The sequence below is a fragment of the Fistularia commersonii genome, chromosome 12, assembly GCF_037954325.1.
Source record: "Fistularia commersonii isolate RoL2024-O1a breed Wild chromosome 12, RoL_Fcom_v1.0, whole genome shotgun sequence".
Lineage (NCBI taxonomy): Eukaryota > Metazoa > Chordata > Actinopteri > Syngnathiformes > Fistulariidae > Fistularia > Fistularia commersonii.
In genome coordinates, this window is record NC_141295.1 from 2,123,135 (window position 1) to 2,184,082 (window position 60,948).

At 40.5% G+C, this 60,948-nt stretch overlaps 3 protein-coding genes and 1 long non-coding RNA gene across 6 annotated transcripts; all 4 read left to right on the top strand.

Moving 5' to 3' along the window:
* The first annotated feature begins 12,155 nt into the window (after window positions 1-12,155).
* On the top strand, window positions 12,156-15,942 carry LOC147228105 (uncharacterized). Its single transcript, XR_015106878.1, has 3 exons — window positions 12,156-12,239; window positions 13,445-13,487; window positions 15,921-15,942. It is a non-coding gene; the product is annotated as an uncharacterized LOC147228105 (long non-coding RNA).
* Window positions 15,943-16,230: 288 nt separating this feature from the next.
* Window positions 16,231-20,303, top strand: LOC147228106 (synaptopodin-2-like). Its single transcript, XM_086156322.1, has 2 exons — window positions 16,231-16,480; window positions 17,231-20,303. Exons 1-2 carry the CDS (start codon window positions 16,246-16,248, stop codon window positions 19,501-19,503), a joined length of 2,508 nt encoding a protein of 835 aa, XP_086012448.1. The 5' UTR covers window positions 16,231-16,245; the 3' UTR covers window positions 19,504-20,303.
* Window positions 20,304-24,161: 3,858 nt separating this feature from the next.
* Window positions 24,162-31,778, top strand: LOC147228107 (myozenin-2-like). 2 transcript variants are annotated; one of them, XM_086156323.1, is made up of 6 exons: window positions 24,162-24,348; window positions 25,294-25,404; window positions 27,798-27,964; window positions 28,299-28,389; window positions 29,182-29,344; window positions 29,425-31,778. In XM_086156323.1, the coding sequence occupies exons 1-6, from the start codon at window positions 24,177-24,179 to the stop codon at window positions 29,648-29,650; spliced, it is 930 nt and encodes a 309-aa protein (XP_086012449.1). In that variant the 5' UTR covers window positions 24,162-24,176; the 3' UTR covers window positions 29,651-31,778. The 2 variants fall into 2 exon arrangements, with proteins under 2 accessions (XP_086012449.1, XP_086012450.1); XM_086156324.1 differs by lacking the exon at window positions 25,294-25,404.
* A 6,654-nt stretch (window positions 31,779-38,432) lies between these two features.
* LOC147228108 (ubiquitin carboxyl-terminal hydrolase 53-like) lies at window positions 38,433-59,654 on the top strand. 2 transcript variants are annotated; one of them, XM_086156327.1, is made up of 17 exons: window positions 38,433-38,678; window positions 40,291-40,446; window positions 41,950-42,110; window positions 42,251-42,343; window positions 42,416-42,550; window positions 43,629-43,742; window positions 44,853-44,935; window positions 46,889-46,994; window positions 48,957-49,103; window positions 51,575-51,724; window positions 51,798-51,966; window positions 53,828-53,953; window positions 54,431-55,154; window positions 55,247-55,308; window positions 58,003-58,075; window positions 58,156-58,901; window positions 58,988-59,654. In XM_086156327.1, the coding sequence occupies exons 2-17, from the start codon at window positions 40,362-40,364 to the stop codon at window positions 59,062-59,064; spliced, it is 3,051 nt and encodes a 1,016-aa protein (XP_086012453.1). In that variant the 5' UTR covers window positions 38,433-38,678; window positions 40,291-40,361; the 3' UTR covers window positions 59,065-59,654. The 2 variants fall into 2 exon arrangements, with proteins under 2 accessions (XP_086012453.1, XP_086012452.1); XM_086156326.1 differs by having other exon boundaries at window positions 38,434-38,678; window positions 42,251-42,550.
* Window positions 59,655-60,948: the final 1,294 nt, after the last annotated feature.

The following is a 60,948-nucleotide window of genomic DNA, read 5'->3' on the forward strand; positions in this document are numbered from 1 at the left end:
CACCCCTGAGACTGACGCGCCGAACCCCTGGGGTTCGATCGAACCCAGGTTAAGAACCACTGTCTTAGACACATTGGGCTGCAGGCGGTTCAGTCCACAACACTCCTGTTACTCCTCCGTTGATGCAGCCCACGATGGCGGAGTCATCTGAGAACTTCTGCAGGTGGCAGGACTGCGAGGAGAACCTGAAGGTAGAGGTGTAGAGCGCAGCCGCAGGGAACCTTCAATCTTTGTAGTTACTGCTAACAGTTAAGACAATACGTATTTCATTATATTTCTTATTCTTCCTCCTTTCTACTATTATCTATTACAGATGCAGCGCAGATGCAGCGCTTGGCTTCAACCGTGACTACAGTGGGTGACGAGGAAACTTAACACTCAAAATCTATATTTCTTTCTTTTTTTTTTTTTTTTTTTTAATGTTAATAGGAAGTAATTTTATGCGTTCGTAAAAAAAAAAAATTATAGACAAATGATATTTATAGTCGTGGCAGACAGTTGGGGGGCGCAAATTGTTTTCTTCTTGCCAGGGGGGTTATAACAGAAAATAATTAAGAAGCACTAAAACAACTGTCACCGGAAAACGAATAAACTTATCAGACGATGACCGATTGGTCCGTATTTTAGGATTTGCTCCCCAAAACCCCTGCAGCCCCACAGGACTTCCCATGGGACAAGGTTGATTGAGAAAAAGAAAAGCTTCATTTGCTGTGTATTGGATTCAATGGTCTCTGCAATGTGGGGTCTCTTTTTCTATTAATTTTTATTAATTGATATTAACATTTGCAAAAGCGGAGCAATATACAACCCCGTTTTCAAAATACAAAAATTGGGGAAAAATTAAGCAATTTGTAAAATGTTAATAAAAACAGAATGTACAGACCGGTATTTTATCCCGAGTGGAAAATTAACAACATATCAGACAATGAATCTGAGATGTTTTACCACTTCATGGAAAATATTAGCTTATTTTTAATTGGATTTTAGCAACAAAAAAAGTTGGAACTGGACGACGTCTCCCAACAGGAAGTCGACGGTCATGCAATATAGGGAAAATTTGAATTAGCACACAAAAGGCATGATTCTGGTTCGTTGCAGCCCTGGACTGTCCTTTTCAGACGTCAATAGAAGAGCTGTGCCTGATGAAGATTTCATACAATGAGGTTCAGCCGAGGTGGTGGGGATTTTAGTAAATGGAACATTGTTTAAACATTGTTTAAAAATCGCTTTTTCAGCCGCCGTCGCCAATGCATGCAACGCTTGCAGCGTATTAATGTACATAATCTACTGTATAACTGCTGCTGGTCCATCAACATATCATTTGTCAATGTGTCTTGGTGGCTTAAACTTAGATAAGCATTTATCTGGACACAGGCATCGGGATGAAATTCGACCGCATTCTTTCAGAACGGATTTGGAAAATTTCAAATTAAGTCGGTAATTCAGATTTTATATCGGATCACTCTGCCATGTCACTTCATGCTTTAGGGTTGGCGTGGCGCAAGAGGAAGAGCAATCGTCTTCTTTCTGGAATTTAACGTCGGAAGAAAAACTGTGGTTAGTTTAATTACAATTTCTCAATTTCCCAGAAAGTACAATAACATTTAAGAATAAAAAACAGAGCAATATTACTATTGTGTTTTCTTCATTAGTATCATGGTTGGAGCCTCTTTATTTGGGTTTCCACTGCGACAGGTACTGGCAGTCATCCACCATTATGTTTGCAGTTATTTATATTACAACCATAAAAACCTATCTTTAACCTAAAAAAAAACAAAAAAAAAAACTGCAATATTTCATTTCGCTGTGCAATATTCAGAACTGTGCAATATTTCATTTCATAACAGCTACACTACAATTTTTCCTTTTATCATACTATTGTGCACTCCTTAACTCACTTGTTACTAAGACACTTGTAGTTTTATCACTTGTTTACTAAGACACTTTATAGTTTCACTGAGACACTTTATAGTTTATTTTTATTTCTAATTCTGCCTTTTTCTTTTTATTATTCATTACTGTTATTTTTTCAGTAACTCTGGCACAACAATTTCCTTCGGGATTAATAAAGTTGTTCTTATCTTATCTTATCTTATCTTATCTTATCTTATCTTATCTTATTATTGATTATATTAGTGAGTTACATTGCCGAGAAGCAAATGTCTAATATCAGGTTCTTAAATGTGTGTAATTTATCTGCCCATTACTGATATGAGATGGAATATACTTGCAGATGACGGGCTGTCTCTCAATAAACCTCACATAAGACAAATAACGATTAAAAACATCATTTTGACAACTTGGCTAGTCCTAAGTTTCATAGCAGTGACAAAGAAAAATTAGAGGTACAGCCAGAAGTCAGAGAGTCATTATTCAGCCTAACTTCACTCTAATTAATAAAAGAAAATGGAAAAAAAAAAAAAACATATCTTACGTGCAAATCTCATCTTTTGTCAGGGTTTACACCTGATCCCCATTGTAATCAGCGCCAGCTGAAGCAGATGCCGCTAATCAAGATCCCTATAAAGGGCAGCGGCACTCTCTGCCTGGCACCGGGGGATTGTGGTCCTCACAGACTACTGTGGAGCCTTGCCACGACCGGACCGCATTCCTTGCCAGCACTGGACCCCAGGTGTGACCTCTGTCCCCTCCCGCAACCCGTCCAGTCTGCCACCCTGCCTGGGGCCCACCCCGTCTGCAGTCCCGTCTGCACCCCGTACTGTCCCGTCTGCAACCCTGTCCCGTCTGCAACCGTCCTGGTGAGCCCCTGCGTCCGTCCCGTCTGCAACTCGTCCCGTCTGCAACTCGTCCCGTCTGCAACTCGTCCCGTCTGCAACCGTCCTGGTGAGCCCCTGCGTCCGTCCCGTCTGCATCCCATCCCGTCTGCAACTCGTCCCGTCTGCAACTCGTCCCGTCTGCATCCCGTCCCATCTGCATCCCATCCCGGTGAACCCCTGCGTCCGTCCCGTCTGCAACTCGTCCCGTCTGCAACTCGTCCCGTCTGCAACTCGTCCCGGTGAACCCCTGCGTCCGTCCCGTCTGCAACTCGTCCCGTCTGCAACTCGTCCCGTCTGCAACCGTCCTGGTGAGCCCCTGCGTCCGTCCCGTCTGCATCCCATCCCATCCCGTCTGCAACTCGTCCCGTCTGCATCCCATCCCGGTGAACCCCTGCGTCCGTCCCGTCTGCAACTCGTCCCGTCTGCAACTCGTCCCGTCTGCAACTCGTCCCGTCTGCAACCCGTCCTGGTGAACCCCTGCGTCCGTCCCGTCTGCAACTCGTCCCGTCTGCAACCGTCCTGGTGAGCACCTGCGTCCGTCCCGTCTGCAACCGTCCTGGTGAGCCCCTGCGCCCGTCCCGTCTGCAACCCGTCCCGTCTGCAACCCGTCCCGTCTGCAACCGTCCTGGTGAGCCCCTGCTTCCGTCCCGTCTGCATCCCGTCCCGTCTACAACTCGTCCCGTCTGCAACCCGTCCCGTCTGCAACCGTCCTGGTGAGCCCCTGCGTCCGTCCCGTCTGCAACCCGTCCCGTCTGCAACCGTCCTGGTGAGCCCCTGCGTCTGTCCCGTCTGCATCCCGTCCCGTCTACAACCCGTCCCGTCTGCAACCGTCCTGGTGAGCCCCTGCGTCCGTCCCGTCTGCAACCCGTCCCGTCTGCAACCGTCCTGGTGAGCCCCTGCGTCTGTCCCGTCTGCAACCCGCACTGGTGAGGCCCAGCCTCTGCAGTCCCGTCTGCAACCCGTCCCGTCTGCAACCCGCACTGGTGAGCCCCTGCTTCCGTCCCGTCTGCAACCGTCCTGGTGAGCCCCTGCGTCAGTCCCGTCTGCATCCCGTCCAGTCTACAACTCGTCCCGTCTGCAACCGTCCTGGTGAGCCCCTGCCCCCGTCCCGTCTGCAACCCGTCCCGTCTGCAACCCGTCCCGTCTGCATCCCGTCCCGTCTGCATCCCGTCCCGGTGAGCCCCTGCTTCCGTCCCGTCTGCAACCCGTCCCGTCTGCAACCGTCCTGGTGAGCCTCTGTCCCGTCTGCAACCCGCACTGGTGAGGCCCAGCCTCTGCAGTTCCGTCTGCAACCCGTCCCGTCTGCAACCCGCACTGGTGAGCCCCTGCTTCCGTCCCGTCTGCAACCCGTCCCGTCTGCAACCCGCACTGGTGAGCCCCTGCTTCCGTCCCGTCTGCAACCCGTCCCGTCTGCAACCCGCACTGGTGAGCCCCTGCTTCCGTCCCGTCTGCAACCGTCCTGGTGAGCCCCTGCGTCAGTCCCGTCTGCATCCCGTCCCGTCTACAACTCGTCCCGTCTGCAACCGTCCTGGTGAGCCCCTGCGTCAGTCCCGTCTGCATCCCGTCCCGTCTACAACTCGTCCCGTCTGCAACCGTCCTGGTGAGCCCCTGCATCCGTCCCGTCTGCATCCCATCCCGTCTGCAACTCGTCCCGTCTGCATCCCGTCCCATCTGCATCCCATCCCGGTGAACCCCTGCGTCCGTCCCGTCTGCAACTCGTCCCGTCTGCAACTCGTCCCATCTGCAACTCGTCCCGTCTGCAACTCGTCCTGGTGAGCCCCTGCGTCCGTCCCGTCTGCAACCCGTCCTGGTGAGCCCCTGCGTCCGTCCCGTCTGCAACCCGTCCTGGTGAGCCCCTGCGTCCGTCCCGTCTGCAACCCGTCCCGTCTGCAACCGTCCTGGTGAGCCCCTGCGTCCGTCCCGTCTGCAACCCGTCCCGTCTGCAACCGTCCTGGTGAGCCCCTGCGTCCGTCCCGTCTGCAACCCGTCCCGTCTGCAACCGTCCTGGTGAGCCCCTGCGTCAGTCCCGTCTGCAACTCGTCCCGTCTGCAACCGTCCTGGTGAGCCCCTGCGTCAGTCCCGTCCCATCTGCATCCCATCCCGGTGAACCCCTGCGTCCGTCCCGTCTGCAACTCGTCCCGTCTGCAACTCGTCCCGTCTGCAACTCGTCCCGTCTGCAACTCGTCCCGTCTGCAACTCGTCCCGGTGAACCCCTGCGTCCGTCCCGTCTGCAACCCGTCCCGTCTGCAACCCGCACTGGTGAGCCTCTGTCCCGTCTGCAACTCGTCCCGTCTGCAACTCGTCCCGGTGAACCCCTGCGTCCGTCCCGTCTGCAACCCGTCCCGTCTGCAACCCGCACTGGTGAGCCTCTGTCCCGTCTGCAACCCGTCCCGTCTGCAACCCGCACTGGTGAGCCCCTGCTTCCGTCCCGTCTGCAACCCACACTGGTGAGCCCCTGCGTCAGTCCCGTCTGCATCCCGTCCCGGTGAACCCCTGCGTCCGTCCCGTCTGCAACTCGTCCCGTCTGCAACTCGTCCCGTCGAGGCCCAGCCTCTGCAGTTCCGTCTGCAACCCGTCCCGTCTGCAACCCGCACTGGTGAGCCCCTGCTTCCGTCCCGTCTGCATCCCGTCCAGTCTACAACTCGTCCCGTCTGCAACCGTCCTGGTGAGCCCCTGCCCCCGTCCCGTCTGCAACCCGTCCCGTCTGCATCCCGTCCCGGTGAGCCCCGGCTTCCGTCCCGTCTGCAACCCGTCCCGTCTGCATCCCGTCCCGGTGAGCCCCGGCTTCCGTCCCGTCTGCAACCCGTCCCGTCTGCAACCCGCACTGGTGAGCCCCTGCGTCAGTCCCGTCTGCATCCCGTCCCGTCTGCATCCCGTCCCGTCTGCAACCCGTCCCGTCTGCAACCGTCCTGGTGAGCCCCTGCGTCAGTCCCGTCTGCAACCCGTCCCGTCTGCAACCGTCCTGGTGAGCCCCTGCGTCAGTCCCGTCTGCAACTCGTCCCGTCTGCAACTCGTCCCGTCTGCAACCCGTCCCGTCTGCAACCGTCCTGGTGAGCCCCTGCGTCTGTCCCGTCTGCAACCCGCACTGTTGAGGCCCAGCCTCTGCAGTTCCGTCTGCACACCCGTCCAGTCTTCCCGTCCAGTCTGCATCCCTTCCAGTCTGCAACCCGTACTGGTGAGACCCAGCCTCTGCAGCCCTGTCTGCAACCCGTCCTGTCTGCAACCCATCCCGTTTGCAACTCACCCTGCCATGTCAATCCAAATAAAAGCGCTTTCAACCACCCATCCCTACTCTGAAGTTTGGTTCCCTGCTCGAGTCCGCCCTTGCGATTTGTGACATTTTTTTTTTTTTGGCCGTTGCTGCTGGTGTCATACTTGGCCTCCAAAGAACTCCGCCATCCTGAGTATTTTTTTAACAGGATTTTTCTGGTCGAAATAATCATCTCACTTAAGTCAGTGGAGAGAGTTCACGGTGGCTCAAGTTGCTTTTAAAGAATGAGAAAATTGCAGATTTTCCAAATGTCGGATGGTTCGGGCTCAAAAACAGGACTTCGTCTATCCGTATCCTCAGCCTGAATTGGACACTTGGGAAATGGGCTCTACTTGAACACCAATAGTACGTTACACATTTGTTCAAGAACAAATCCAGAAAAGCACAATAAGATTAAATACGAATAAAACGTTTCTTTTTTTTTGTTTTGCGTTGCAGGCAATAATGGAATCTGTGGAAGATCAAACTGAAAACAAGAAGTTTGGTGGATCCCTTCTGGACCCCAAGGATCAGGAAACTTTCTACATGCTCAAGGATAATATGGTGAGTTTATGAGGAAGAATGGAATGCTAACATGATAACAAGAAATTGGAAAAATAATTTGAGGTATAATTAAAAAAATACACTTTTACGTACCATCCTGACTAAATCTGAATTTCAGTGTGTTTGTAGTTTTCAGAGTACAGTACTCATATCACAACCACTAGGGATATTGTGGTTCTGAAAGTTTTTTTCCCAAGAGGTTTGGGAAGTCTCGGGTTTTAAGAAATATTCAAAGACTGGTGTTGCAAAGTTTGGAAAGACAAGGAAAAGATGACAAAACTGTCCTGGTCAACTCCAAAGTTCAAACCCACTGTGGATTTCGAAACGGGAACTTGTACTTTGGACCGATTCTTCCGGTTGCTTCTCTCCACTTCAGTGCTCATCATCAAACAGACGTGGTCAGCTACAAAGCACAACAGGGGTATTTTTAAATATCAGTCATCTTCTTTTTGGGACAAAAATTACAACACAAAGTGTGATTCTGAAGACTGTTTGAAGACACAATTATCTGGATAGCATAGTTTCAAAAGTGAATTAATATGTGACATTTAACATGATTTCACCTGTGTCCTACTCTTATTCTTTTCCACTTGGATCGTACATTGATGGAAAGTGCTACAACGTAAGGCAAAGATAGAGGTAGCAAAAGGCAAAACAAAGGGCATACGATGACTTGTATGCTCTGTTGTAAGGAGGATGAGAATGATCTATACAGGTTGGCGAAACAGAGATAATGATGGAAAACAGGTCCGGGTGATTAAGGACAGAGAGGGAAATGTATTGACAGATGCTAGAAGAGTGATGGGAAGATGGAAAGAGTACTTTGAAGAGCTGGTGAATGTGGAAAATGAAAGAGGCAAGAGTAGAAGAGGTGACTATTGTAGACCACAAAGTAGCAGAGATTAGGAGAAGTGAAGTGCGGAAGGCATTGAAGAGTGGAAAGGCAGTGGGTCCTGATGGTGGTACCTGTGGAGGTGTGGAAGTGTCTAGGAGAGGCAACGCTGGAGTTTCTGACTAGATTATTTAGAGAGGGAGAAGATGCCTGAAGAATGGAGACAAAGTGTGATGGTGCCCATTTTTAAGTATAAGGAAGATGTGCAGAATTACGGCAACTGTAGAGGGATAAAGTTGATGAGCCATACAATGAAGTTACGGGAAAGAGTAGTGGAAATTAGACTCAGAGCAGAAGTCAGCATTTGTGAACAGCAGTATGGCTTCATGCCTAGGAGAGTACTTCTGATGCAGTATTTGCTTTTAGAATGCTAATAAATAAGTACAGAGAATGCCAGAGGAAGCTGCATTGCATTTTTGTAGACCTAAAAAAAAGCTTATGACAGGGTTCCAAGAGGGGAACTCTGGTATTGTATGAGGAAGTCTGGAGGGGCAGAGAACTATGTTAGACTGGTGCAGTACATGTATGCTAGCTGTGAGACAGTGGTGTGGTGTGCTGTAGGGGTAACAGAGAAGTTAAAGCTGGAGGTGGGACTCCATCAGGGATCAACTCTGAGCCCCTTCTTGTTTGGAGTGGTGATGGATAGGCTGACAGATGAGGTTAGACAGGAATCCCCATGGACCGTGATGTTTTCAGATGACATTGCGATCTGTAATGAGAGCAGACAACAGGTTGCGGAAAATCTAGAGAGGTGGAGGTATTACATTACATTACATCAGTCATTTGGCAGACACTTTTATCCAAAGCAACATACAAAAAGCTCTGGAAAGGAGAGGAATGAAAGTTAGTTGCAGCAAGACAGAGTATGTATGTGTGAATGGAGGAACTCAGGTGGAACGGTGAGGCTACAGGGAGTGGATATCAAGAAGTTGGAGGATTTCAGGTACTTGGGGTCAACAGACCAGAGCAACGTAGAGTATGGAAAAAAGGTTAAGAGATGAGTTCAAGCAGAAAAGTGTCTGGGGTACTATGCGATAGAAGACTATCAGCAAGAATGAAAGGAAAGGTGTACAAGACAGTGGTGAGACCAGCGATGCTGTATGGACTAGAAACAGTTCAAATGACAAAAAGACAGGAGGCAGAACTAGAGGTTGCAGAGATGAAGATGTTGAGGTTCTCTTTGGGAGTGACCAGGATGGAGAGGATCAGGAATGAGTATCAGAGGAACGGCACATGTTAGATGTTTTGGAAAGAAGGTCAGAGAAGCCAGACTGAGATGGTTGGGCCATGTACAGAGGAGGGATGGTGAATATATTGGTAGACGGATGCTGGAATTGGAGCTGCCAGTCAGGAGGTCTAGAGGAAGACCAAAGAGAAGATTTATGGACGTTGTGAGAGAGGATATGAAGTTAGTTGGTTTGAGAGAGGAGGATTCAGAGAATAGGGTTAGATGGAGCGGGTTGATTCGCTGTGGTGACCCCTGAAGGGAAAAGCCGAAAGGAGAAGAAGAAGAAGAAATAGTAGTAGTTGTTGTAGTAGTCATAAACCCTTACTTATTGTACTTCCAAGGTCACAATGGATCATTTATTAATCAGATGAAAGTTATAATGAATGTGAGCTTGATTTTTAACCAGAAATATGCAACATGCATTTAACTGTCTTCTCACATTTGGAGTTACAGTTACATATTATGGGATCAGTTTGAACGCCACTGGCTTTGGACCGGACCTGTACCTCATTTCCTGGAAAGCGTCTGACACTGACCCTGATAATTTATCCTTTATTAATTGATATATGTTATATGTTAATCGATATGGCCGTTCTACATGGTCATTTTTTAAATTTTTTTTTTATTTGGATGGGCTGGTGGGGGATACTGGCATTTACAGTTTTTCATCACTAGCGACAACTGAACTGTATCCCACAGTTGTACGGTTAGTCTGAATCAGAGCTACATACAAAAATACATACAAGTGTTGAATTTAAAAAACATAATTGCGTGAAATTATGGACTTTCTACCTAAAAAAAAAAAATGCGGGATGTGTTATACAGTGTTTCCACCCCAGTTACAGTATCATTCAGTCATTTTCTGCAAAGACAAGCGGATTAAACACGTTTTCAATGCTTTTCTACCCGTCTTCCTCAAGACACTTGAATTAATTCATCATTTGGCCAAGAATTTGCATGACCTTGAACTCTGGCACCATTTAGAATTAAGAGAAATGTGGTTATATTCATTAATTCCCCTCGTTTTCTTCATTCCTGAACGTCATTCGTGTCGCTATCTGATTGGATCATGATGGACTAGAAGTAACCATGTGTTTTTGGTAAGGGTTGTTGGGCATGCGGATGGTGAGAATCTAGAAAATCTGATTAAAAGAGAAGACAGAGGACGGGAAGGGAAGAGTTGCCCAGAAAGAAATAGCTTTTTAATAAAAACAGCTAAAAGAAGTGGTTGAACTTGAAGCGACTATAAGCATTGATGGGCCGAAGAAGCGCCAGAAGACGGTTCCATACGTGCTTATTTGCCCGGTTGGGCTGATTTAACCTTGTTTACACCAAACGTCTGCAGATTTGTACTTGATCATTGACCTGAGGAATGAGTTTGCCACAATCCAGTAAGAGCAGGTCAAAAAAACATCTCAGATATTCCTCCTGAGCAAAAGTGTCCCATGCTCTCTAGGTGAGGACAAGAAGAGCAGCATCTTTGAACTGCGTTGTTTTGATAATTCTCGCCGAAAGGAAAGCCCTTCTCAAAAGTGGGATGTATATTGACACAGATGGAGGGTAGCATTGTCAAACCCGTGACATAACGACATCCACATCAATCTTTAGTTTACTCCCACAGTCCGAAAAGCATGCAGTCGGTCGATCGGAAACCCTAAAATTGCCCAGAAAATGAGAAGGTGAATTGTTGCATGCCTATATTATGTGTCCCTAGAATTGACTGCCTCTTGCCCAGTGGCAGCTGAGGATAGGCTCCAGCACAGTCGTTACCCTAACAGCAGAATAGGTGGTATGGCTAATGACTGACTAAAAATGTAAACATGACTTTGGGGTAAATGAGGTGGTAGCCATACTGTACTAGTATAATTCAGTTATTCATTACCTAAACTGCTTATCCAACTGTCATTTGGCGAGAGGCGGCAATCCCTCTGGACCAGTCACCCGAGGAGACTGAAGAGAGCAGGCAGAAGTATTGCGAGATGTAGCACAAGGTGGAGGTAAAGGTGTCAAAGACCAGCCAAAGGCCGTTTGATGACTTGTATGCAATGTTGGAAAGGAAGGAGTGAGCAAAACAGGGAGATAGAGGTGGGAAGGACGTGCATAGAGAGGGAAATGTATTGACAGATGCGATAAGAGTGACGGTAAGATGGAACGAATACTTTGAAGAGTTGATGAATGAGGAAAATGAAAGGGTAGAAGAGGTGACTACTATTGTGGACCCCAAAGTAGCAGAGATTGGGAAAGGTGAAGTGAAGAGAAGAGGGTATTGAAGAGGATGAGGAGTGGAAAGGCAGTTAGTCCTGGTGATATACCTGTGGAGGAGTGGAGGTGTCTAGGAGAGGCAGCAGTAGAGAGTGATAAGCTGCCTGTGGTCTAAGTGTAATGGTGCCCATTGTTAAGACTAAGGGAGATGTGCAGAACTGTGGTAGTTAGAGAAGAATTAAGTTGACGAGCCATACAATGAGGTGATGGGAAAGAGCAGTAAAAGTTAGACTGAGAGAAGTCAGCATTTGTGAGCAACAGTATGGTTTCATGCCTAGACAGAGTAGTACAGATGCAGTATTTTTCTCAATAATGCTGGAAGGGAAGCACAGAAAAGTTCAGAGGGAGCTGCTTATGCCTTTGTAGATCTAGAAAAAGCATGACAGCATGCGGAGAATGGTAATGTGGTTCTGTATGAGGAAGTTTGGAGCGTCAGAAGTATGTTAGACTGGTGCAGGACATGTATGACAACTGTGAGACAGCAATGAGGTGTGCTGTCGGTGTAACAGAGAAGTTCAAGAAAGCGGAGGTGGAACTACATTAGGGATCAGATCTGAGTCCCTTCTTGTTTGCGGTGGTGACAGACGGGCCGACTAATGAGGTTGAGCCAGAATCTCCATATACCGTGATTTTTGCAGATGACACTGTCGTCTGGAGTGAGAGTAGGGAGCAGGTGGAGGTATGCTCTGGACAATAGTAGAATGTGGACTCGCGTGGAATTGTGAGGCTACATGGAGTGGAGAAAGGGAAGTCGGACGATGAACACTAGCACTAGAACACTAACGTAAAATAAGTAACTCCATCACTAACGTTGGGTATATTTTACCCAATACAATATCCTGGATAAAATACAGGACTCATCAATTTTTAGATGGGCTGATTGGAGGAGGGAAACAAACATACCATTAATAACATCAGTGAGCAGCCTGAAGCTACCCAAGGACACATAAAACTCAATGGCAACGCAATGAAATTCACATGACAAGAATTGTGTGGGTGAAAATCACCCGACGTTAGTGTTCCAGGGTTAAGCATGTAGGGTCATCAGTCCAGAGTAGGGAAGAGTTTTGAGTTCTGGAATGCTGTTATATTGAAGTGCCACTCGGAGGCACCACAGGGACATGTAGGAGTGTGCAGAAAGAGAGAAGAAGAAGCTGTTGCAATGTTGTGTACGGGCTGCTGAGCATGTACAGAGTAAAAGTTCACAAGTTGCAGGGTTTGTCCTTACGGACAAAAGTTGGAGAATGGATGGAGAAAGTGTCACAGGTAATGGACGATAAAAGAGTATCGGCCAGAACGAAAGGAAAGGGGTATGGTTTAGAGACAGTGGCGCAGAGGAAGAGACACGAAGCAGAGTTGGAGTCGGCAGAGATGAAGATGTCGAGGTTCTCTTTGGGAGTGCCCAAGATGGATAGGGTATGAGTCCATCAGAGGAACAGCACATGTTAGATGTTTCGCCCAGAGATGCCAGATTGAGTATTTTTGGTCATGTTTAGAGGACAGATAGGTAATATATTAGCAGAAGGATGTTGAGGTTGGAACTACCAGGCAGGAGGACTGAAGGAAGACTGAAGAAAACATTCATGGAGGGAGTTCAAGAAGACATGAGGCTAGTTGGTGTGAGAGAAGAGGATGCAGAGAATAATATTATATAGAGAAAAATGATTCGCCATGGTGATCTCTGAAGGGAAAAGCTGAAAAAAAAAGAAGATATTGGTCAGATAACTTTGGGTTGATCCATGAACTGTTTTTCTTTTTTGAAAAAAGAGGCATTACACAAAGAAAGCAGGTAAACATCATCACATATTTTAAGTTAACATCGAGCTCTTGTTTGAGATTTGCTATTTCAAAAATGAATTTGTGTTGCAACCAGTCATTGTCAGTGTCTCTAATCATGCAAAGCAGGGTTCCAACCTTTAAATTTAGCTCCATATATGGGCACCTTGTCAAAAAGTTCACCTTTCCTGCCTCGTTTATTAACTGTAAAGGTTTAATCAGGTAATTTTCACAAAACCGGCATTGATCCCACATTCACATCATAACCAACCCGTGACATTTATAACTTTTGTGTCTAAAAAGACACATATAGCATATCTGTTTTGTTTTTGTGTTCTAAATTTCACAGTTAATTCTTTAAAGCTGTCACCTTAACAGTGAACTGAGTAAATTACAGCATTTTCATCAAAATAAATCGAATTGTGTCACTTTTTTTTTTTCAACCCCAAGGTCATTTCGTGGGTTTTCCTTTTGTTGCCGCAAAAGAAAAGCGAGGAACATCTCGGGGGTGGCGGCCTGTGGCCAGGAGGGGGTCGGCACTCCAACACCTCTTCTTCTTCTCTCTCGCTGCAAACGCTGCCATACGTCAACCAAAAAAAGCTGCACTTTGCAGGAAAAAATTGGAAAGAGCTGAATCGAATCATCGGAAATACCGGATGTTCACTTTTCATGTGATTTTTTTTTTTTCTTTTCAGACGCTTTCTTTTGTCTCTCACGGTCGCTTTGGAGATAAATAATGTAAGTACCGAACTTTTTATTGGGTCAATTCAGCTGGTAAATACAATTTTCATGTACTATTTGAATATGTTAGCATGTGTTTAAGATAAGATAAGAACAACTTTATTAATCCCGAAGGAAATTGTTGTGCCAGAGTTACAGAAAATATAACAGTAATAAATAATAAAAAGAAAAAGGCAGAATTGGAAATAAAAATAAACTGTAAACTACAAAGTGTCTCAGTGAAACTATAAAGTGTCTATATATACTTTTCACTATTTACTGTTGGGAATTTAATGCACTGGATACTGCTGTATAGTGGAATCGATGTGGACACCCTTAATCAATACAATATCTTTAAAATAATCATAAAATTATAAAGTGATATATTCCCAAAGGGTCTTTGAAAGCTTTGTAACACAAAGTTAACAATCACCACTGCACCATGTTAAATAAAATCAACAGTATTATAAAAGACAAAAATAATAATTCCACGTTGATCGTTGCGTGAAAATGTTATTTTTAAGGTTCTCGAGATTCGAGGGTTATTCTCTAATAACGTGGAACATTTAATCTGCTACGGCAGGATCTGCAACAGGGTCATGAGTTGGGCCAAAAGTTCACTCCGTTGTCAGGGATGCTTACTCTTGGTTTCCATGGCGATGAGCAAACAGCAAATCTGATACCTTAAATGGGAATATGAATTGTTGCTGCACAAAAAGGAAGAGGAAGTTATAAATTGACGTGAAACCAAGTGTGAAGGTGAAGCGCCAGTAGGCCCTAATTTATCCAACGTACATTTTTATACACATCTTTTAAAATCCGATGCCAATTCCAAACCGGACTATTTCATGCTGGTATTATAGTCTTCATTTTTGATTTAATTTTTTTAATTTTTAATTTGATCACCGATGTTTAGCTGCTGCTTTATGGAAGCGGAATTTAGTTATCAGCCACCAGAAATATAGAGAAACTCACTCCAGGTGCATTTGAGTGCCCAGAATGCATAAATTCTGCACATTAATATATAAAATATATGCACTGATACTTGGACGACTTGTATTTCTGATGAGTGACTTTACTGTCTCCATCTGTTTGAGGCGGATTCTCAAATAACAATGAATTTTTCCTTATATTTTGTCATTTTTATTTCATAAAAAAAAGATAATTAGAAAATAAGATTTTCCCTTCTTCCTCAGGACAAATAGAATTTTCAAATATTGGAACAAAAAAAAAATCAATTATTTTGTCAATTATAATTTTTTTTTTTTAACTTTTATTGCAATAGCTGAGATGACCATTAATAAAACATAAATAGAGGGCTGGGGTTGTAATGTGAAGTCTACTAAGACACTTTATAGTTTATTTTTATTTCTAATTCTGCCTTTTTCTCATTTATTACTGTTATATTTTCTGTAACTCTGGCACAACAATTTCCTTCGGGATTAATAAAGTTGTTCTTATCTTATCTTAAGTCCCAAAGTGTTGACTCTACCGCCATCATCAGGCCAGAATATTAACTTGCATGGACTAAAACCAGCCAATCCAACAATTCAGGAAGAGCTGTGAAGAAATAATAATCATATTCATATGTTAGAATTACATTATTGTTAGATAAATGACAATAAAATTTAAAATTTGCAATTGAAAAGTATATTTAGTACATACGTCTTCTCCTCTGGTCCATGTCACCGAAGACCAAACGGCACCGCAAAAGAAATATTAAAACAGGACAAAAACCGCAAACCCTTCTTCATGTCAGCTGAGGACGCCTAAATATATCTTCAATGTCCTTATAATAAATGCAAAAAAGGTGACTAATTAATAAATACTAGTTAGGTAGGATTAATAGAGCCGTTTCATATTTGACAAATCACTGCGAGATGCTTTTTCAGTATGAATTACAAACACTGAACACCTATTTAGTGAGATGTTTTCGGCGTTTTATTGTGTGTGTGTGTGTGTGTGTGTGTGTATAAAACAAATCCTGTAGCCCTACTGTTTGTTCTTAAATGGAAATCCAGATGCTTCTGAGGTGCTGATATTTATGGACGAGAACAGCGGAGGGAAAGAAACTGCAATATAAACAGGAGTTCGGGAAAACAGCAACCCAATTGTTTTGCTTACACTCTCGGATGCAAAGGCTGCTTCCCCCCCCTCTTTTCCCAAATATCACATACCATTCCATTTAAAGTGATGGCAGCGGTGATGAAACTGCGAGAGCTGCGCTTCACATCCTATTGGGGATAGGAATTATTTTGGACTTTTATTTGGTATCAGGGAAAAAAAACAAGGGAACTCATGACATCATTTAAAAACCTGCTTTTGGAAAAGCTTTTGGAAAATGTGCAAAATGATGCTCTTCTTTTGAATTTAGATACTACGGTGATTCAAAATATCATTGCAATAAAGTTGTTTTTATTTTTTACCCTTTTTATTTCTGTCTTCATTGAGGTATCGTTGGTGACCCCGTGGACGTTTTTAGAAGATGGAACCGGAAAATGCGGAAAAATCGGACGCCTGGTCGGGTTCGGACGGATCCTCGGAGTCTTACGACGATTTCCCAAATTCTAAACACGCGTCCCCGGAGCATTTCGAACCGGCATGTGGGCGCGAACCGAGCGCCGGCGAAGAGGAGGGCTCATACCGAGAAGATGAATCGGGGAAATCGACAACAGATTCTGACGTTTTGACAGCACCGCCCGAATCCCTCGTCGGTCAAATACCGCGACCGCGCTCTCGGTCGTCTTCGTCGTCGTCTCTCGGACGCGCCGCCGACATGACCCTGGCCTTGACCCTGACCGCAGGAAAGCCCCGGGGAGTCGGCGATAGGCGGACGCCAGGCGTCGGCAACGGGAGGGTCGGATCTTCCAAGGAAGGAGGGAGCAGTGAAGCGCCTCCTGCTCGTGTCTTCTTTGGAATTTCAGATGAGGGTGCTGAGCAGGCAGAGAGGTGGAACTCTGAGTCTGACACAGATCTGTGCAGACGGGACGGGCACGGGACGAGGTGCGCACGTAAGTAACCGGATTTCCCGCTTAATATTAAATTCGGGGTGTGTGGGGAAAAAAAAGAGGCTTAAAGTGGGGATTGTTGTGCATTTTTTTTTTTTTTTTTTTTTTTAATTTGAGCCGACGGGAAAAAAAAAAAAAGTATAGGTTCTTTCTGTGTTTTTGTTGTACGAGACTCGAAGCGACTTAGACGGCGGTAATTCCGAAAACGAGTTAAAAGAAAGCGGCCGATTGGCGATTTTCGGGACGCCGGTTCTGCTTGAAGTCGATGCGCGGTGAGATTTCCCATGGATTTATTCGTCAGTGCTGGGTAAGAATAAAATACGGCCATATGATGAGGCAGGCAGAAACATATTTGACGGACACGAGCATGTGTCTGCCCGGCCCTGTCACCCGATCTCGCCTCCGATCGTAACGTGGTCATGGAAAGTGAGCTGCCCACTTTTCTTGCCACACGGAGCTCTCTGAGTTAGCTGTAAGTAAATATGATGCTTTTATTAGTGTCGCTCGCTTCGGCCAGTAAAGGTCTCTGCGGCTTGATATTATTGTACCTAATAATGAAATAACGGTATATGTTACGAGGCGGGTGAAATTAAAAAGAGAAACCTGGCTTTTACTCGAAGCGGCATTTCCTTAAGAGTCCCTCCGTTGACGGATATTCAATGTGAAGTACTTTTCGGTGCATTTGTACTTATTCCGTGCTTTTTTTTTCCCCCTTTCTTTCTTACGCCACCCGACGCCACCCCTCCATCTCAGGGCTCAGTCACAAGGAGAGCCAATCAGAAAGACGCGTCAAGGAGACCAAGTCCAAATGTAAGCGAATCGCTCGCCTTCTAACCGATGCGCCGAACCCCCGAAATAAGGGAGCGTTGCTCTTTAAAAAACGCCGACAAAGGGTCGAGAAGTACACGCTCGTAAGCTACGGAACCGGCGATTCGAACCTTGACAGCGAAGACCAATTTGAAGAGGAAGCCGAGGAAGTCCGAGCGGCCGGGTACGACTTTGTAACGAGCGATTCCGAGCTCGAGGAGGAATATTCCGTTTATCGCCGGCAGAATCGTTTGTATTGGGAAAGTGTCGGAGAAATGGACGCCTTGCCAGACACGAAAGGGAAGGGAGTTTTGATGTTCGCCCAGCGTCGCAAGCGTATGGATGAAATTACGGCGCAGCACGAAGAACTCGCAGGTAAAGGGTCGCCCGTGGAAACCGAACGCAGGGAAACACCCGGAACATACAACTCTAATGAAACGTACACGCATACCGATCAAGCAAACTATTTGGACGCAAATATTCAACAAGCATACCTCCCATCTGATGCGCCCAGACCCTTTGTGCCAAACAGAACTGCCAAGCCCTTTCTTAGATTTCAAGTCCGCGCAGTCGCACCTCCCGTGCCTGGCGGTAGCCCAGCGACAAAGAAGCCCGAAACGAGATTCAAAGTTCCCGTTCCCATTAACACGAACCCGCAGGTGTGGTCCCCGACCGGAGACATTATTGCCTCAAGAGATGAACGGATTTCGGTGCCGGCAATCAAGACCGGTATCCTACCGGAGCCCAAACGGAAAGGCGGCAATAAGGAAAAACCCCCAACCAAGCATGAATCGGAGCGCCTTATGAAAAAAGGGGACAGGAGATCCTATATTGAACCAGAGGAGGACTGTTTTAGCCTCGGCGCCGAAGCTTGCAACTTCATGCAACCGAGACCAATAAAGCTTAAGAATCCCCCTCCGGTTGCCCCGAAGCCTGCGTTTAACCCAATGACCCCCCCTTGGATGAGAGGTCCGTCCGGCGAGCCAATTCTTCCACCGAGAAGTCCGGTTTCTCAGCCCCCGCTCGGTCCTGCGAGGCCTCACGATCAACACGAACGGATGGCGAACCGCTGGGCGCCAGATCAAGCTCAGGCTACACGTCAAACAGTCGCCGGTGACTGGGCCCCTCTCGGCACTACCGCTGAACCGCATCTTCAACCGGCTCCAAATAGCTGGAGTCAACCGTTGCCGCGATCCCCCGTGAGTATGCAGGCTCGAAGTCCTTCTTACAGCCCGACCCGCCCGCCGTCGTCCTCCAGAAACATATCGGACAGTGGACCAAATTCATTTGCCTCTTGTCCACCCCAAGCAGGCTTGTCAGATATCCATGCGTCAAAAGCACTTCAGGTCTCGCAGAAGGTGCGAGTCCCCAACAGAGGCGTTAGTCAGGGTGCTGAAAGCCAAACTATAACGGGAAAGGGTGCGGAGTTGCTTGCCAAAAGACAGTCCGGAATGGAGAAGTTGGATGTCGGCCGCGAACCCGCGAGACCCCCTAAAACGAGAGTCCCCTCCCCCACCTCGTCCTTACCCATCTCATGGAGATATTCATCCAATGTCCGTGCTCCACCTCCCGTAGCATACAATCCCCTCCTTTCACCGTTCTACCCTGTATCCGCAGGAAAACAAGCCCCTTCTTCCTCTATCCAAAAATCCAAGACCAAACCTAAAGCGCCCCCGAAGCACCTCAGCCCGTTAGACATCATGAAACACCAGCCTTACAAGTTGGACTCGTCATTGTTCAGTTATGACGCTGCTACGGAGGTCAAAAATCCCAGCGCCAAACAAACCCTGCCTTCAAAGTTTGAGGTGATGAAGAACATTAAACAACAATTTGGCCCATCCCCTTACGAAGTAGCTGAAATTGATTTTAATAGAAAGCCCGAAGCGCCGGCTAGGTCTTCCGGGTCGGTAAGTTCACAAACTTCTTCTGTCCGGCAAAACACCAGACCCGCCGAGTCCCTGGCGGTTGACAAGCACTGGGATGAAAAGCATACCGTCAAACCGGCTTCCCATCAAACGGGCAGCAAGCAAGCGCCGGGGATTCGACCCGGCAGCACGTCCTCCCAGCGGTCATCTACCGATGACAGCATAGCTTCGGCTTTTTCCCCCGCGTCGCTCATCGCCCGAGGCGTACGTCAAATGGCCCCCCGGCCAAAATTTTCCGCTAAAAAGTCCGTCGTTAGCACCAAACAGTGGAGGCCTATCGCTATTTTAAATTAGCTCGGATGCCGTAAATGGCGTTATCGCAGGGTAGTCGACATATACTGTATTTTAACATGAAAGCTGCATCCGGAATAATTTAATCGATGTAGAGCATGCAGCTGTAAAGATTGATTTAGGCGTCGACGCCACAGAAACTACTGAAGGCAGTTGAATGTAAAGGAAATGACTATCAGTGAGATATAAACTTCAAAAAAAAAAAAAAAAAGTTGAAAATATCAGACTAAGGAAGTGCTTAAACATGTGCAATAATGTAGAAAGAGATCTCAGTTTGGCCGACAATCTGCAATTTTAGTCGTTTTAGTGATATTATTTAAAGCTATACTTGTATATTTATACGTATCGGACGTCATCTCGAAAATGAAAACATGTATGTATGAAAATTCACGCATATAAACCGCTTCATTACGTCATCTGGGATAAGAATAAGTCAATATTTAGCGAGCATACCGAAGCATTTAGTGTTTTTCGCTTCTTTCATGGATACAAACGAATCTGAAATTCCTTCAGTCTCATTCCAGACTTTAACATCACAACAACCAAAAAAAAAAAAAAAAAAAAGTGTTCACGCTAGTTGTGATCAATTAACCCTGACTACTTTAAATGGTTTTACTTTATGTCGATATTTTTCTAGAGATTTGAGTTAGTGATTTATACGAATTCACCGATTAGCGTTAGCGTTAGCGACGCAGTGAGACGACGGTCTTGTTTGTCTCTTTGTATGTTTCTCTTTAACATATCACTATTTATTGCACATTTTGTTTTCAGCACAGCCATTAAATTTCTCTTTCCCCCTCTTGTCTATCTTTTCTGAGAGTTTCACTTTTTCCTTTTTTGCTGAATGTCTGTTTCCACCCTTTTGCATCCATCTTGAACGCACTTTCACCCAATATGTCATCAACGAGTCCATCTTTTCAAATTCGCATCTTTTATCATTTTAAGATGTTAAACCGTTGAGGGTTAGTTTTGTGACTAAAATCACGTTTGTCTACGTTCCGCTTCTAGATGAAAATGTGACGGATAAAAAGGTTTTAAAAGGCCGTAAACACGCTATGCTCTCTTTAGCGAAATGCTAATGTTGATTCTGCTGCGCAATTAAATCCATATAACAGTTAATCATATTTTATCACAATGCACTATGGATTTTATTTCCAAACATTAAAAAGATGTTTGATTTTTTTTTTCCAGAGAATCATCACTTGCAAGAACTGACTGAGCAATTTTACACAAATATTTTAAACCGCATTTTGTGCCGGTATAACGACACACAACTTGGTTATTCTTTCTCTGATAATCTTTATAACTTACCGAGATTATGTTGTTGAAGTGGCAACACGTAAAATGAAGACATTTGTATTCAATAAACTCAAACCATATTGAAATATCTATAAAAAAAAGCAGATACCCGACAGTGTTTTAAACTATTACAACACAATTTAGAGAATTTTGTGACATCATCAGCTGTTATGTAAACACTAATAGATCTTAAAATAAAATTAGAAAACAGGTGGATAAGCTAGTTGTACCTGCTTGAGTCAAAAGAAACCTTTACCATTATTCATTTGACGTGTTTTTTTTTTTCTAAAATCAAAACCAACAAACCACCTCGCAAATTTGGAGCAACTGTTAAAATGATTTTCTTTATTTTTTTTTATATTTTTTTTACATACATTAAAAAAGGAAGTGTGAAAAATACCATTATCATTTTAACATATCTTACACATATGACCTTTCATGTATCAACAAAAAGGTAGGCTCTGAAATCTTACTATTTTTCAATGTGGAAAAAATATAAAATAAGAATTTATCCGACGATTATCGGCTTGTTTTAGCCTCTGCGGAGCCAGACAGTGAAAACTACCATTATCATTTGAGCTGCTTTGCAAATATGACCTTTCATGTATCAACAAAAAGGTAGGCACTGAAATCTTACAATTTTTTTATGTGGAAAAAAATATAAAATAAGAATTTATCCGACGATTATCGGCTTGTTTTGGCCTCTGTGGAGCCAGACGGTGATAAATACCATTATAATCTTAACATATCTTACACAGTTAGTGAGCTGTTTTGCAAATATGACCTTTCAGAGAATCAACAACAAGATAGGCTCTTAAAACTAACTATTTTTTAATGTGGAAAAAATGTAAAATAAGAATTTATCTGACGATTATCGGCTTGTTTTAGCCTCTGCGGAGCCAGACGGTGAAAACTACCACTATCATTTGAGCTGCTTTGCAAATATGACCTTTCATGTATCAACAAAAAGGTAGGCTCTGAAATCTTACTATTTTTCAATGTGGAAAAAATATAAAATAAGAATTTATCCGAGGATTATCGGCTTGTTTTAGCCTCTGTGGAGCCAGACAGTGAAAACTACCATTATCATTTGAGCTGCTTTGCAAATATGACCTTTCATGAATCAACAAAAAGGTAGGCACTGAAATCTTACTATTTTTTAATGTGGAAAAAAATATAAAATAAGAATTTATCCGACGATTATCGGCTTGTTTTAGCCTCTGTGGAGCCAGACGGTGAAAACTACCACTATCATTTTAACATATCTTACACATATGACCTTTCATGTATCAACAAAAAGGTAGGCTCTGAAATCTTACTATTTTTCAATGTGGAAAAAATGTAAAATAACAATTTATCCGAGGATTATCGGCTTGTTTTAGCCTCTGTGGAGCCAGACGGTGGCAGCAAAGGCTACGCCAACCGATGCTTTTGTTTTCCCTCAGGGACACGGGAGAAGCCGCTCCTTAAGTTTGCCTCGACGTCTGAATTCCGTGTCGTCTCCCGGACCGTTTCCACGTTTCCAAGGGTCGACCCGCAAGCCGCCGACGCCCTGGGAGGCGGCGGCTCGAAGCCCCATCGGCTCGGTGGACGAGGCCTTCGTATTTCCGAAGTCGGTGGTGTCCAATTTGAAAGCGGCCGAGCGTTGCAGATCTCTGCCGGAACCGCCCGACGAGTGGAAGCGAAGGGTTTCTCTCGATTCCGCGCCCGTCGGTAAAACGTTTTACCACGCCGTCCCTGTTTTTCAGCCGTCGCCTTTTAGCAGGACGTTGTCGTCGCAGGAGAAACCCAACTTCTACGGCCCGCCTTTCAAACCCGCCCGGCCGCTGACACCTCCTGGTTGGACCAGAGGTTGGTCATATTCCTCAAAGTACGACCACCTTTACAGGCCGGTGTAGAGAAGATAAGACGTTTGAGAACTTCGCAAAAGCCGATTTCTTAAAAATCCTGTTTGGAAAAGCGGTCATTTACCCCAAAAAAGGGTCAAAGACACTTGTTGAACCAGGTTTTCCTGGGAAATCGCATGAAAGGTTTGCAGCACTTGTTGTTACTTGGTTTGTGAAAAGCACAACACGGTTGAGCTGCCACTGATTTATAAATGTGTAATAACGCCTCCTGGGCGTTAACTTGAGATTTTTTTTCCAAACCGTGATGTGTCGTAAGGAGGCGACGTGTACGTTTAAAAGGAGGATTCAGATGAAATCGAACAAAGCAGCGTATGAGTTGAGTTGTCTGCAGATGGATATGGAAACTGTCGTGTTTGCGCTTGTCGAAAAGACGATTTTTTTAATTTATTTTTTATTTTTTGTCGCAAAATTGGGTAACTAAATATTCTACGTGTGACTTTTCACTCACCCGTATTTAATTCCGACACGCACCGTGACTTTGCGAGCACTTTTTCGGCCTTGCCTTTTACAAATTAATTGAAACACGGATATCTTTCTTGATTTTTTTTATCCATCCAGTAATTATCCATCTCACCGCTGCATCGGCCAATGAATATTCTAATTCATTCAAAAATTGTGTAAAAGCTCACTTGTGCTGTTAGTGATTTTTGGTTTCATGACGCCGGTCACACTTATTGCTTTATTTCTTACATTGATATAAAAACCTTCACCGTTGAGATTAAAAATATGAAAATGACTCTAAATGGATTTCTCTAGCTTTATTTCTATGCTTAGGCCGCATTCAAGCATGAATTACGTATTAAATGTATTAAAATTCTTGGTTTTGTTGGAGATCAAGAACAAGTTAATTTCGATTAAAAACTTAATCAAAATGGATTAAGAACAAGTTAATTTCGATGAACTGTTCCTAATCAATTACATTGCTATAAAAACCTTCACCATTGAGATTAAAAACATGAAAATGACTCTAAATGGATTTCTCTAGCTTTATTTCTATGCTTAGGCTGCATTTAAGCATGAATTACGTATTACATGTATTAAAATTCTTGGTTTTGTTGGAGCTCGAGAACAAGTTAATTTCGATTAAAAACGTAATCGAAATTGATTAAGAACAAGTTAATCGAAATTAACTTTAACTTTTTTCCCCTCATTTGTGTGTGCAGTTTATATAAAAATACAGCAGGCCTGTCAAGAACAACATTAACAACATCACCAAGCATCCACTGGAAATAAGCACCAAACACACACACACACACACACACTTGAAGACAAGGCGCTTTAACCCACAGAGATGTGTTAATTTTAAAGATTCGGACACGAGGAAAGAGGAGATCTCTGGACTTTCTCCAAAAAAAACAACACTTCTATCATTCCCATCCTCTCTCTCTCTCTCTTTCTGACACTCTCTGTTGGCTATCCTGGTGTTTGAGAGTGGTTCTGAGTGTTTGGCGGGTTAATTTTAGCCTATTGATGCAAGCCGCATTCCATTCACAACAGACTCGGAGACACGGCCACAGTTTGGGTTTAGTGTCCGGGAGTGTGAAGATCAGGGAAGATCAAACTACCGACAGAGGGTCGACCCCCCCCCGAGCCTCTGTGTTTCCCCACCTCAAGGATACGCACCCTCGGGACACCGTTGCAGGTATGGACAAGATTCGTCTGTTATTTTTATTTATTTTTTTTGTAAATGATATATATGTGTAATAAATGTGACATGGAAAATGAATGACGGACACAGTCGCTCTCTATAATCTTCTTTTTTTTTTTTTTTTTTTTAAACCTCTTCTGGAAAATAACAAATAATTCTTATTGGATTACTTTTTTTTAATAATAATAAAAAAAAAAAAAAAATCAGTTCACACTGTCTAAATATATGATTGCTTATTTTTAAAACCCTTACATGTTCTTTCAGGATTCAAACTAACAAGCAAAAATACAATAAATATACAATATATGTAAAAAAAAAAACAACAAAAAAGACATATAGTTTGGATGTCATGTGTGACCATTTAATGTTTTCTGTTCCTGTTGTACGAAGTTTAAATAAAACATTAAAAATAATATTCACCCTTGACCTTTACAGGGTCGATTTATCTTGTTACTACATCGAGAAAAACACTCGAATGCCGATAAGTCTCATTCACACTTAAAAATTATGTGGGTTTTTTTGAACGTAAGTGTCACGGGTTTTTTAATTTTTTTTCTTTTTAATTAATATTTTATTTATATATATATTTTTTTTATTTTTATTTTTTATTCAGAAACACAGTTTACATCCAGAGAGAAAATTGCCTTTGTATGAAATGTACTTCAAAAAAAAACAAAAAAAAACTTTAAAACATGCCGGTATATGATTTAAAAGAAAAAACCCAATTAAAAACAAATCTATAAATTAAAGACGTAAAAGCTGCTGCGTTTGTTCTGTCATCATCTCTTACTTTAATATCAAACAACCATCGTCCGACAGCCATATCTGGCAAGCGAAATATCTGGCTCAACATTTGCAAAAGTATCTCTATTTAAAAACAAAAACACCATCAAAATATGGGCAGAACAACTACATTATTTGTCCTGTATGTGTTTACAGTACCCCTGCTTTCTGCCAACAACGCCCCAATGTCACAATTCTGTACAATGCCAACCGGAGAGAGGAAGAAGTGTGCGGCAGCTATTTGTCGAGAAGTCCACGGCACCAACGGTATGACGTGGCGCCGGGGCCCGACGAGGCCCTCGGCTCAAACAGAATAGCGAATCCCAAAATGTCAGGGCTTCCATAAATAAGCGAATGTTTTACTACCTATGGTGACTAATCCTTTGTCGTTGTCCTTTTTCAAACGTCTATTTCTGGGCGTGGAGGTGGGTGGAAGAGGGGAGGGAAGTTGTGCCGGCCAACTATGTAGCTGTTTGGATAGCGTGAAGGTCTGTGACAGCTGGGGCACATTCTGTCTCTCTTGGCATACGGCGAAGCATCGCGCGCTCTCGAAACTAATTCTCCGGGACAATGACGACTCCTTTTTTTTTCCGTGATATGGGATTAGAACATGGAAAATATGTTTTGTTTTTTTTTTGTGACACCTTCATTTCCGTAAACCGGCCCAGGGGGCATGAATGGGAACTCGTATCACTTCGAGCTCCAAATTTATCCCTCTAACTACCCACAAAAACAAAGAAAAATACATTTTTTTCCCGCAAGTATTAAAACTAAATCACCATCAGAGACCATATTCAGGTTGGCAGCAAGTTAGGCTATGCAGTGTGTGTGTGTGTGTGTGTGTGTCTGTCCAAAAAAAAAAAAAAACCCTCACTAACCCAAGCTTACTGTTCTGTATATTTCCTGTGCATCGTGTATTTGCAAGTGTATTTGCAGTCCCTATGTCCTCTATTGTAAGTCGCTTTGGATAAAAGCATCTGCCAAATGTAATGTAATGTAATATAATTATCTATCTCAACACTAGTGTGTGTATAGATTAAAACTTGGCCATTCTAGTTTAGTTTAGTAAGTTTATTTTGATCTTTTCAACAGAAATAAACAGCAATATATACACATAAGATTTAAACCTAAATAAACAAGACAAGTCATTCATATAAAAAATCCAAAACATCCCAAAAATAATATTACCTTGACTGAAAAGGGGCAGACACTTCGGCTTGTTTTGCCCACCAAGAAAATAATTAATTTGTGTATATTATACATACAATAGGCAACTTATAAGCCAGTCAACTAGTGTTCATAATTCAGTTCTATTTTATTTTGTTTTATTTTAATTTCACAAGTAAGTACGTGTGTGGATGAAGTTAGTGGTTATTTACTTTTGGGCAACTCTTGTGGCTTTCCAGAGGACGTCATGGATCTGGGAGAAAAGCTGAGCATTTTATTTTATTTCATATTATTTTATTTTATTCTATTTTATTTCATTCTATTTTATTTAATTAATTTTATTAGATTTTATTAGATTTTATTCTATCTATTATATTATATTATATTATATCATATTATATTACATTATATTATAGTTTCACATCAAAGTACACCTGTGGATGAAGTTAGTGGTTATTTACTATGTTTTGGGGAACTCTTGTTGCTTTCTCGGGATCGTAATGGATCTGGGAAAGAAGCTGAGCATCTTATTTTATTTTATTTTATTTTATTTTATTTTATTAATTTCATTAATTTTATTATATTTTATCAAATTTATTATATTATATTATAGTTTCACATCAAAGTACAGGTGCGGATGAAGTCAGTGGTTATTTACTATGTTTTTGGCGACTCTTGTTGTTTTCCAGGGGACGTCATGGATCTGGGAAAGAAGCTGAGCATTTTATTTAATTTAATTCAATTTTATTTTATTTTATTTTGTTTTATTTTATTATATTTTATTTAATTTATTATATTATATTATAGTTTCACATCAAAGTACAGGTGTGGATGAAGTCAGTGGTTATTTACTATGTTTTTGGCGACTCTTGTTGCTTTCCAGGGGACGTCATGGATCTGGGAAAGAAGCTGAGCATTTTATTTAATTTAATTCAATTTTATTTTATTTTATTTTGTTTTATTTTATTATATTTTATTTAATTTATTATATTATATTATAGTTTCACATCAAAGTACAGGTGTGGATGAAGTCAGTGGTTATTTACTATGTTTTTGGCGACTCTTGTTGTTTTCCAGGGGACGTCATGGATCTGGGAAAGAAGCTGAGCATTTTATTTAATTTAATTCAATTTTATTTTATTTTATTTTGTTTTATTTTATTATATTTTATTTAATTTATTATATTATATTATAGTTTCACATCAAAGTACAGGTGTGGATGAAGTCAGTGGTTATTTACTATGTTTTTGGCGACTCTTGTTGCTTTCCAGGGGACCAAATGGATCTGGGAAAGAAGCTGAGCATTTTATTTGATTTAATTCAATTTTATTTTATTTTATTTTATTTTATTTCATTTTATTTTATTTATTTTATTAATTTTATTATATTTTATTTAGTTTATTGTATTATATTATAGTTTCACATCAAAGTACATGTGTTGATGAAGTCAGTGGTTACTGACTATGTTTTTGGCGACTCTTGTTGCTTTCCAGGGGACGTCATGGATCTGGGAAAGAAGCTGAGCACTCCCAAAGACATAATGTTGGAAGAGTTGTCGTTGCTCTCCAACCGAGGGTCCCGGCTTTTCAAAATGCGCCAGAGGAGATCAGACAAGTACACTTTTGAAAGCATACAAAACGAGGCCAACGCACAGCTAAATGTAAGTCACTTCATTTTTTTTTGCCCCGATTTAGACATTAAGACGCTCGAGATCTGTCCTCTGGCAACACATCGACGGACATTTGTCACAAAAATATGTTTCAAATGCGACGCAACACTTGGACGATATCAGACATGTGCCTCGTGTCTTTTGTGTCCTCCAGCCAAATCGACTAAGCGGCTACTCAAGCACTTAGCTGAAGAGCTGCTCCCTGTTTATCGGTGTTTGTTGATATGAATTTCTGTGTGTGTGTGTGCCTGTGCATTTTTTTATTTTTTTTTTTTCCAGACGGTTGATACAAAAATGCCTGCATGTTATATATTCAATTCTGCAGAATGATATTTTGACGGTGGACTGCACTGTTGAAATCAAAGTGGAGGCACCGACCGACGGGGACGCCGCTCGTCCGGAGAACGCGCAACCAGGTAAGGATACGGAGTGGCGGTTGAGGTCTGCAATTTAAAATCGCGAGTTAAAATCGCAAGTTCATATTATGTTAAGGGTCAATTTGACCCATTTCACCCATTGACCCAATGGGTCAAATTAAGATAAGATAAGATAAGATAAGATAAGAACAACTTTATTAATCCCGAAGGAAATTGTTGTGCCAGAGTTACAGAAAATATAACAGTAATAAATAATAAAAAGAAAAGGCAGAATTAGAAATAAAATAAACTATAAAGTGTCTCAGTGAAACTATAAAGTGTCTTAGTAAACAAGTGATAAAACTATAAGTGTCTTAGTAACAAGTGAGGTAAGGAGTGCACAAAAGTATGATATTGACCCTGAACATAATAGGAGGGTTAAGATGTCGGTCGGTCGGTAGATCCGTTATCCTAATCGGATAAAAGATAGCGATGATGTCATTGCGACATTGAAACGACATCGTCATTTGAGCCGTCGCCGCAATGCTTTTGATTTCCTGTCAACTTTCAGTTGTGCGGGAAGGCGAACAAAGCCCGAGCGCTAACTTCTTTTGCGGCTTCCCCGTTCCGCACGGACACGTTATATGATGAGCGCACTCTTCAAGCATGTCCTATTTAAAGGACGGAGATTCCGATGATGGACAACCGAGGCCGCCTGTCTCTATTCCTGATCCCGTCCGCTCTAAATCTTCCGCCGACCTCTAAAACCCGACCGTCCGATCATTCTGACGCGATGACGGCGGCCGTCTCGCCAGTTTTACGTCACGCCGCCGTTTGGTTTCTCTTCCGCAGACGCCACGGCAGAGAGCTCGAATGCCTCCACGATGCCTAAATCCTACTGCTCGCCTTGGGAACAAGCAATACTCAGTGACCCCGACCTCGCCGAAACGATCAAACCGGGAATGCCTTCCCCGGACGCGCGACAGGATCTCCCCGAATACAAGAGCTTCAATCGGTGAGGAAACTTTTTTTTCGGGAATTTGTTTATCAAACCCCCGAGAAAGAGTTGGATTCACTCGTCGATCTAAACCGCAGGGTGGCTACTCCGTACGGCGGCTTCGACAAAACTCCGCGGGGAATCACTTTCAAGCTGCCGGAGTTGGATCTGAACCCTCCCAGGTACCCGGAACTCCAAGAGCCTGGAATGAAAAGGCCGACTTTCAACAGGACGGCCCAGGGATGGATAACCGAGGGGACCCATCTGATCCTGCCCGAAATCACCTTGGAAGCGCAGAGCGTCCCGGAATCCGATGACCTGTAGCTAACGCGATAGCGCCACGTAAGCTTTAGTATCTTGGCCACGATCTGTGACGACTTCCATACTGTTACTTAGGGCCACGGTTGCAGTTTGATTTTTTTGGATAGTCATTTTCTTCCCACACAATGGACATTTACTTCCTTGTATATTTCCTGCACACTGGAAAAACAACTGCATACAAGTCATGGTGTAAATAACAAAAGAATGGGCTATTAACGATATAAGAAGAGTTTCCGGGGATACCGAAAAGACGAGTGCAATTTCTGTGAATGTTTAAATGATTTGATGAATATGCCGTGTAAATAAAGCATACAAGTTAGGTCGCGAATAACGCGCAATGTTCGAGCTAACCTGACGACACTACTCATTGTTCACTGCATTTATCAAGATCCTATCTGAATAAATCTAAAAAGACATCACTGTAGTTGTCAAGTCGTCATCTTCAACATCGGCATCGGAGTGCGACGTCAGATGATCTAGTTGGAAATAGCGCAGCTGAAAACTCATGCTCGTGGTGAAATACAGGTCTGCTATTCATAGCTTCATGGGGGATTGCTTAAAATCCAGTAGCGGGCCGTACATTTCACACCTAGGCCTTCAGTAGTGCTCCATTTGTCACCCCACTCCTCAATAACTCTTTTTTGGCAATAAAAATGACCTTTCTTAACGTTTTCTTGAAAAGTCCATCTTGAAAATGACTCCTTCAGCCATCATGATTTGACAAATTAGCTATTACATCAACACAACTATATTTGTGTTCATGCAGCGTGCTACAGATGCAGCCTGCTCGCTCTGGCTAGTACACTCTGACTATCCAATCAAAAGTGACACGCTGACATTAGCGTAGCCTTCTAGAAGGCCTTAGTGTCACAACTCAAAATCTGATTGGTTGAAGCAACAGTTTCTAGACACTGGTTTTTTGCTCGAGCGCCTGCGAATCTGATTCTGCAGGCCTCCAGGCAGATTTCTTTGACTTTGCCCCCGCCTGGCAACAAGTAATGGCTGAAATGTGATTGGCTAAATGCTTCCATATGAAAATACATGTCTAGAAGCAACACAGACAGGGAAAAAACTAACCATGGACAAGTCATAATTGAAATCAGTCTGTTACTATGATATTTTTTGGGCCAGCAAAGAAGGCCTTGCAGGCCCTGATGGCCCACCACTGTTAAAATCGGACCTAATATGGACAGATGTACGCACATTTGATGTCTTTTGGACATTCTTTGTTGTCATAGATCAGTGGGGCTCGCGAGCCATATATGGCTCTTCCGGGGACGGCATATGGCTAATTTTGAGTTGTGATATTTCTTCATAATACTGTGTCATCTCAAAGTAAACAGAAATAAGTTATGAAGATAAATTTCACGGGTCACCCGTCGGTCGGATCGGGAACCAATGGCTTCCGAGCACGTCCGGGTCATTGTAAAGGTTAAGAAATTAATTTTATCAGATAGCCAACTAGTTTGCAACCCTGGCAAAAAAGAAAAAAAACGATGATTACCGTGCATTCCAGGCTGCGTGGATGGAGGAATTTACATTTGGATCTGCGGTATGTCTAATATGCAATTATAAAATTGCATTGATGAAACGGTCAAATATAAAGCAGTGCTTCCAACAAATCCTTGCGGCACCAGAGGTCGCATTAAAAGTAAGACATATTTAAATTCATTATACATTAGAAATATTTGGCTTTTATAGCTCTCCCAGTCAAAAAGGTTCCCGACCCGTTTTCAATGGATAGAAAAGTTGGACCCCCCCTACAAGGAATTTAATGACTGGACAAGAATGAAATACAAAATACAGCGTGCAATGTTTGTTTCATTTAATTAGTGCAAAGATGAGGAGATGGGATGAATAAAATTATAAATAAAGCAATGATCAGGTACAGATGTTATTGTTCTTGCATGGTATGGTGTGGAGCAGGGGTGGGCCACATTTCTAATTTTAATGAAGTAAATTGATTGAAAAAATTGAAGTAAATTGAACAAAATGAAAATAGCAATTCAAATATTTCGGCATTTTATTTCAACTTTAAATTCATTCTGGATCGTATAAATGTGCCGCTATTATTTTGTATGTAATCACCCATACAAAATTAAATAAAAGGAAAAAATATGGAGTTTCTAAAGTCAATATTGATTGAAAATAATTGTTAGTATATATGGTATATATATGGCTTTTGAGGGAAAAAGCTTTTCCTATGTGTGTGGAAAATAATGGTTTTCTTGAGTCCAATAATTCGTCATTTCTCACTGAAAGTGCTTTTTAATTACTCATAAATAGATTTCATCCAAGTCTAGTTGGCCACATCAGTGGAACAACTCAAGATAATGATTTGGACCATTTTTTCCAGTGTGTTCTGCTTGGACACACACACACACACTCACACACACACATCTATGAATAGTGGCAGCTGATGAAAACTACAGCACGGTGATAATAAGCACTGGGCTCACTCACGTGGATTTCTGATGTGATCTAAAAATGTTTTTCCTTTCTTTCGACTTCCAGCCTGTCTCTTCAATTTGAGTCTTGTGCTATTTTTTGCCAAGTGACCCTCGAGGCCGCGCGTCAAAATCGGCAAAATATCGCACATTTCTTGCGAAAGCAAACACTTCATCCAAATCTATTTTAATACTTCCAACATAATGTTTTTTTTTTTTTTTTTTATTAATATCACACACACCAACAGTACACACAATGAACTCTTTTTACACGCCAACAACACAACCATATGCTCAAGGGGAAATACATCTGAACTGTTTTTCTCGAGCCAGGCACATAAAATTGTATTTTATTTTATTTTATTTTATTTTATTTTATTTTTAGTTTGTATTAGTGTATTTAACCCTTATCCTACCCCTAATTTCAGTATGAACATGAACAGAGAACACCTGGCATTATACATTTATATAGTGTAATAATAATAATAATAATAAGAAGAAGAAGAAGAAGAAGAAGAATGGCAGTAATAATAATAATAATATCAACAACAACAATAATAATGAAAGTAATATAATAATAACAAAAACAACAATAATAATAATGACAGTAATAAAAATAATAACAACAACAACAACAATAATAACATGACAGTAATATGAATAAGAATAAGAATAAGAATAAGAACAACTTTATTTATCCCGAAGGAAATTGTTGTGCCAGAGTTTCAAGTAAAACATAACAATAATAAATAATAGTAGGAAATTGTATCAACAGTATAAAAAAGGGGGGGAGAATAAGAAACACAAATAAAACTATAAAGTGTCAAGGTAACAAGTCAAGGCTATAAAGTGTCTTAAGGTCTTAAGTCCAAAAAACCAAAAAACATTATAATAATAATAATATCAGGACTTATATATATGTAATGCAGCCTCAGGGCGGCACTGGCCCGTGCCTCTCCAAGCCTGCCTTGGGGGGACACGGAGCAGTGTCTCCCTGTGCCGGTCCCAAGCCCGGATAAATGCAGAGGGTTGCGTCAGGAAGGGCATCCGGCGTAAAACTTTTGCCAAAACCAAATATGCGAGACAACCAAAACTATACCATACCGGATCGGTCGCGGACCGGGTTAACAACGACCGCCATTGGTACTGATGACCTACAGGGTACTAATGGAAATTGGGCTACTGTGGGTCGAAGAACAAGAAGAAGAAGAAGAGGAGGAGTGCGTGTTCGGAAACAGAGAGAGAGGAGGAAAGGAAAGAGTCTGGGACTGAGAGTAGGGACTTTGAATGTTGGGACTATGACAGGAAAAGGTAGAGAGTTGGTCGACATGATGCAGAGAAGGAAGGTGGATATACTGTGTGTCCAGGAGACCAGGTGGAAAGGTAGTAAGGCTAGAAGCTTAGGAGCAGGCTTTAAGTTGTACTATTATGGTACTGACAAGAAGAGAAATGGAGTAGGAGTTATCTTGAAGGAGGAGTTTGTTACGAACGTCCTAGAGGTGAAAAGAATGTCAGATAGACTTATGAGTCTGAAACTGGAAATTGAAGGTGTGATGCTCAGTGTTGTTAGCGGCTATGCCCCGCAGGTGGGATGTGAATCTGAGGAGAAGGAGAAGTTCTGGAATGAGTTAGATGAAGTGATGCAGAATATTCCCAGAAATGAGAGAGTGGTCATTGGTGCAGACTTCAATGGACATGTTGGTGAAGGCAATAGAGGGGATGAAGAAGTGATGGGCAGATTTGGTATCCAGGATAGGAATGCAGAGGGACAGATGGTGGTAGATTTTGCAAAAAGGATGGAAATGGCTGTAGTGAACACCTTTTTCCAGAAAAAACAGGAACATAGGGTAACTTATAAAAGCGGAGGTAGGAGCACGCAGGTAGACTACATCTTGTATAGACGGGGTAACCTGAAAGAGATCAGTGACTGCAAAGTAGTTGTAGGTGAGAGTGTAGCCAGACAGCATAGGATGGTGGTTTGTAGGATGACTCTGGTGACAAGGAAGATGAAGAGGACAAAGGCAGAGCAGAGGACAAAATGGTGGAAGCTGAAAAGGGAGGAGTGTTGCATGGTTTTCAGGGAGGAGTTGAGAAAGGGTCTGGGTGGTCAGGGTGAGCTTCCAGATGATTGGACAACAACAGCTAGTGTTATCAGGGAGACAGGTAGAAGAGTACTTGGTGTGTCATCTGGAAGGAAAGTAGATAAGGAGACTTGGTGGTGGAATGAGGAAGTGCAGGAGTGTATACAGAGAAAGCGGTTAGCGAAGAAGAAGTGGGATACTGAGAGGACTGAAGAGAACAGACAGGAGTTCAGGGAGATGCGGCGAAAGGTAAAGACAGAGGTAGCAAAGGCAAAACAAAGGGCTTATGATGACTTGTATGCTCGGTTGGATAGTAAGGAGGGTGAGAATGATCTATACAGAAATGATCTAACAGAGAGATAAAGATGGAAAGGATGTACAACAGGTCCGGGTGATTAAGGACAGAGAGGGAAATGTATTGACAGATGCTGGAAGAGTGATGGGAAGATGGAAAGAGTACTTTGAAGAGCTGATGAATGTGGAAAATGAAAGAGAGGCAAGGGTAGAAGAGGTGATTATTGTAGACCACAAAGTAGCAAAAATTAGTAAAAGTGAAGTGAGGAAGGCATTGAAGAGGATGAAGAGTGGAAAAGCAGTTGGTCCTGATGATATACCTGTGGAGGTGTGGAAGTGTCTAGGAGAGGCAGCGGTAGATTTTCTGACTAGATTATTCAACAGGATCTTAGAGAGTGAGAAGATGCCTGAAGAATGGAGACAAAGTGTGATGGTGCCTATTTTTAAGAATAAAGGGGATGTGCAGAATTGTGGCAACTACAGAGGGATAAAGTTGATGAGCCATACAATGAAGTTATGGGAAAGAGTAGTGGAAACTAGACTGAGAGCAGAAGTCAGCATTTGTGAACAGCAGTATGGCTTCATGCCTAGAAAGAGTACTACAGATGCAGTATTTGCGTTGAGAATGCTAATAGAAAAGTACAGAGAAGGCCAGAGGGAGCTGCATTGCGTTTTCGTAGACCTAGAAAAAGCATATGACAGGGTGCCAAGAGAGGAGCTCTGGTATTGTATGAGGAAGTCTGGAGTGGCAGAGAAGTATGTTAGACTGGTGCAGGACATGTATGCTAGCTGTGAGACACTGGTACGGTGTGCTGTAGGGGTAACAGAGAAGTTCAAGGTGGAGATGGGACTCCATCAGGGATCAGCTCTGAGCCCCTTCTTGTTCGCAATGGTGATGGATAGGCTGACAGATGAGGTTAGACAGGAATCCCCATGGACCATGATGTTTGCGGATGACATTGTGATCTGTAGTGAGAGCAGACAACAGGTAGAGGAAAATCTAGAGAGGTGGAGGTATGCTCTGGAAAGGAGAGGAATGAAAGTTAGTCGCAGCAAGACAGAATATATGTGTGTGAACGAGAAGAACTCGGGTGGAGCGGTGAGGCTACAGGGAGTGGACATCAAGAAGCTGGAGGATTTCAGGTACTTAGGGTCAACAGTCCAGAGCAACGGAGAGTGCGGAAAAGAGGTGAAGAGACGGGTCCAAGCAGGTTGGAATGGGTGGAGAAAAGTGTCAGGGGTACTATGTGATAGAAGACTATCGGCCAGAATAAAAGGAAAGGTGTACAAGACAGTGGTGAGACCAGCGATGATGTTTGGACTAGAAACTGTTCCAATGACCAAAAGACAGCAGACAGAACTAGAGGTTGCAGAGATGAAGATGTTGAGGTTCTCTTTGGGAGTGACCAGGATGGATAGGATCAAGAATGAGTCTATCAGAGGGACGGCACATGTTCGATGTTTTGGAGAGAAGGTCAGAGAAGCCAGACTGAGATGGTTCGGTCATGTACAGAGAAGAGATAGTGAATATATTGGTAGACGGATGCTGGAATTGGAGCTGCCAGGCAAGAGGTCTCGAGGAAGACCAAAGAGAAGATTTATGGACGTAGTGAGAGAGGATATGAGGGTAGTTGGTGTCAGAGAGGAAGATACAGAGAATAGGGTTAGATGGAGAAAGTTGACTCGCTGTGGCGACCCCTAACGGGAAAAGCCGAAAGAAGAAGAAGAAGAATATCAGGACTTATATATATATGCATATATACTGGAATAGCATATCAGACACAAATATGCTTTTCACTGTAAGGAACAGTAGGCTGCACCCAGTTTGACTCACTAAAATATTTCTTCTAAATATTAGTATTAAAATAATCTGAGCTGCTCATAGCAGGGAGGTCAGCGGTTCTCCACAAGTCTCCCAAATAACCCAATGAGAGCGCGAATCCTCGTTTGTCTGTATAAGCGTCCCCGATTTCGACCGGGTGAACCCCAAAAACTGGGATTCGGAAAAACCCGAGCCGCGTTTTCCAAAGATTTCCTCCAATCGTGCAGCCGTTCAGCCGACCCCGTTCGAACCGTCGGCCTCTTCTAGTCGTCCAACACCCTTTTTTACCAACACTGCAAGATTTATATACTGCTCAAAAAAATAAAGGGAACACTTGAACAACACAATGTAACTCCAAGTCAATCACACTTGTGTGAAATCATAGTGTCCACTCAGGAAGCAACACAGATTCATTTTGACTTGTTTTAAGGACATTACATCAAAGTTGGATCCGCCTGGAGTTTGTTTTTACACTTTAATTTTGAGTGTGATTCCTAATCCAGACCTCCATGGGTTGATACAATTGATTTCCATTGGATCATTTTTGTGTGATTTTGTTGTCAGCACATTCAACTGTGTAAAGAGCAAAGTATTTCATAAGAATATTTCATTCATTTAGATCTAGGATGTGTTTTTTTAAGTGTTCCCTTTATTTTTTTGAGCAGTGTAGTTTATACATAATTCATTAAATTGTCACTTTTGAAAATGAGTCAGTAGATTATATCCATTTGAAAAGATTTTTTGAAATGTTAGTTTAGTTTATAATATAGTTAATATAGTTAACTTTAGTTTTTAATATTGTTCCTATAGTTATATAGGATATGACAGATTCTTGTTTGTAATATAAACATATATTCTTCCAAAACTGAATTGGAGTACATCTCGGTCACACCAATACCAGCAGCTTCCGAAATCAGAGGATGTTTGCACAGGGGGGGAGAAGACGGTATCACAAATTAAAACTTAAAATTAATCGCGATTAATTCACATTAAATTTCACCCTGATTAAAATTGGAGTCTCTGATTCCACAGTCGCCTTTCATTATTTATCCTAGACCGAACCCAGACCCCCCCTGTGGAAAAGCTTTAAAAATTTGCTCAGTGACTTGATGTTTATGTTTTGTTTTGTTTGTTTTTTTTTGGGGGGGGGGGGGTGGATGTTTATTTGTTTTGTTTAACTGTAGCGTATTATAAAATAAAATCCCTGTGGTTTAGTTTTTTTGTGCAAATATATGCAGAAGTGCAACCAAAATAGAGATTACTGATTTGAGGATGACAATATATCAACCAGTCGAATATATGTATTTTCTAAAATTAGTACTTCAAACATTGAAACAGATGACCTGAGTCTGCATCAGTTGAATTTCAAACTTTGAAAGGCATTTACTTTACGTAACGAGCTCAAATTATTACAGACGGCTTCTCATACGTCCCAACATCGTACCTATTTTTTAACAAAGCACGAGACTGTCATGACGTAACGGTGTAATAACAGTGTAATAACAGTGTAATAGTAGTGTAATAACACTGTCATAACACACGGTGCCCACATGTGTTTGTGCACTAACCTCTCTGCGTCCATGTGATGCCGTCGCGGGGCCTTGTAGGGTCCGCGATATAAGGGGGGGGGGGGTTTATTTGTTTTGTTTTAACTGTAGCGGATTATAAAATAAAATCCTGTGCTTATTTTTTTGAGCAGTGTATCTACCCCTCCTCACCAGGGCGGGAGGGAAAAAAAAAAAAAAAACATATTTACCAGTTTGAGTTGAAGTCGCCCTCCTGCTACCTGGTATCTTTGCAGCGGAAGAGGTTTACCCTCCACCACCCCTCCCCACATTTCTGCACGATTATGAAACCAGCGCGGTCATGTGATGTCTCCTCTCATCATCATCATGACAAGTTGGAAATCTGACCTTCCGCCTGCACACACACACACACACACACACACACACACACACAGCTCTGTCGTGCACGGCGGCAGTGCACCCGAGGCTACACTAGGGGCGGAGTTTGACCTCGCAAGTCTCGAAACATCACTAATCCTCCTCGGACGCTGGTGGCTGCGACCATCACCGGCCTGGATTTTGCATTTAAAAAAAAACAAAATCCCCCAAAAAATCTGAGAAACCAGCAGAAAGGGAGTTTTTTTTTTTTTTTTTTTTTTTGTATCGGGGATTAAACACCGCAGATCCCGCTTGGTTTGTGTGTGTGTGTGTGTGTTGGAGAGATCCGGAATGCTGCACTATGACAGATAGTGCGTTACATGCGCGTCTTCTCCGCAGTCATCCGTAGCCTGCGTTTCGCGGCGGCGGCGGCGGCGGCGGCGGGCCGGGATCGGTGCGGTTCCCGCTCCGGGAGGCGTTCCGGGTTCCCGCACCGCTTTCGAGGTGAGTTCCCGCACCGCTTCGTTTGCTTCCCCGAAGCGTCGCCTTGCAAGTTGCGTCGTATTTATAGAACCGGCGAGTCTCTGCCGTGTCTCTCCCGCGTTTGCGTCCGACGCGGAAAAAAAAAAAAAAAATCCACGGTGCTCGCAAAATCCCGTCGCGAACGGCGGGCGCTTATATCGGACCTTACAAGGCCCCGCGACGGCATCACATGGACGCAGAGAGGTTAGTGCACAAACACATGTGGGCACCGTGTGTTATGACAGTGTTATTACACTACTATTACACTGTTATTACTCTGTTATTACGCCGTTACGTCATGACAGTCTCGTGCTTTGTTAAAAAATAGGTACGATGTTGGGACGTATGAGAAGCCGTCTGTAATAATTTGAGCTCGTTACGTAAAATAAATGCCTTTCAAAGTTTGAAATTCAACTGATGCAGACTCAGGTATCTGTTTCAGTGTTTGAAGTACTAATTTTAGAAAATACATATATTCGACTGGTTGATATATTGTCATCCTCAAATCAGTAATCTCTATTTTGGTTGCACTTCTGCATATATTTGCACGAAAAAACTAAACCACAGGGATTTTATTATATAATCCGCTACAGTTAAACAAAACAAATAAACATCAACCCCCCCCCCCCAAAAAAAAAAACAAAAACAACAAGTCACTGAGCAAATTTTTAAAGCTTTTCCACGGAGGGGGGGGTCTGGGTTCGGTCTCGGATAAATAATGAAAAGCGACTGTGGAATCAGAGACTCCAATTTTAATCAGGATGAAATTTAATGTAAATTAATCGCGATTAATTTTAAGTTTTAATTTGTGATACCGTCTTCTCCCTCCCTGTGCAAACATCCTCTGATTTCAGAGGCTGCTGGTATTGGTGTGACCGAGATGTACTCCAATTCAGTTTTGGAAGAATATATGTTTATATTACAAACAAGAATCGGTCATATCCTATATAACTATAGGAACAATATTAAAAACTAAAGTTAACTATATTAACTGTATTATAAACTAATGGTAAAAACAGTGTTGACAACATCGGAAATCATTTGCAACTTTGCATTTCAAATAATCTTTTCAAATGGATATAATCTACTGACTCATTTTCAAAAGTGACAATTTAATGAATTATGTATAAACTACACTGCTCAAAAAAATAAAGGGAACACTTAAAAAAAAGCACATCCTAGATCTAAATGAATGAAATATTCTTATGAAATACTTTGCTCTTTACACAGTTGAATGTGCTGACAACAAAATCACACAAAAACAATCAATGGAAATCAATTGTATCAACCCATGGAGGTCTGGATTAGGAATCACACTCCAAATTAAAGTGTAAAAACAAACTCCAGGCTGATCCAACTTTGATGTAATGTCCTTAAAACAAGTCAAAATGAATCTGTGTCGCTTCCTGAGTGGACACTATGATTTCACACAAGTGTGATTGACTTGGAGTTACATTGTGTTGTTCAAGTGTTTATTTTTTTGAGCAGTATATTTTACGTCTCTCTATTGAGGGACTTCTCAGGGGATATTTGCGTTATTTTAAAAGCGTATTTACATTTCAAGTCCCGTTTTTTTTTTTTTTTTTTTTTCCAGTGTCCCGCATCTGCAGCCGCCGATCCTGCTTCCCGTCTTAAGCGCTCTGGAGGTGCGAGGGGGTGAAATGGATGGAGCCGACGGCCAGATCACCGCACCATCTCCCACCTCCCGGCATGTCCAGCTGCAGCAAGTCCCCCTCTCAGTCGGGAGAAGGTAGATAATATGATTTACCTGGCATCCGACCAAATCAGTCATTTGGATTAGTGATGTAATGAAAACTGAGTCCGAGATGAACTTTCATCCGGGAGGGTCTGCTTATTATGCTTCTATAGATCCCCCCCCCCCCCCCCCCGTGCCGTGTAATATAATCACGTAAAAAAAAAAAAAAAAAGAACCGCCCGCACGCTGTGTTTTATGTTGACGAAAGGCGATCGATGAAATGTCCGATATTTGAAAGGTTTCGTTTTTTTTTTTTTTTCCGGCCGTAACTCATGAGAGATCGCGAAGGCGTAAAGAGAACTGGTCGGAGAATCGAGACAAATTGAATTCCATAAAAGTGCCTCGGTGTTGATTTAAGCCAGAATGGCTTGAATTACCAGATATATTCAAAGTAATAATAATCATTTCACTTTGCGACCACAGAATAAAACACACTATAGGTGAACATATTCACAAAATTCAATAACCTATGCAGTTATTAATTTTGATTAATTAGTTAATTTGGTTAAGTTACTATAGTTAATTCAGTTTAGTTAATTGTTTGAGTTAATTAAAATAAAAATCAAATCAAATAAAGCTTACTATAGGTGAATATATTCACTATATTAAATATACTATGTGGTTATTAATTTAAGAGTTATTTTAGTTAAGTTAATAAGTTATTTTATTTAATTTAGTTTAGTTTAGTTAATTGATTAATTTACTCTAGTCAATTAAAATGAAATAAAAAAACACATTATTGGTGAATATATTCACTATGGTCAATAACCTTTGCGATTATTAATTCCCATTAATAAGTTAATTTTGTTAAGTTAATTTGTTAATTTAGTTAATAAAATAAAACACAACATAGGTGAATGTATTCACTATATTCAATAACCTATGCGGTTATTAATTTTAATTAATTAGTTAATTTAGTTAAGTTAATATAGTTAATTCAGTTTAGTTAATTGTTTGAGTTAATTAAAATCTAAATCAAATAAAATAAAGCATACTATAGGTGAATATATTTACTATATTAAATATACTATGCGGTTATTAATTTATTACTTAATTTAGCTAAGTTAATTAGTTAATTTATTTAGTTTAGTTTAGTTAATTGGTTAATTTACTCTAGTCAATTAAAATGAAATAAAAAAACATACTATAGGGGAATATATTCACTATGTTCAATAACCTTTGCGGTTATTGATTTCAATTAATGAGTTAATTTTTTTAAGTTAATTTGTTCATTTAGTTAATTAGAATAAAAAAGAACACACTATAGGTGAATTCATTCACTATATTCAATAACCTATGCGGTTATTAATTTTAGTTAATTGAGTTAATTTATTTTAGCTAATTGGATATTTTAGTCAAGTTAATTTGTGAATTTAGTACATTATTTGAATTATGCAAGATGGCTTGATTATGAACGCTGTTAGCATAGTAATAACGTTCATATCATGAATAACATGCTGATAAATCAAGTGTTCGTACACGTTCCTTCGTCATCAGCTGCCGCCTCTAACTCCATGGCATGGGTGAAGATGTTCAAAAAACCCGGAGGAGGTCTGAAAAAATCCTACCAGCCCGGCAGCATGTTGTCGCTGGCGCTCACCAAGGGCCTGCTGAACGAGCCCGGACAGAACAGCTGCTTCCTGAACAGCGCCGTCCAGGTAAGGAGATTAAAAATCGTACCCGTCCGTTTCTCGACTTGAACTCGGCACGGAAACGTGAGCTGTTTTTTTTTTTTTTTTTTTTTTTTTTTTTTTTTTTGATGATTTGTGTCATAAGCGTGTAATTACACCTGTGTCAGGTGCTTTGGCAGCTGGACATCTTCAGGAGAAGTCTGAGGCAGCTCTCGGGACACTTTTGCCTCGGCGACTCCTGCATTTTCTGCGCATTAAAGGTTTGTCAGTTTCAGTTTAAGCGACATCGTCGAAGAATCGTCTGTAACGGACGTCTGGTTTTTTGTTTTCAGAGTATATTCGGACAGTTTCAGCAGAGTCGGGAGCGCGTCCTCCCTTCGGACAGCCTCCGCAACGCGCTGGCGGAAACTTTTAAAGACGAGCAGCGCTTTCAAGTCGGCCTGATGGACGACGCCGCCGAGTGCTTCGTACGTTGAAACCCTTGGTTTTGCTTCTCCCATCAAACTAGGAATTGAAAGAAAAGCTCCAGCGATTCAATTTTTTCTTAAAGTACGAGTTTTAGGAGACACAAGGTCAGCTGGGAAATGTTCTTGTATTGTTTGAAAAAGTCAGTAAATTTGGTACCGTTGATTTTCCTGCAACGTGAAATCAAAATCCTTTGTTTTTTAGCTTTTTTTTTTTTGTTGTTTATTTACAAAAACGCCCTCAGATATGTCCGACTTCGGTTTACCCCGACGTGTTGAAAAAAAAAAACCTTAAGAAATGTAAACGTGTGGGCGGGCCGGGTCGGCGAGGATCTGCGGTGTAAATGAAAGTAGAACTAGGTGGATCAGACTGGTTGCTAGGCTACAGGTTCTGCAGATGTGAAGTAAAAAAAAAAAAACATGAGCAGCATCACACGGTGGCTTGGAATCTAGAATTCCAAATTCTAGATTATTTTAAAAATCATTTTAATTATTTCAAATTGTATAATATATAATATAATATAATATAATATATTATATTATATATATGTATATATGTATATATACATATATATATTATACAATAATATATTTATTAATATTAATATTGAATTTTAATATATTTGATACATATATATTTGTATATGTATATATGGGTGTGTGTGCGCATATATATATGTGTACATATATATATATTTGTCAATATATATATACATATATATAAGTTAGTTAATTAGTTAGTTTTTTACATATATATATGTACAAAATAATATATATATATATATATATAGTTAGTTAATAAGTTAATTTTGTACATATATATATATGTACAAAATTACAAAATATACATATATATATATATATATATATATATATTAAACAAAATTATTTTTTAATTCGTCAGTTTGCATTTTGTGTTAAACCAGTTACTGTGACATAAATCCTGCAATAATTTAAATTTCAGGCATGTTTGTGTTTTTCAATGAATATAGGTAATTTGCAGGTATGCAGTGTTATTCATTATTACATTATGATGGTTGCGATTCTATATGTTTTTTTTTTTTTACCCTTTTTACCTTAGGAGAACATTTTGGAGAGGATTCATTTGCACATAGTGTCGGACGCCGCAACCGACGCGTGTTCGTCCAAATCCTGCATCACCCATCAGAAGTTTGCAATGATGCTGTATGAGCAGGTACATTTACACTGAACGCGGCTTATTTAAACTTATATCAACTTATTTAAAGTCAAAATCAACTTTGTCATCAATTTCTCCGAAGGTACCAGACATACAGATGAAAATGTTTCTGTCGATCCCATGGTGACTTGAAATTAACAAAATTATATAATAATGAAATGCACAGTAATGGTGACGTGCACAATATACATGAAAGTATAAAGTGCATGCAGAATTACTGTCATTTATCTCTATTTTTAGAATATTTTTAGAATTTTAAGATATGTAGTTTCAGTGCAATACTAGCTTTTGAAGTTAAATTCCAAGTAGTTATAACAATAAGAATAAGAATAAGAATAAGAATAAATATAAGAATAAGAATAAGAACAACTTTATTTATCCTGACGGAAATTGTTGTGCCAGAGTTTCAAGTAAAACATAACAATAGTAAATAATAGTAGGAAACTGTATAAACAGAAAAAAAGGAGGGAGAATAAGAAATACAAATAAAACTATAAAGTGTGTATCATAATATAACTCCCAATCACACTTTGTTCAAAGCACAATAACATAATATAATATAATATAATATAATATAATATAATATATCAATATGGGTAACTCTATTACGTTTTTGTAGCAGGTGAGTAAACACACTCATACATTTCTTTTTAAATTTCATATATAAGTATTAGTGTTCAAAATTACATTTAAATGAAGTAGAATAATTATAATAATTATATTTCTCAGCAATAGGAGGGAATTTTTGAAGTTGCACGTATCCCTCATCTGTATCATTACTTTTTTAAAACGTCCTTACAAGCGCGCTGGAGTCGTAAAAAAACATTACGTAATTCAAAACGTTACATAATTCCATTACGGGTTATGCATTTGTCACTGATGCTATAAGGGCTAAATGCATTATTTATGAGTCTCCTTATTAAAAAACAAAGGGGGTCTTGCTTGAAGAAAAAACTCAGGATTGTTACTTCACTTTGTGTATCTTTAAATTAATTTACATACGCCGTTGAAGACTGTATTATAGTTATGTAACGTTGTTATCAGAAGCGAAAGGAGACGTCGCCGATTTTGTCAGAAAATGACATTTATTCCCTTTTTTTTTTGCAGTTTGTTTGTCGCTGCTGCGGCGCGTCTTCAGATCCTCACCCCTTTTCCGAATTTGTACATTACGTCTCCACTACAGCTTTATGGTGAGTACGTCTTATCAGTATTTAAAAACAATCAATCGATCGATTAAGTCGGTATTGATGTTCCCTCCTGTTTTTGCAGCTGCGGCAAAAAAAAAAAACGAAAGCTAAATATTGGTGTTTTCTCGCTTTCTAACCCTTTTTTTTTTGTGTGTTTTCATAGCTTTGCAATATATTTTTTGCTTCGAAATTTTTTTGATGGAAAAACGTCTTGTGGCATTGTTAAAATTATCTTTTCTTTTATTTTTATTAAAAACACAAGAACGATACCAAAAAAAAACAAAACTGGCAAAATTAAAAAGATTAATTTAATATCCAGAATGGCCACCATTAGCCTTGTAAACATTATACCTCCTCTTATACATGCTAATATTCAATTTTCTAATAATTCTAGTGGCAAATTTTCTCACAGTGACAAGATTTTCTCTTTTAACTCAGCAATATTTTTAGGTTGTAATTTCATCAATTCTTTTAAAATATTCATTTTTAGTATCAATTCATCATGTAATTTTTAGAGGAACAGTTCATGACATATAAAGATTTTTATAATTTACCTGTTTACCTGTTTGTTCCATACTTTGATATTTTTGAAGGGTCCAAAAGCAACCAGCAGTTAATTTTGTCTGCATTGACCGTCTTCAAAATAAAAAGAAATTGAAATATTTCTCCTAATCTGAATTTTAACAGCATGTCTGTTTGTAAGCCAATGACTTACTATGGCGTTATTCTATTGTCATGACAGAGTGTGTATTTATTCAACAATTCCACTTTATGATGCAGTTGTTTTTAGATCGCTGTTTAGATGATACAGAACACTTTATGATGATTTCATTTGTGAGCTGAAGGATATTTTTTTCTGTCCTTTATGATTGATATGAATATGATGTGAAATGATATGAAAATGAATTTATATCACCATGAGAAGAATTGATTTCATAATTTCTATTGTCGCCCTAAAAATGGAACACAGCGGTAATAAAAACTATTGAGAATACGTCAGAATACTTCACAAGTAACTTTTAATTCAATCGCTGCATTTTACACTTTTTAGTACATTATAATTATAAAATATTCCATAATATTGCAGGTTTTGTATGTCTATCTTGTCATTAGAATCACACACTGGGCAAAGACCATTATCATGCTTGGGGCAATAAATACATATAAAATAAAATAAAATTAAATTAAATTAAATTAAATTAAATTAAATTAAATTAAATTAAGAGGGAGAAAAACTGCATAATTTTTTTTTGTATACGATCTGGTTAGTTTCTCTGCCATGCAAGTTTGTCCCACATGCCTGTATTATTGTTATAGTAGAACAAATATAGTACACATAATTGCTCATCGTGAAAAAAATAAAACAAGGAATAAATAAATATGTATATTTATATGTTTTACAAACCATAAATATTTAGGTCTTTACATTTTGGAAAACATCTGGAGTAAATTTTCTAATTTACACTAATGCTACTTCAAAAATCTGTTTTGATCTCAGAGAGATTTTCTACTCCTGATTTTCTTTGAATATTTTGATAAATACTTTAAATCAATTTTGAATTTAGAAACTCCTTATTTTTTCCCTATGTTTAATTTTGTATGGACGATTACAACTGAAATAATATCGCTACATTTATATGATTACTAATGCTCCAAAAATTACTCCAAAAAATGTCAATATTTAGATTTCAATTCTAATTTACACTAATGCTACACCAAAAATCAGAAATATTTGATTCTCCTGATGATTTTTTTTTTGCTACAAGTTGATGTTATCATATAATGTTCCATGGATATTAACTATTGCACGTTAGAGAAATGCTGTAATATATTTGTATCGACATCACACAACAAACTTGCAGAATCAGCTGCCGCAGTGTTTTAAATATACCAATTTATATTTATATATCTGCGGACGGTCTTTCTGAAACTTACAGCGTTTGTGTTTTTGCACAGCCAACAGGTCGATCGCATGTTGGGGAAGAACGAGCGTCTGAGGTCGGACATGTTCGGAGAGTTGCTGCAGGCGGCAAACAACACGGGTGACCTGCGAAGCTGCCCGGTGTGTGACAAAATAAATAAACTTGTGCTTGAGTTTCTATAAAATTATATTAATTACGGGCATTATTTTTATGCTTTGACCAGTAAGTCCATTTCTTTAATTTTTTTATTTTTTTTAAGTTTATTTTTCTCCCGTCGCACTGCCTTGAAAGGGGGAGATGGCGCCAGATGAGTAGATATAAATAGTAGTAAGGGCTTAACCAATTTTTTTTTTAATTTTTTAATTTTTAAATTTTTTAATTTTTTAATTTTTTTTTATTTATTTTTTTTATTTATTTATTTTTATTTTTATTTATTTTTTGTATTTGCTGCTGCTGCTCCTCTTCATCCTGCAAATCAAAGTGTAGCTGGAAAAATTCCTTCAAACCCTTTTGAACTTTGCTCAAGTTTGCAATACACCTTAATATAAATGATTAAAAATAAAGATAAAAATAACTGCTGTTTTTCTTATTATTATTATTATTGTTGTCAATTCCCCTAAAAAACAACCCATAATAAGGTTATCTCACTATGTTCAAGATTTTAAGACTGGTAAATAGTAATTAGAGCCAAAAACTGTTACACAACAATTTAATCTTATCTCAAAACCAAATTACTGCCGTTGGAACTGAATATTCTGGGTTTTAAAATACGCTTGACAAGAAGTGCAATGCAGGTGTTTATTTAAGCTGTCTTTTTTTTTTAATAAGTAATAATTACGCTCAAAACTCTAAATCAGGGCTGGGCATGTTGAGCCGCATTTTGTAATAACGGTGCATTTTGTAATAAACATCCAAAATGTAATAACTTTTTCATTTCATTTTGTAATATGTAATAAAAATGTAATAACATGGAATTTATAGAATATTCTCTGTTAATGCAACCTTTGAATAGTGTACTGATAGTAATTGCTAAGTACAGCTACTAGGCTAATACAGTGATACTAATAATAGGCCTAGCTTTTACTAATACTTTAAAATAAAATAAAATACAATTAACAAACAAATAAACTATGCTTTAGAATTGTTATTACACAATGCACCATGTTATTACATTTCCTAGAGAATAAAAAAAGTTGCAAGTGCATTTTGTAATAATCTTCTCAATATGTAATAACTTATTACATAATGCGGCAAAATTTATTACAAAATGCGGCTTTATTATAAAATGAAATGAAAAGGTTATTACGTTTTGGACGTTTATTACAAAGTGCACTGTTATTACAAAATGCGTCTCAACAGGGCAATTATTTTGACATTTCTTAATCAATTTTTTCCAACTAAGTATCATGGAAATTGAATTAAAAGAAAATTGAAATCTAAATACTTACATTTTATGGCATTTTATTTCAACTTCAAATGACATTATTTTGTATGAAATCATCCATACAAAAGGAGTTTCTAAATTCAATATTAAACTGAAAATATTTACTAAAATATTCAAAGAAAATAGTTTGGTGGGAAACTAGTTTCTGCTCTAAATGCTCATTAAAATGCCCTGATATTGTATTTCTGTATTCTGTATCAAGCTACACAAGTGCAACACAAGGCTAAATTATATATACATATATAAATATATAAATATACTGCTCCAAAAAATAAAGGGTAACACTTAAACAACACAATGCAACTCCAAGTCAATCACATTTGTCTGAAATCAAAGCAACACTGATTTATTGACTGTTTTTCCACGTTAATTTTGAGCGTGACTCCAAATCCAGACCTACTTTTGATTTCCATCAATCATTTTTTTGTTATTTGCGAAAAAATACTTCATAAAAATATTCCATTCATTCAAATCTGTGTTATTTTAGTGCTCCCTTTATTGTTTTTGAGCAGTATACACACACACACACACACACACACACACACATTATAGCTACATACATTTATTTTGAATTTATTCGGAGTTTTTCTGACTGAAATTTATCACATTTTAATAGTTATCACGGTATTATTGACCCACATCTCGTCCATATCTGCAGAGCGACTGCGGTCAGAGTATCAAGATCCGCCGCGTTCTCATGAACTGTCCGGAAATCGTTACCATTGGCTTCGTCTGGGATGCCGAGCAGTCGGACCTGACGGACGACGTGATCCGGTCGCTGGGCCCGCGCTTGAACTTGTGTGGGGTAAATGCAGAAAATGCAAAATTTATAATTTGCTTTTTCCCAAACTACTGTGATCTATACTGATCTAGAACCGCGGTGAATGTTGAATTGTTTCATAAGACGCGGGAATGAGAGGGTGCAGTCTAATTTATATAATATTACACGTTTTTCTCGGCGTTGATTTATTTATTATTTCAATTTTTTTATGGTAAAACAAGCATTTTCTAGGGTGGCGACCAACCGCAGCATGGTGTTCTCTATCCTGGGCTCTGATTGGCTCGGCCACCGAAGCATCATTAGCATGCATTCAATTTTTTTCAATACATTCGTTTTTTTTTCTCTATCCTGGACTCTGACTGGCTCAGCCACCGCAGCGTCATCAGTATCCATTTCAATTCTTTTTATGGTAAAACGAGCATTTTCTAGGGTGGCTCTGATTGGCTCAGCAACCGTAGCATCATCAGCATGCATTCAGTTTTTTTCTCTATCCTGGGCTCTGATTGGCTCAGCCATTGCAGCATCATCAGCATGCATTACATTTTTTTCGATGCATTCAGCTTTTGTCTCTATCCTGGCTTCTGATTGGCTCAGCCACCATAGCATCATTAGCATGCATTCAATTTTTTTCAATGCATCCAGTTTTTTCTCTATCCTGGACTCTGATTGGCTCAGCAACCGTAGCATCATCAGCATGCATTCGGTTTTTTTCTCTATCCTGGGCTCTGATTGGCTCAGCCATTGCAGCATCATCAGCATGCATTACATTTTTTTCGATGCATTCAGCTTTTGTGTCTATCCTGGCTTCTGATTGGCTCAGCCACCATAGCATCATTAGCATGCATTCAATTTTTTTCAATGCATCCAGTTTTTTCTCTATCCTGGACTCTGATTGGCTCAGCCACCGCAGCATCATCAGCATGCAATTCAATTTTTTTTCATGGTAAAACAAGCATTTTCCAGGGTGGCTCTGATTGGCTGAGCCATCATAGCATCATCAGCATGCATTCAATTTTTTTCAATGCATTCGGCTTTTGTCTCTATCCTGGCTTCTGATTGGCTCAGCCATCGTAGCATCATCAGCATGGGCAAACTACGGCCCACGGGCCATATACAGCCCATTGGGCTTTTTAATCCAGCCCGCCCAACTTGAAATTTTAATGTTAATCTCATTTATTGGGTTGTCATAGAATGCAATATCAGCCGACACTTTGCCACGAAGCGTGCTAACTATGCAAGAACGGCTCGGAAATTGACGGCTAATCCAAAAACTCTGGAGAATGTTATCACAGATTTTGCGCTGGCCTTCAAATTAGCAATTAGCCATGTTTGTAAACGTCAGGAGGACGGCACAAGTGTATCGTTCGATCTGCAAACACCACAACAAAACTACCTCCGGACGCTGACACACTGGAAAAAATGTCCATTGGAATTTACATATTCTTCTATTCTGTTCTTTCCATGTCATTCATTTATATTAGTTAAATATTAGTTCACGTCTCCTTCCATTTCGCCATTTCGGCCCGCGAATCAAAAAGTTTGCCAGCCCCGGTAAAGGAAGTGTTTATAAGAGTAAAAAGGAAAGGAAAATAAGAGTGTTGGGAGGGTCATAAAGCTTCAAAAAAAGTAAATAATAAGATAAAAAAATATGGTCACCACTTTGCCGCTGGTTCTGGAACATAAACAATGATCTACTGCATTTTACGGCCCATCCGGCCTGCTTTGCTTTTTTATTTACTTATAAAATTAAATAAAATAGCATCAAATTAAATTAAATTAAATTAAATTAAATTAAATTAAATTAAATTAAATTAAGAGGGAGAAAAATTGCATGAATGTTTTTTGTGATATGATCTGGAAGGTTTCTCTGCCATGCAAGTTTGTCCTACATGTCTGTTTTGCAAAATATTAGAACAAATATAATACACATAATTGCTCATTGTGAAGAAATAATTAAAAATTAATAGATAAATGAATATTTTACAAACCATAAATATTTAGGTCTTCGAATTTTGAAAACATTTGGAGTAATTTTTCTAATTTACATTAATGCTACTCCAAAAATCAGTTTTGATCTCAGAAAGATTTTGTACTCCTGATTTTCTTTGAATATTTTGATAAATATTTTCAATCAATTTTGGATAGAGAAAATCCTTATTTTTTCCTTTTGTTTAATTTTGTATGGATAATGACATAAAAAAAATAATGTCGCTACATTCATATGATCATTAATGCTTTTTACAGTTGAAAAAAAAAGGCAAAAAATGTAAATATTTACATTTCAATTTTCATTTTGTTCAATTTTCCCGATACCTAGTTGGCCGGCGCATAAAAATTGAAAAAATAAAATAAAAAAAATAATCGTCCACCCCTGGTATACTGTGAATAAAAGTATCACAGTAGAATAAATAAACAATACGGTTGTTGTTTAATTCCTCCTAGGATTTGATTAAACGCCCCGCCATTCCGATTCCTATGAGTTTGCTCTCTTTCAGCTCTTTAACCGTGTCACCGATGAAAACGCTAAGCGGAGTGAGCTTCATCTGGTGGGGATGATCTGCTTTTCCAGTAAACATTACTCAGCCTTTGCCTACCACACCAAGTCTTCAAAATGGATGTTTTTTGATGATGCAACTGTAAAAGAGGTAAGGACAACCGCCTAATAATCCCCGAAAGCCGCTGAAAAGTTCACCGGCTTTCTCTCCCCCGGCCCCTTAGATCGGATCCAAGTGGAAAGACGTGGCTTCTAAATGCATCAGGGGTCACTTTCAACCGCTTCTTTTGTTTTACACCAATCCCGAGGGGACGCCGGTGTCCAACGAAGACGCGCCCAGACAGACCACCATGTGTCCCCGTTACAAAGCCCAGGTGAACGGCGATGCCGCAGGTGAGATTTTTGGACCTGAAAGGAAAATTTTAAAAATTTAAAAAAAAAATTTTTTTTTTTAAATTTTTAAAAAAAAAATCACATGTTCACATGCCGATTATTTCTGAATTATTGATGGCTGGCTAATTTAATTGAAAGCTCTGCAGAACCGTTTCTGGCGCTTCAAGGGATGTTTATTCTAATCATTGTTAAATAATATTATTTATAGGGTATTAATGACAACCGGTGATGCTGAAAATGTAATCAGTCACAACTTATGAATGCAATGCTCTGAAATTAAAGGGATTAATGTGTGATTAATCGTATAATTAATCATGTGATTAATCAGTGTGATTAATCGCCTGATTAATCCGTGTTCATTAATAAACAATTATTAATCCCTCAATGCTCACCTGAAATAGCAAAGTTGTTGCATAATTAATGAGTTCATTTTTTTATGTTTTTTTTTTGTTTTTTTTTTTATGGATTTAATTCACATTGGATTTTTATTCTCATCAAGTGTTCATTATTCGGTACCAGTAGTTATTTGCCACCAAAACATAAACATGCACCGATATTGACATTTCTGTTACCGAATGAATTCAAATTATGTCTCATACAATTTCAATGTAATTTTACGAAACAATCGGTGCGTTCCAGAGCGTAAAATGTCACCGGATGTCCGACTAAAGACGGCACTCTACAAATTACGGTCAGCTTTGGGATTCGGCGAGCGATGTGAAGAGATTGCCCTGCCCTGTGTGCCGGTTTGAACTTGACATGAGGATGATGCCTCTGTTGCATGCAGATTACCACCCACGCCTTCCTCGCTAATCCCTGCTCCTGTGGCCGGGCGCGCTCACGCTGCACAGTTCTCGCTCCCGCCCCAGACGCTAAAGATGTTTGCCTACGATTACTTAGCTATTTGCATTTTTCGGCGATGTTGATATTGTTTTCCTCACAAACGCTCACTGGCATGGGACTGGAGTCTTGTTATTTTGAGATAAAGTGTAAGTAATTCATTTTTTTTTTTTTTATGTGAAATACAACGTCACTTTTTAAATTTGCTTCATTTCATCTCATCTACTGCTTTTATGATACCGCTTTTAAACGATATAGAATATTTTTGAATTTATTTTTTAATATTTTGTATTTTATTTTTCATTTTTTTCTGTTTTTCCCAGTTCCCCGTCTCGCGTGCGTGTCGCTCCCGCATCTCGCCGATGCGTTAATTACCGCGGACGTGCTAAGTGTGTTTCATCTGAATTTAGCATCATTTTATATCCGAAACCTCTCAAATCATGGCATTAGGCTACACGAACAAATCTGGAAATCCATAATACTGCAGCTTATTCACTGCTTAAGCACTGATGTTATAACATCCTGCAACCACGCGGACCTGCAAAACAGTGTACGCGTTTATTCCCCTCTTCTATTTTCATCGTCCGGCTATAATAACGTTTTATCCGTTTATGGTAGTATTTCTCGTCTGCGGTGAATCAGAAAGTCAAAGAGCGGAGCAAAACATGTCTGTCGGGCGGTCAAGAAAGCATCCAAGCGGTTTGATTGGCGTGTTAAAGACACGTTAAAGAAAAAGAGTCGGTAAACAAGACATCAGAGAGCTTTGACATTTACCGATATCACATTTACCATTGTGATATTTATTTCTGTGTGAATGATATGTGAAGTAATTGTTTGCATTCTCTGATCTTTTTTTTTAAACTGAATTTCAAACCGAACAAATGATCTCATGCTAAAAAAAATAGCGTTAGCACAAACGGCTACATGCTAGCAGCGGATGTGATAAAATGGTAGTTTTCATAGAGGAACAACAACCGTGCTCATTCGCCCGCCATTTTGTTTTTTATTTTGTCCCCCTCAGTGAAAAGCACGGTTGGCAGTCCGCAGAAGAAATTCCAGGAATCGTTCATGGAGAATCTGCAGAGGCCCGGCGAAACGTCGAAAAAGGACAGAGGACATCGCCGATCTGACCTTTCTCAACACAAAGGTGGTACAAAGCAGTGACGTGCAATCAGGGGAGGCAGGAGAGGCTGTGCCTCACGTGGCAATCTCGGAAAGAAAAAAAAAAGGAAAATGAAATATTATGGTTATATTTATCAGTGATTTGCACTGTATTGTTAGATGTTTACATGTTTTTTTTTGATCATTTTTTTTATTTTCGCATTTACCCTTCACATACTGAGACGTGCGGTGAGGCAGTGGACTGTCGAGCCTCACTGTAGATTGCCAGCATGCTCTGCACTTAGGCAGGATTTCTGTTTCTCTGTATGTTGTTATTAAAATGTTTTGCTAGATGAACTACATTTCCAATTTGTCCACAACTGTATGTGTGTTACTCATTTCTTGCGCTACTAAGGGAGGCACACAATTCTCCTGCCTCACCAGCCACGAACCTCACAAAAGGATACGCAAGGAGGCCAAAACAAAGAAATGCAGATGTAATCTCTTCCTGGTTTCTTTTCAGACGTCACCCACGGGAGATCGTCGTCCCCTCCGGAGAACGGACCCAAGTATCCCACGGATCCAAAATCAAAAAGCCATGCCAGGAGCGAGAAGTCGGTAAATCACTCAACCAGAGGACCTCAGGAGCCCCGCGGACAATCGTCGTCGTCCACCCAGTGCGGAGGGCACGGCAAGAGGAACAACGCGTCCCCGGGTTGCTACGATCAGGATAACAGCCAAAGTCAGTGGGAGAAAAGCGGGGTCGGAGGAAGCCGGTGCAAACCCAAATCCACCTGGAGGCCCGTTCGCGAGGCGCTGAATGTGGACACTGTGCTGAACGAGCTGGAGCAGCGTCGCCAACAGCAACACGACGGCCTCCGGCACGGCCAGCCGTCACCTCAGGAAAGGGCGTACGCCGAACCGAGTCGCGAATGGGAGCACTCGCGGAGCCGGGACGACCGGAAGCAGAAGTGCTTGATGACGATCTACGAGGACGAGCAGCGGCACGAGACCGAGAGCCACAGCTCGGTGGAGTCGGAAAGCCGGGCCAACCAGCACAGGGGAGCCAGGCTGAAGGGAGGCCCCAAGACTCTTCTGCGCAGCGACACCTGGACCATCCAAAGAACCGAGTCGGGCTACGAGAGCAGCGACAGGCTCAGCAGCGGCTCGACCAATCCCGACTCCCCCGGCGTCGACGGATTTTCCGCGAAAGAGCAGAGGACGCCGACGGATGCGCAGGTGCAAAGGTGAGCCGTGTCTGAAAACATGCTAACTTTGGAAAACGTCCAAACATACCGATAGATAGCGCGATAAAGTCCGTTTTATTGGTCTCTTCCAGCCAGCAGCACCAGAAGGGAGACGATTCCAGATCCGGTGCGGCGTCTTCACCCCTACATAATGGTACGTCCCAAAATGCACGAGACCCTCTTCCAATACAACCGATCAGAAGCAGATAAATCTTTCTTTTTATCAATAAATTGTCGTATGGATAACGAATATAAGATTACAAAAAAAAAAATGTTTCAACCCAATATCAAATATATGTCATAGTAAAGGTGGAGATGTGAGAAAACAGGAATTAGCAGTGATTTTATTTTTTATTTATTAATTTATTTATTTGTTTGTTTGTTTATTTATTTATTTATTTATTTATTTATTTTATTTTATTGTATTTTATTTTATTGTATTTTATTTTATTTTATTTTATTTTATTTTATTTATTTATTTATTTATTTATTTATTTATTTATTTATTTATTTATTTACTCATTCATTCATTCATTCATTCATTCATTCATTTATTTGTTTGTTTGTTTGTTTGTTTGTTTGTTTTATTTTATTTATTAATAAACCAAATAACTATTACATCTATAAGAGTAAGTGCTTAGTCACATTTTAATCGGAAAATTTTAATTTATTTTTCACATTTAACATCTGGAAGCTGTTTAGTTGCGTCACATCGATTTATCTGTGAATTAAACCTTTTTTTGGCGTGATTTTACCTGTTTTTTTTTTTTTTTTTTTTTTGGTACGCCGCGTTCTCAGGGCATCAACATGAATTCTTCTTTTCCGATCACGTGGCCACGAAAGGGAGTAGAAATCGATTCCCGTCCGGGGTCGACGTCTAAGCCTGGACCGTCTTCTTTAACCTCTTCCCCCTGTCAGCCCTGCATAGACATTAATCTGATGATAATCCCACAAAGCTCGTTCAAATAGCACAGCTGGACAAGACTACCGGCATTGTGGCAAATTTATATTCTCTCCCCTGCAGTGAGTGCACCGCTGCAATATTCTGCAATTTTTTTATTTTTTGCAACGGTAAAAAAAAAAAAAAAAAACATCTAGATTTGAGAAAGAATTGACTTTGCAGATTCCTCATCTGCAAGGAAGGCCAGTGGGATTAAAACCCCACTACTGTCACCTAGTGGTCAGAGCAAAAGTTCTTTGTGTGTGTGTGTGTGTGTGTGTGTGTGTGTGTGTGTGCTTTTTAATGGGCTTAATCCATTATCAAAAAAAAAGCATTGTGATCAATGGTATTCAAAGAAAAGTATTTCCGCTTATTAATCCCAGGCAACCAATCAAAATCTGTATTCAAATGCATTGAGTGTGAATGAGTGAGTGAATTGTTGCATGTCTCTATTTGACATGTGAATAAATTTATAAATTGTTGCATGTTTTTATGACATGTGAATAAGTTTGCGAATTGTTGCATGTCTCTATTTGACATGTGAATAAATTTATAAATTTTTGCATGTTTATATGACGTGAATAAGTTTGCGAATTTTTGCATGTCTCTATTTGACATGTGAATAAATTTATAAATTGTTGCATGTTTATATGACATGTGAATAAGTTTGCGAATTGTTGCATGTCTCCATTTGACATGTGAATAAATTTAGAAATTTTTGCATGTTTATATGACATGTGAATAAGTTTGCGAATTTTTGCATGTCTCTATTTGACATGTGAATAAATTTATAAATTGTTGCATGTTTATATGACATGTGAATAAGTTTGCGAATTGTTGCATGTCTCTATTTGACATGTGAATAAATTTAGAAATTTTTGAATGTTTATATGACATGTGAATAAGTTTGCGAATTGTTGCCGCTCTTGTGAATAAGCGGGCGACTTTTCGCATGCTAATATCACGATTGCATGTCTTTATATTTCTAAATACAGCTCAATACTAGTAAAATCTTTGTGCACTTTATAGCTTAATGCAGGCATGTCCAAAGTCCGGCCCGCGGGCCAAATGCGGCCCGTGGTCAAATTTCCACCGGCCCGCAGCCTCTGTCATAAAAATCGATAACAAAATCGATATCAAAATCGAGCCCATTTTCCTATTTTGCATTTTTGATCGGAGTCTAAAATAGAAATAATGAAAAAACACTGCATTTCCCCTTTTCGATAAGGAGAAATACAAGGATTCGTATGGCGCTTTGTACTTTCGAATAATATCACAGTTCAACAATATCAATTTAGAAGTTCAAAGTGAGCATTTAATTGTGAATAAAATGTAATATTTCAAATGAACCTATATATGTTTAATATTTTTCCAGATGGACTTTTCCTCATTTTATGTGGTATTCAAATATGACAGAAAGAGTGCTTTGTACCGCTGAATAATATCACAGTTCACCGTTAATATCACTTATTTTCCCGTTCACATGTTTTGAATTTAGAAGTTCAAAGTGAGCATTTAATAGTGAATAAAATGTAATGTTTCAAATGAACCTATATATGTTTAATGTTTTTCCAGATGGACTTTTCCTCATTTTATGTGATATTCAAATATGACAGACAGAGTAAAAACTTAAGATTTGCGTTCTGTGTTGAAAAGAATGATAATTGCGATGAAAATTGTCGACTTGTCATTTAATTTGTCATTTAATGTTAATGGTTCAAAAAATATCCGGTCTTTTCCCCTCACCAAATGTTTATTGTGCGCTTTATATCATCTCATACGGCTTATCCTGCAACCTTTAGTACAGGATAAGCCGTATGGACAATGAAAATAATACGTCGATCACACATTACTTTGGTGGTGATGTAATAACAATTCTTTTTTTTCTATTTATTTGCCATTTTACAGGAAAACATCAACTCAAACCTCAGGGAAAGAACCACGACCAGGTTTCGCATCTAAAGAGCAGCCCGAGCGCAAGGTAGCTTCCTTCGAATCCGATCGCTCCGATTTTCCGCGATATCCGTGATATTCAATTATCGCGACGCTTGTCTCTCACAGACGGAAATCGAAATACGCGTCGAGTACTTCCAGGAAGGCGGTATCTTCAGAGAGGGACGCCGCGGGTTCGGAAAACAAGCAGAGCGACTCTCAGGAGCAGAAAATCTGCAGAGGGCACGCCGGGGAAAGTACAGCCCTGAGGCACATTTCCAAAACCAGCAGCTCGGAATGGAACAGCTCCGACGATCTGGCTCTTTCCGAGCCGGAGGAAAGAGACGTATCGGCGTATCGCCCCGGCGACGGCGACGCGGCGGCGGCGGCGTCCGATTCGCCGGAACGAATCGACACCCAGCCTCCGGCGGGGTCGCCTCACCTGTGGGTCGCCCCTCACGCCGGCGAGACGAGCCACGCCGGTTTCCGCCCGAGGACGCTTCAAGAACCGCGGCTTTCCGCCTCGTCTTACGTCAGCCCGCACAGGAAACCGGAGATTTCCGGCCTCCGGGCTTTTTCCGACGCCAGCTCCAAGTCGGGGTCGGACCCGGAGAGGAGCACGCCGTCGTCGTCGTGCGACAGCGAGGGATGCCGAGGAGGGGATCAAGCGGCGTTGCCCCAGGAGGTTTCCCTGACGACGTATTTCAACGTGGACAACTGCATGACGGAGACGTACCGTCTCAAATATCACAACCAGAGGCCTCTGGTGCTTTCGGTCACCCTGCCGCGGACGGCGGTCGCGAGCGAGCGAAGAGATACCGCCCGCGCGCTCGCCGCCGACGTGCAAGACGTGCCAAAAACGAGACCCGAAACAAGTAAGCTTTTTCACGATTTTCCGACTCCTCTTTCTGTCGCTTGATTTAAAAAAACAAAACAAAAAAAAAACGTCTTCTCTCCGCAGGCAATAATAGCAATAAATCCGCCGCTAAGTGGAACCCGGTGACGGCCAAGGGACTGGACGAGCACGGGTTTTTATGAACCCGCCGTTTCTTCGCGGAGACGTCCGAGACGCCAAAAAGTAGAGAGATACGAAGGGGAGACCGAAGGTCACGCAAGATTTTCACGAAAGAAAAAAAAAAAAAAAAGGAGAAACTACGGGAGAAATGGATGACGCTAAAAACGTCTTCCGACGTCCCGCCTTATTGCAGCGAGAGGATTTCACCCGCGGATCCACAGGTTTGATTTTGCACAAAGGTTTTTTTTTCGGAGGGGGGATTTTTCTTTTCGCTCACTTGGATTCATTTTCTGATTTTATTTCACGCGGCGAAATTTTTTGACTTTTTTAGGGGATATGAAACTTGCATCGTCAGCGAAAGAGAATTTTTTTTTTTTTTTTTTTGCGCTCATAATGAGGTTTAATATCAGTGCAGTTACAAACTGTACAATTCGTCCAACTTTTTTTTTCTCTTTCTTTTTACACTGAATATCCTTAAATGGTACACAGCCTAGCAGTAAAATGCCAGAGGTTAAAATAAATAAATACATTTAAAAAAAATTTAAAAAATAAGCTTTCGATCGCCGGTCACTGAAAAGCAGTGTAAATTTCAGATTTAAAAAAAAAAAAAAAATCGATTTTTCAGGGACCCCCCATAGGGGTAATAACAGGGTTCTACAGCATTTCCGCATGAAAATGTTCTCCTAGAATCACAACTTTGGTTGAGGACTTTTCCGTCGTCTTCATCACTGCGATCCACGACATGTCATTTGGACGATATTTTCCCCTTGAAATTATATATCGCGTCATCGTGCCCCGAAAAAGGCCATAATTATTACGCAGTTATAAGGCTGGATAATTATACCGTATGTCGCGCTGAGACGTTCTCAGTGCGGCCTTTTTCTAACCCTGCTTTTATACCTCGCACATTTCCTTTACATTTGTTTTTTTTGTTGTTTTTTTTTTTGCGTATATTATTGGCTTGGGTAACCGGGACAAAAAAAAAAAAAACATTGCAACACTTTGGCTTATTCAGTAACTAATTTGTTCAAACCCTTATCGTTCTCCTTTTTCGACCCCTATCGGATCTTTACGGCAATTATGTGTTAATGAGTGATGGAGGGCTGTAAAAAAATCTGACATAATTTCTAAACATCAAAACACAGATATCTCGCCACTTTTAATAACAAAACATTTCGCTCATAAAGAAATTGTGCACGCAAGCGGAACTGACGTTTTTATACGATCATGCAAATTTATACTTTCTACCTTCTAATCGTGCCGGGGGTTTGTTTTTTGTAATCCTGTTTTGGAACACACAGTAACACACACAACTGTATTTTTTCAGTCTTCCTCTGAGAGTCGACAGACTTTTTGCAAGTCTATGTGTGCAGGTAAAAAAAAAAGAAAAAAAAAAAACACGCCAGTTGATTTGATATGCCTATTTGACGTCATTATTATCGATATTAATATAATTATTATGATTGAAAATTACCGATAATACTATCCACCGTACAACACGAGCACTCTTTATTAGGGAAATGTTTTGAAACCTGCATGTGGCCTTTATAAAGTCTTACTCGCTGGTTATACAGCATAAGCATGAGCATGAAATACTGGACTGTGGGTGCGAGAAATATCTACTTTTACCTAACTGTAATACAATACTGGATTTATTTTATTTTTATTTTTTAAGCACCTGAATGTTCTCGTTTGGGTAAGGGGGGGGGCGTTATGCAAAAACGTCTGGTTATGCATCTGATGTAAATACAAAAAAAAAAAAAAAATCAAATATGAATTAAATGGAATTTTTCATATATGATATGATTTCATATATTTCATATATGAAATTTAAAAAAAAAAAAAAGGCAAATATGGAAACGGGTCACTGCAAAATTCGCAGACTGTCCGAGAAATACTATGCATCA

Coding starts and splice junctions, on each gene's coding strand:
- LOC147228106 (XM_086156322.1), top strand. CDS start 16,246: ATGACCCTGGCCTTGACCCTGACCGCAGGAAAGCCCCGGGGAGTCGGC. Junction 16,481..17,230: donor GCACGGGACGAGGTGCGCAC/GTAAGTAACCGG, acceptor CCTCCATCTCAG/GGCTCAGTCACAAGGAGAGC.
- LOC147228107 (XM_086156323.1), top strand. CDS start 24,177: ATGCAAGCCGCATTCCATTCACAACAGACTCGGAGACACGGCCACAGT. Junction 25,405..27,797: donor AGAAGTCCACGGCACCAACG/GTATGACGTGGC, acceptor GTTGCTTTCCAG/GGGACGTCATGGATCTGGGA. Junction 29,345..29,424: donor GAATACAAGAGCTTCAATCG/GTGAGGAAACTT, acceptor TCTAAACCGCAG/GGTGGCTACTCCGTACGGCG.
- LOC147228108 (XM_086156326.1), top strand. CDS start 40,362: ATGGAGCCGACGGCCAGATCACCGCACCATCTCCCACCTCCCGGCATG. Junction 40,447..41,949: donor CCCCTCTCAGTCGGGAGAAG/GTAGATAATATG, acceptor CTTCGTCATCAG/CTGCCGCCTCTAACTCCATG. Junction 44,936..46,888: donor GTCTCCACTACAGCTTTATG/GTGAGTACGTCT, acceptor GTTTTTGCACAG/CCAACAGGTCGATCGCATGT.